General features: G+C 41.6%; 3 protein-coding genes across 6 annotated transcripts in view; all 3 read right to left on the reverse strand.

Annotated features, from left to right (window-relative positions):
• LOC135538811 (targeting protein for Xklp2-A-like) overlaps nucleotides 1-3,242 on the reverse strand; it is an 8,521-nt gene extending 5,279 nt beyond the window's left edge. Inside the window, exons 1-8 of one of the 2 annotated variants that reach the window (XM_064964736.1) lie at nucleotides 2,886-3,241; nucleotides 2,370-2,510; nucleotides 1,960-2,100; nucleotides 1,701-1,854; nucleotides 1,305-1,391; nucleotides 705-815; nucleotides 290-399; nucleotides 64-209 (exon numbers count right to left, since the gene is read on the reverse strand). In XM_064964736.1, coding sequence (XP_064820808.1) covers nucleotides 64-209; nucleotides 290-399; nucleotides 705-815; nucleotides 1,305-1,391; nucleotides 1,701-1,854; nucleotides 1,960-2,100; nucleotides 2,370-2,484 — 864 coding nt within the window. In that variant the 5' untranslated portion in view covers nucleotides 2,485-2,510; nucleotides 2,886-3,241. Of the gene's footprint in view, nucleotides 1-63; nucleotides 210-289; nucleotides 400-704; nucleotides 816-1,304; nucleotides 1,392-1,700; nucleotides 1,855-1,959; nucleotides 2,101-2,369; nucleotides 2,511-2,885 lie in introns of both variants that reach the window. The other variant, XM_064964737.1, reaches the window with a different exon arrangement.
• Nucleotides 3,243-3,712: 470 nt separating this feature from the next.
• trappc6b (trafficking protein particle complex subunit 6B) lies at nucleotides 3,713-7,683 on the reverse strand. Of its 2 annotated transcripts, none has more exons than XM_064964718.1 (6): nucleotides 7,217-7,683; nucleotides 7,060-7,127; nucleotides 4,752-4,869; nucleotides 4,542-4,607; nucleotides 4,349-4,442; nucleotides 3,713-4,023 (listed from the first exon to the last, which is right to left on the reverse strand). In XM_064964718.1, exons 1-6 carry the CDS (start codon nucleotides 7,295-7,297, stop codon nucleotides 3,992-3,994), a joined length of 459 nt encoding a protein of 152 aa, XP_064820790.1. In that variant the 5' UTR covers nucleotides 7,298-7,683; the 3' UTR covers nucleotides 3,713-3,991. The 2 variants fall into 2 exon arrangements, with proteins under 2 accessions (XP_064820790.1, XP_064820789.1); XM_064964717.1 differs by having other exon boundaries at nucleotides 4,542-4,625; nucleotides 7,217-7,676.
• An 8,485-nt stretch (nucleotides 7,684-16,168) lies between these two features.
• On the reverse strand, nucleotides 16,169-35,066 carry LOC135538804 (solute carrier family 2, facilitated glucose transporter member 1-like). 2 transcript variants are annotated; one of them, XM_064964719.1, is made up of 10 exons: nucleotides 35,051-35,066; nucleotides 31,366-31,469; nucleotides 19,977-20,137; nucleotides 19,549-19,789; nucleotides 19,065-19,227; nucleotides 18,566-18,753; nucleotides 18,310-18,414; nucleotides 16,869-16,970; nucleotides 16,550-16,753; nucleotides 16,169-16,372 (listed from the first exon to the last, which is right to left on the reverse strand). In XM_064964719.1, the coding sequence occupies exons 1-10, from the start codon at nucleotides 35,061-35,063 to the stop codon at nucleotides 16,169-16,171; spliced, it is 1,485 nt and encodes a 494-aa protein (XP_064820791.1). In that variant the 5' UTR covers nucleotides 35,064-35,066. The 2 variants fall into 2 exon arrangements, with proteins under 2 accessions (XP_064820791.1, XP_064820792.1); XM_064964720.1 differs by lacking the exon at nucleotides 35,051-35,066 and adding an exon at nucleotides 34,260-34,268 and having other exon boundaries at nucleotides 31,366-31,446.
• Between the last annotated feature and the right edge of the window lie 37,023 nt (nucleotides 35,067-72,089).

The raw sequence follows: 72,089 nt of genomic DNA on the forward strand, positions 1-72,089 counted from the left end.
TGCACCCATCCCTTAAACTGCCATAGCAGCTGATGTGGCCCCCCAAAAAAGCTAGTTACTTACAGGGGAGGATGGGTGCTTGCGGAGCTGAGCGGTGAAGTCCATCTCCTTGTGCGGTGGCAAGGTGCCGACCTTGACACGCCCGTCTGTACTGAAGTTGAACTCTTTGGGTACGGTGGTGGCCAGAGCCAGCTTCTTAGGGGGCTGACCTGAATGACGACATGATTGACAAGATGAAATCCTGCTTAATGCAGACAGATTACTCCTTCCTAAAATTTAAGCTACTCACTGCCTGCCATTGCAGCCCTGTAACTGGCCTCGTTCCTCTTCCGCTGGTCAGCCACTTCCTTCTGTAGAGTCTTGATGCGCTCCATCTCCTGCTGCTCAGAGCTCTTATGCCTGGGGTTGACATACAAACTTTATAACACAATCTAGGGATATTAACCTTCAAATGCAGTGTTCCACAATCTTGGTCCTAGAGAACCACTGGGTTTTGCAAGCTTTTGTCCTAGCCGTGTCAATACTTGATTAGTTGAATAAGGAGAGTTATTGCTAGGGTTATAATGCTGAGTGATGGGAAATGTAACCAGTCAAATTCCTTAACATATCCATGGATTAAAGGACTGACAGTCTTGTCAGCACCAACATCAGGTCATGCATGCCTCCTTTAATTAAAATCCACGAGTGATAGCAGTATGACATACTGTGTGGTGGTGGGGGCTGCTGCAACGTGCCGGGCCTGCGTCGCTGCTCTGGGGTTGAGTCGCACGGTGGTGCGGACACTAAGACTGCGACTGGGGGGCAGAGATGAGCTCCTGGCAAATGAACAGACCAGGACAGTCTGGTTACTTTTGTCCACAAGACAATTGGTCAAGGTTCATAATTAAAGATGGAATCTGCAGTAGGGGGAAACAGCACCACTGCCCAGGCATTATTGTTTTGTTGACAAAGCAGAGGTGGAGAGCACTGCATGTGAAAAAGGAATACATTCACTAACACCCAATATTAATTTCATACTTCAAACCCAATAGTCAACAGTTTGGACCATGCTAAACAAGCCCTCTCAAAATACATTTCCACCAAGGTTGGGAGGGGGAAGACCAGATGCTCCAGCTGTTTAACGGCGATGCGTTGACGAAATGTTGTTGGGTTTGTGTGTGTTTTGTGGTACAGCAGTTGGGTTTGAGCTGTAAACAGTAAGATGAATTTCTGTCTCTGCCACGACCACATCCAGGGCTAGATTTAATAATTCCAGGCACACTGTGGCAGAGGGGAGGATAGTGAAAATGTATAAGTTCCCTGACCTTCTCTGCTTCTTGACAGGTGGTGGCACTTGAGGGGCGGTGTGCCGTCCTTCCTCATTGCAGGCTGCCTCTTTGCGCTTTGACACCCTTCAGTGGAGAAACAAGGGTTATATTACCACTTAAAAGCATATATTTGCTTGGTCTAATACTGGTCTGCAGCTAAACAGGTTGATGCTGTTATAAAAGAAACATAATGTTAAAGTTATAACCTTTTGCCATCTTTCCTTTCCACTTGAAATGGACGAATAAAATAAATATTCCAAACACCCATGAATGCAGCAGGATGGCTGCAATTGGGTTTTTCAAAAATAACCACATTCCTTAGTAACTCAATTTGACCAATGTAGAGCCTCAAACGAGATGTCAGCCGAGCTGAGTGTTCTAGAAGCAACATACCTGCGCGGTTGGGCAGGGGGTCCCTTCCTTTTTGGCAGGGCAGCTACCGGACCTGGCTTATTTCCCCAGGAGGTGACAATGTTGGGGAGGGTAGCTGAGGACATTCTCGGGGAATCTGCTGTGGTGGGTCCTGAGGAAGTGCTTGGGGCTTCTACTGTGGAAACAAGAATATATATCACATTACACACAGGTCAGTCCAACTTGTGAATGTAAGCGTGAAAACACCCTGGATAATCATAAAACTGTCTAAAGTACCAACCTGAGTTAGAGTTGTCCTTCACCCTGGGAGATACAATCACCTTGGGCAAGTGCGTTTTAGGGGTCATACCAAATTGCATATTGTTTCTGTTTGGGGTGGCAAGGTGGCCAAACATTCCACCATCCTGGCCAGCACATTGGTCTGCAGAAAGTCACACGATTCAAGAATAAAGTGTAAATTCAACAACTTTTCAAGTTACAATAGGTGATAAAGCATTTAACACCAAGACCACCCATGTCAGCGTGCTCGAATATTTAAAAATACATGCATTAATCTTGGGAAGATCTATCCTTACACAGCCCATGGGAATTGTATAACCGTTGCCTTACTAACAACCCCATAACTTAAGATCCTAACTTTCCTCCAAAATACTTTATAATATTGTGCACAAGCTTGCGAACATATCTTACCAAACCAAATGTCTGCGTTGTCCTCCGTATCCAATGCTTTGAAATCAATTACATGTGACGGTGCATCAAATTCGTAGTGACTTGCCGATTCACTCTGCGCCATCTCACCATCCATTTCAACAGCTGTCTGTAGCTGCTCTCCTAACAAGCAGATGTTGATGCATGACATGAGGCCAATTGTTAAGATGGGAGTTAGTTTTGAAAACATAGCAGTGGCTAACTTCGCTAAATTAGCGAGAAAAACGTTACGCTTTTCCCCCATGATCACATTTAACTTCTTTTTTTTAGCGACAAGATAGATAAACAGTTAAACAGTTAAACGTTAACATAACAATCACAAGAGAGACATATAAAAACAAAATACCAGAAATGGTATCGTTAGTGTATTGAAGCTAGCTACAGTAGCTAACGTCGGGGTACTAGCTAGATACTGTACTGTGGTTCCAAATTATCTGAGATATGAGATTTAAAAAAATAGTTAACATGTTCATAAAAACACACTACATTGTAACATACCTTTTAAACGCGTATCTTAGAAACACAATCAAGCCGTAGTGGCAATCCCTTGAGCCGTCAGTTAGCTTCAGTGCTGAAATAACAAAATAAGGTTTGGCGTTACCGTTTAAATTTCCTCCCCATTTGAACCAGCCAATCAGCAGCCTCTTCCAGAGCAATTGGTTTTCCATTGGCTCAACGTGCCTGGATTACGGCATACTCAAATTATATTTCCTGCCACGTGAGGACTTTCTGTAACAATCCTGAATGCCCACATTCTTACATTTTCATTTAACTACATTTTACTAATTTAGCAGACACTCTTACCCAGAGTCAACGAATGTATCTAGATAAGAAACCCACATAAGTAATTAAAATTTAAAATTCCCCCAAAAAACAGCTATCAGCAAAAACCTACAACAGTGCACGAGTTCGTTTTGGATGGCCCGGGTTTTAAGCGGGGTTTACACATTTTAAATCATTCCACTGGACCTCAAAATAAAACTCCACCCAACTGGGACAACGGACAATACAAAACTAACACTTCCATTATCAAGGGGGGGGGGGGGGGGGGGGGTGTTCAACAACAACAGATGAAAGGGGACATATTTGACCATGTTCTTTGAAGAGCATCATTTTCGTCATGAATTTATCAACAGTGTAACAAATTCAACTCGATGGGCAATCAACTGCAAATAATAAATGTGCATTTGCACAGCAGCATCATGCTCTGTAGGCCTAATCTTTATCAATTGTTAAATAAAGTAAAACATTTTGCATGTTAGGCCTACTTATTTAGGCCTACTACTGCTATGGTCTAACTTCAACAAATGATATGGATACAAAGGTTGAAATAGACTTAGGTCTTTAATCAACACTCAGTGCAAATAATATTTTTCAGATGTAAAGAAAAAACATGATTCATGTGCATGTTACAATAATGCATTCATTAATCGTAATCAACAATAATAACTAACAATAGTACAAATACATTTGATAAAAACAATGATATGTAGGCACAACACTGATGTCTGCATGCAGGACATTTCAAGCTTTTGTTCAATAAAGAAAGTCAATACAACTGGGATGGGTGGCGTTGGAGTGAATACGCCTTCCTTCGGAGGGTGCTACATTTTCTGGATCATGACCTGAAATTTACCTGTGAAGAAATAAACAATATGTCAAAAGGATAAAAGTACTGTATATCCCAAGATCATTTTGCTCTTCCCATACCAAAATCACACACAACATACTGTACAGTCTGGGCTGGCTGATGTTTTTGGTTGGTTGTATTAGACTGTGTTGAGTAATGGTTGGGGCATGGTTATGTTGAGAATCATTATAGCTCTGGATACCTGTAATAAGTCTAACTTTCATTAAACTGTTTACAACCCTGGATATCTTGTTTATGGAAGAATGTGTGGTTATATGTTTAATAGGTTTCTCAATTCACAAGCTCTACCAAAGAGAAAAGTCTTCCTTACAGGCAGGCATAACGGACACCTCTGCTGTGACAATACTCTTCACTCCCAGGTTGGAAAGCCCTCCTCTAACCAGGCCACATGTGAACGCCAAATACTGCAATGACAGGGGCAGGGAGAACCATTCATGTGGTGAAAGTTGTCCAGGTATAAATAGTGCTTGACAAGTGAGTTTTCCCCAATTATGCTTCCTCACCTTTGGGGCATGCTCCAAATACTGTTTACCGGCAGAGAGCTGAGTGAGTAACCGGAACTTGTTATCCTGCAGGACATAAATACCCTGAAAAATAATCCACAGAAATCAACACTACATGAAAAATTAAAATATATTCAGTGAAAATATTTGACCGCATAACATTTCCATGAGAGGTGGTGATTGAAGTGCAATTGGGAAATTGAATCTTACTTGGTGGTTTGTTCTTAGGTTGTCAATTTGCTTTTTGAAGACACAGGTCCAGAAGTCTTTGCATATGAATTTCATGACATCAAGCTCATCTTTAAACCGTGCTGTGTCTTTGGTGAACCTAAAGAAAAAGAGTATGTTCACCATGATATTGTTCCCAGGGCCGACTCCAGACAGAAACAGGTACTTAGGGCCCCAGGCCGCTAGGGGGCACCCAACCCAGCTATCTAAACTTGAAGTAATCATAATCGAATACCAACCGGTCATGCAGGGCACGTGCCCAGGGGTCCTGACCTCCAGGGGGCCCCTATTGATTTTGTTAGTTACGCTCACTCAGATATCATTAACATGGCATGAGTCATGGCAAAATGTGTTAAATTGCAGGAAATTAGCCTTAAAACTGAAATGTCTCTCCGGCCAATGGCAAAATGTGTAGAACTGCTTAAAACTTGACTCAAACCTGCAACTTCCCAATTTTATTTATTTTTACTCAGTCAACTGTTGAGAGTTAAAATACACAAGGTGCAAGTTCAAAATGTGACTGTGCATCAGACATTTTTCTCTTGTTATGTCATTCACTAGCTAGGTTTCCATCCAATTGGATACAGATTTTCATGCAAATATTCTAAAATCTGCATAAAAACAATAAGTGCATTTTCCCACCAGAGATGTGTTCCCATCGAATTGACTTGTTACAGATAAAAGGCTATGCAGTTAAATTCCCATGTACAGAATAAAAATTGAAGTTCAATTGTTTTCCATCACATTTTTAACTTTACTGGTGGTTTTCTCACAAAAAAAGTGTGTGTTTTATAGCGTGTGCCCACTTTGGTACTGGCACATGCTCTCTAGCCAACAGCGTGCAGGTAGCGGAATGGGCCAAAATACCAGCAACAGTGTGTGAAAACCTTGTGAAAACTTACAGAAAACGTTTGACCTCTGTCATTGCCAACAAAGGGTATATAACAAAGTATTGAGATAAACTTTTGTTATTGACCAAATACTTATTCTCCACCATAATTTGCAAATAAATTCATTAAAAATCCACAATGTGATTTTCTGGATTTTTTTCTCTCATTTTGTCTGTCATAGTTAAGTGTACCTATGAAGAAAATTACAGGCCTCTCTCATCTTTTTAAGTGGGAGAACTTGCACAATTGGTGGCTGACTAAATACTTTTTTGCCCCACTGTATAGCCTACATGATGAGATTATTATAGACAAAAGGGCAAAATTATTTTCAGTTTTCAAATGGCAGCCAAGCATCGATTATCATGTAACCAGAAAAATACCCTCAATATTTATTGGAAAGCAGCATTAAGCTCATCACCTTGCACTTCCACCACCCATAACTTATTTAATCTCTAGCCTAATAAACTGCATGAAGAGACATAGTGGGAGGACCACACAACATGTCATCACGTGACTCCAAGTTTACTTTGATATGATCGTTATTATATTAATATTTACACATACAAGTGTTTCCATTAAATTTTACAGACAAAAAAAGATCCCTCATTCTACATATTTTGTCATAAGGTGCAGACCGCATATTTTTATTTTGTTGACATTTGGAAAGTTTACTGAAAACTTTTCTGTTTCCATAAGGCCTGTCATGACATTTTTTATTCGACAATTACTCTAGCCAGCTATCTAAACTTGTAACAATCATGACCAAATAACAACCGGTCACACAGGGTATGTGCCCAGGAGCCCTGACCTTCAGGGGATCCCCACTGATTTTTGTTAATCACTCTCACTCAGATATCATTAACATGGTATAAGTCATGGAAACACGTGTAGTAGTGCAGGAAATTTGCTTAAACTGAATAACTATGCATCCACCCCATGGCTAAATGGGTAGAATTGCAGGAAATTGGCTGTAAAACTGCAAAGGTTTTTCTCTGCCCTATGGTAAAATGAGTAGAATTGTATGAAATGTGTTATACAATTGCTAACATTTCTCTGCACCTTATGGCAAAATATGTAGAATTGCAAGAAATTCACCTTAAAATGTAAATGTATTTCCGCTATCGGGGGTGGCAATCACACTTTTTTTTTTTTCGTGAGGTGGGGAGGGGACCCCAATCAAATCTAACTTGGGGCCCAAAAAGGGTAGAGCCGGCCCTGATTGTTCCATTACCATCAGGTTGGAAAATCAGGTTGGAAAATATCACCCTTGGAAATAATTTGTGTTTGGTGATGTCAGTGATTATTATAATAATTGGAGGTGGTCACAGTGGTAAACAACAACATTAATTATCATATTAGTATCAATAAATAAACAAAACAAACATAGTGCTTCAACAAACCTTTCTATTAGTCCCTGACCCACCCGGAATCCCATATTTTCCAGTTTGGTAATACATCTCCCATTTTCCTAAAGGATTTGAGGATAAAACAACATAATTAGTTATTATGCACACACATTCCATATGTTCCAACACCATTAAAAAAATATGGCCTCACCATTTCCCCATGTTCAGATGATTTGTATATATACTGTATCACCTCATTGTGTAAAAACTGAAAAAGGGCTTCGTCTGCCATCCTTGGTTATTCCCAAACCTATCAAACACCTCTGGCTAGTAAGGATGCCGCCACCCTAAATGCTATCAGTATTCATATATAGGTATTTATATATATAACGTTATATATTCGTCTTTGAATTTAGTGATGTGTGTTTCTACAGTTACTTAATAATGTAGAGCAAAGAACACAACCTAATCGAAATTTCTATGAACCCTCGAGTATTTAAGCCAACATATATTTCTAACTAGCCGTCAAAAATGACTATGATTAAATATCTCAACTTGAGTCGTGTGACGCAAAGATTTAACGATGAGACATGAAAATAAACATCTGACAGAGGTCCTTCTTTCACACTAGCAAACAGTCGGCCAAAAGAATGCCTGAATAGGAAGCGAAAAAGACAAATAAAAAAGAATGAAAATATGATTATTACATTCCTTATTATTTAACAGTTCATACGGTTAAAAAAAATGCCAGTGGATGTATGTGTTAATTAGCTAATTAGACACAAGAAACATTGTGGCAATGTGGGCAACAACGTTACAAAGGCATATATGGACTACTTCCATAGAGATAGATAGAGGGCTCATCTTTGTATCTGTGCCATTGAGGCGTCTGTGATAGCATCAAATCAAATCAAATTGTATTGGTCACATGTGCCGAATACAACAGGTGTAGACTTTACCACGAAATGCTTACTTACGAGCCCATTCCCAACAATGCAGAGTTAAAAAGTAAGAACAATAGATGCTACAGTATGTACAAATGTGACTAGACAATCAGGATAGATAATAAACAGAATAGCAGCAGCAGCATATGTAACAAGTATGAAAGTCTGTCTATGTGTTAGTGTGTGTGTGTAGTCAATATGTATGTGTTTTGTGTGTGTGAGCGTATGTAGTGTGTGTGTGTGTGTGTGCTTCACATGGAATGTTTTTCTTGTGAAGCACTTGTAGGCTGCTTTTCCTTCACTCTGCAGTCCAACCCATCCCAACCCATCTCAATTGGGTTGAGCTCATGTGATTGTGGAGGTCAAGTCATCTGATTAAGCACTCCATCACTCTCCTTCTTGGTCAAATAGCCCTTACACAGCCTGGAGGTGTGTTTGGTCATTGTCCTGTTGAAAACGAAATGATAGTCCCACTAAGCGCAAACCAGATGGGAATTCTAAATAAATTGAATTCTAAATAAATCACTGACAGTATCAGCAGCAAAGCTCCTCCTCCATGCTTCACAGTGGAAACCACACATGCGGAGATCATCCATTCACCTACTCTGCATCTCACAAAGACACAGCGGTTGGAACCAAAAATCTCAAATTTGGACTCATCAGACCAAAGGACATATTTCCAAAGGTCTAATGTCCATTGCTCATGTTTCTTTGCCCAAGCAAGTCTCTTCTTATTATTGGTGTCCTTTAGTAGTGTTTTCTTTGCAGCAATTCGACAATGAAGGCCTGATTCACGCAGTCTCCCCTGAACAGTTGATGTTAAGATGTGTTTGTTACTTGAATTCTGTGAAGCATTTATTTGGGCTGCAGGGTAGCCTAGTGGTTAGAGTGTTGGACTAGTAACTGAAAGGTTGCAAGTTCAAATCCCCAAGCTGAGGTGCAAATCTGTCATTCTGCCCCTGAACAGGCAGTTAACCCACTGTTCCTAGGCTGTCATTGAAAATAAGAATTTGTTCTTAACTGACTTGCCTAGTAAAATAAAAAATAATAAAAAATCAGACGTGCAGTTAACTCTCCTTGAAGAAACACAATTGACTGGCTCAAACGCATTAAGAAGAAAATAAATTCACTTTTAACAAGGCACACTTGTTAATTGAAAGGCATTCCAGGTGACTATCTAATTAAATAATATATATATAATGATTTAACGTTTATTTAACTAGGCAAGCCAGTTAAGGACAAATTCTTATTTACAATGACGGCTGATACTGGCCAAACCAGACCCGATGCTGGGACAATTGTGCACCGTCCTATGGGAGTCCCAATCACGGCTGGTTGTGATACAGCCTGGAATCAAACCAGAATGTCTGTAGTGATGCCTCAAGCACGCTGAGATGCAGGGCCTTTTTAGATCGCTGCGCCACTCGGGAGCCCAAGTGGTGCATGTTGACAGAATGCCAAGAGTGTTCAAAGCTGTCATCAAAGGGTGGCTACTTTGAAGAATCTCAAATATAAATATATTTTGATTAGTTTAAGACTTGTTACTACATGATTCCATATGTGTAATTTCATAGTTTTGATGTCTTCACTATTATTCTACAATGTAGAAATTTGGTAAAAATAAAGAAAAACCCTCTAATGAGTAGGTGTGTTCAAACTTTTGACTGGTACTGTATGTCCTTGAACCGATTACTTTCAAATCACACACAGACGATAAATTATAAGGATAATTTAGTTGCTAGCCTACAGTACCTTGGTCGGGCCTCCATCTTGAGATACTCCATGAGAGGGGGATGTACTGAGCCAGCCTGCAAAGTCACTTTCAAGAGTAGCTCAAACTGTTCATGCAATGTTTCCAAAAACTCCTCCATGTAGCAAGATGGCACTTCCTGATTATCAAATGCGCCACTGAGCATTCTCATAGGAAACAATGGGGTGACGTCATCGATGGCTTCCTCCATATTTTTTACAGTCTATGGGTGGAAGCCCTCAATGGCGCTGCCCATGCTAATACAGCCTTTTGGCCACGAGAAGCCTCTATCATTCTCTATAGCTATGTCCAAATAGTTTTAACATGGTTCTCTGCATACTAGGTTTGGTTTGCTCCTAGTCGAAGTTGGGCTAGGTGAAGTGAATGTCTGTACCTCACATGCTCTTGACCTTTGATTGAAAATAGTACTGTTTGTCCCTCTTTAGACGCTGTAGACAGTATACTTCCTCAAAATAGTCTAAATTAATCTAAGATAACTCCTGTGGTGTTTCGGAGCAGCCACTGGAATAAGTTAAATTGCCTTGGGGGGTACGAACGAAAGTCGTATTCCTGGTCATAATGCTGGGGAGTTACTGCCGCTCTAACATCCAAAAGTTCTTTATGTATGTAATAACGCCAAACATTTTATGAGCTAATAAACCAAAATGCTGCAAAGTTGCTTAGGAGCTAGAAACAGGGTTGCCATATCTGTTGGCGCCAAACACACAAATATTTTTCCCAGTGTGATGTCCTTAGTGCTCCGGAGCAGGTTTTCATCAAGAATCTCTCTGAACTTTGCTCTGTTCATCTTTCCCTCGAACCTGACTAGTCTCCCAGTCCCTTCCGCTTAAAAACATCCCCACAGCATGATGCTGCCACCTCCATGCTTCACCGTAGGGATGGTATTGGCCAGGTGATGAGCGGTGCTTGGTTTCCTCCAGACGTGACGCTTGGCATTCAGGCCAAAGAGTTCAATCTTGGTTTCATCAAAGAATCAGGGAATCTTGTTTTTCATGGTCTGAGAGTCCATTAGGTGCCTTTTGGCAAACTCCAAGCGGGCCGTCATGTGCCTTTTACTGAGGAGTGGCTTCTGTCTGATTGGTGGAGTACTGCAGAGATGGTGGTCTTCCATCTCCACAAAGGAACTCTGGAGCTCTGTCAGAGTGACCATCGGGTTCTTGGTCACCTCCCTGACCAAGACTGTTCTCCCCTGATTGCTCAGTTTGGCTGGGTGGACAGCTCTAGGAATATTCTTGGTGGCGCCAAACATCTTCGATTTAAGAATGATGGAGGCCACATGTTCTTGGGGACCTTCAATGCTGCAGCCATTTTTTGGTACCCTTCCCCAGATCTGTGCCTTGACACAATCCTGCCTCAGGGCTCTACGGACTATTCCTATGACCTTGTGTCTTGTTTGTTGCTCTGGCTGGTGTGTGCCTTTCCAAATCATTGAATTTTCCACAGCTGGACTCTAATCAAGTTGTAGAAACATCTCAAAGAGGATCAATGGAAACAAGATGCACATGAGCTCAATTTCGAGTCTCATAGCAAAGGGTCTGAATACTTAAGCAAATAAGTTATTTCTGTTTTTTTTTCATAAATTTGCAAACATTTCTAAAAACCTGTTTTCACTTTGTCATTATGGGGTATTGTGTGTAGATTGATTAGGAAAATGTAGCTCTTCCAAAAGTTCTGTGTGATCCACCACTCCATATTGACCTTTTTTTCCTGTCCTCCATTTTACCCCAACCTCGTGGCCACAGTAGCAAACGAAGAAACACTTAATTGAAGAATCTCTACTGTTGACCAATCACCGACGAAGGGGCGTAGACTTCGGCTTGCCTCAGGAAAAATGTTTGTGTGCCCATACAGCAAATAAAACCCTTTCAAAAGACCCAATAAACAACCTCACAAAATGTTGTCATAATATATGAACAAACTGTTTCGGATGGGAAGCATGTGGACACCAGAATTTATTTGAATTTTACAGGATGAAATCTCTTGATATGCACCATGTCGTTTTCAAGTGTCCAAATAAAAAAAATGAAGCAAACAAACAATACTTAGTAACAAGAATAATATGTCAACTTCTGTCTAATAATAATAACAATGTAATTATAGGCGCAGGCATAGTCTAGTGTGCCAGTCTTTTTAGCAGAGACTGTTAACCCCTAAATAGAGACGGGCACCCAGACTAGCGCAGGCAAGGCGAAGCAGAGAAGTTGAGAAGGAAGCAAACGGCATTAGGTATAATAGAGCTATCTGACGGCAAAAGGGCTATAATGCAAGGTGTAGTAAAGATACACTACATGACCAAATGTATGTGGACAAATACTTGTCGAACACCTCATTTCAAAATCATGGGCATTAATATGGAATTGGTCCCCCCCTTTCCTGCTATAACAGTCTCCACTCTTCTGGGAAGGCTTTCCACTAGATGCTGGAGCATTGCTGCAGTAACTTGCTTCCATTCAGCCACAAAAGCATTCAGCCACAAAAACATTTGGCGTTCCAATTCATCCCAAAGGTGTTCGATGGGGTTGAGGTCAGGGTTCTGTGCAGGCAAGTCAAGTTCTTCCACACCAATCTCAACAAACCATTTCTGTATGGACCTTTTGCACGGGGGAATTGTCATGCTGCTCCAGAGTCCAATGGCGGTGAGCTTTACACCACTCCAGCCATCGCTTGGTATTGCACATGGTGATCTTAGGCTTGTGTGCAGCTGTTTGGCCATGGAAACCCATTTCATGAAGCTCCAGACGAAAAGTTATTGTGCTGACATTGCTTCCAGAGGCAGTTTGGAACTCTGTAGTGAGTCGAGGACAATTTTTACGCATTATGTGCTTCAGCGCTTGGAGGTTCCGTGCTGTGAGCTTGTGTGGCCTACCACTTCGCGGCTGAGCCATTGTTGCTCCTAGATGAGCCATTGTTGCTCCTAGCTGCCCTGCTAGAGGGCAGCTCTAGCAGGGCAGAAATTCTGACTGACTTGTTGGAAAGGTGGCATCCTATGACGATGCCACGCTAAATGTCACTGAGCTCTTCATTTAGGGCATACTCCTGCAAATATTTGTCTATGGATATTTCATGGCTGTGTGCTCGATTTTATACACCTGTCAGCAACGGGTGTGGCTGAATTAGCCGAATCCACTCATTTGAAGGGCTGTCCACATACTTTTGTATATATGTCAAAATTATACTACAAAATGATCATTTCATAAGTAACTATATTCAAATAATTTGGGTAACTTTCAACTCTCTGTTTGAATATGTTGAACAAAGAACAGAAAAGACACACCCATGAAAGTGGTTCTCTGCGTGCAGCTTGTTTTTATTGAGCAAAATATCCAGCTACCATACAATACCTCATAAAAAAAGGGGAAGAGCTGTCAGTAGAGCAGTCGTGGCACTTTGTTTTAACATAAAAGATAAAGAAAACACAAAAGATCTCCTTCTGCTGCCTACTTCCCCATCACCCTAGGCACTACACACAGATTAGCATTTTATTTTTGGTAGGCTACACAATAGAATTGTACAGCTCACTAATAAATAATTTGTTCTGTAAAATGATACAGAACTCTGGAACTGACAAGTTAGAGCTTACATGGTATTTTACTCTTATTCTGGTTATACAACTACAATGATCTATTTTGTATATTATTTACAGCATGTGTCCAATGCTAAAGAAAAAGTCACTATGCATAAAGCAGTGACTTGTGGTGTGTACAAACGCACACACGCACGCACTCACACACGCACACACACACACACACACACACACACACACACACACACACACACACACACACACACACACACACACACACACACACACACACACACACACACACACACACACACACACACACACACCATTACATTACATGTTATTGTTCAAACAAGACAAGGATAAAAATCAGTAAATTCCAAAATGTCTTGCCTTAACTGAATGACAGACTATAAATCCCCTTCTGTAGAGTCGCCCTCTAAAATCCATAGGTTCAAGTGGAGTTGTATGCGAAATTTGCTAATATAAAAGTATATATTCAAATTTGCTGACATCATAGTCCTACACTCTTCGAAAAAAAGGATTCCGAAAGGATTCTTCGGCTTTCCCCATAAGATAAATGTTTTTGGTTCCAGGTAGAACCCTTTTGGGAGTACAGAACCCTCTGTGGAAATGGTTTTACAAGGAACCAAAAAGGGTTATACCTGGAACCAAAAATATTTATCTTCAAAGGCTTCTCCTATGGGGACAGCTGAAGAACACTTTTAGGTTCTAGATAGTGACTTTTTTTTCTAAGAGTGTACTTAGTAACTGTGAAGCTTAGTCTTCAGTGTATATGACAGATAATACTGTAGTAACAAGACGCTTTAATACCCAATAATTCATTTGAAAAGGATACCCTGTGAACACCCCCTTGTATAATATATCAGAGCCGGCAAGCCAACTTCAACACCATCATCTGGCATCAACTGCGTCACCATCATCAAATAATCACCTCATTTTAGGAGCCTGAGAACGCTGATCTGTTGAGGGAGTCCTGCTCTATGGCTATGACAATGTCTCCTATCCTTTGATTTGTTATGTGTTAGCTATATGTGTAAGCCAACTATGCCTGTTATGTCATGTGTTATATGTGTAAGCCAAGTATGCCTAGTATGTTTATGTTTGTACATTTTTGAACCATTTATTTAAGAGTACTATAATGGAAATAGATCGTAAAACATGTCTTGTGTCATGCTTGATGATTTTAAATGCATTATCCACATTTGTGTATACAATATACATTTGTATATTGTTTTACATGGTCAAATAAAATCTATCTACCTATCTATGTACAGTTGAAGTCAGAAGTTTACATAGACCTTAGCCAAATACTTTTAAACTCATTTTTTTCACAATTCTTGACATCTAATCCTAGTAAGAATTCCCTGTTTTAGGTCAGTTAGGATCACCACTTTATTTTAAGAATTTGAAATGTCAGAATAGTAGATAGTTGAGTAGAGAGAATGATATTTTTTCAGCTTTTATTTCTTTCATCACATTCCCAATGGGTCAGAAGTTTACATACACTCAATTAGTATTAGGTAGCATTGCCTTTAAATGGTTTAACTTGGGTGAAACGTTTCAAGTAGCCTTCCAGAAGCTTCCCACAATAAGTTGGGTGAATTTTGGCCCATCCTTCCTGACAGAGCTGGTGTAACTGAGCCAGGTATATAGGCCTCCCTGCTCGCACACACTTTTTCAGTTCTGCTCACAAATTTTCAATAGGATTGAGATCAGGGCTTTGTGATGACCACTCCAATACCTTGACTTTGTTGTCCTTAAGTCATTTTGCCACAACTTTGGATATATGCTTGTGGTCATTGTCTATTTGGAAGACCCATTTGCGACCAAGCTTTAACTTCCTGACTGATGCATTTAGATGTTGCTTCAATATTTCCACATAATTTTCCACTCTCATGATGCCATCTATTTTGTGAAGTGCACCCGTCCCCCTGCAGCAAAGCACCCCCACAACATGATGCTGCCACCCCCATGCTTCACAGTTGGGATGGTGTTAATCGGCTTGCAAGCCTCCCCCTTTTTCCACCAAACATAACAATGGTCATTACAGCCAAACAGTTCTATTTTTGTTTCATCAGACCAGAGGACATTTCTCCAAAAAGTATGATCTGTGTCCCTATCTGCAGTTGCGAATCGTAGTCTGGCTTTTTTTATGTCGGTTTTGGAGCAGTGGCTTCTTCCTTGCTGAGCGGCCTTTCAGGTTATGTCGATATAGGACTCGTTTTACTGTGAATATAGATACTTTTATACCTGTGTCCTCCAGCATCTTCACAAGGTCCCTTGCTGTTGTTCTGGGATTGATTTGCACTTTTCACAGCAAAATACGTTCATCTCTAGGAGACAAAACGCGTCTCCTTCCTGAGCTGTATGACGGCTGCGTACTATTGTTTGTACAGATGAATGTGGTACTTTCAGGCGTTTGGAAATTGCTCCCAAGGATGAACCAGACTTTTTTCCTGAGGTCTTGGCTGATTTCTTTAGATTTTCCCATGATGTCAGACAAAGAAGCACTGAATTTGAAGGTAGGCCTTGAAATACATCCACAGGTACAGCTCCAATTGACTCAAATAATGTCAATTAGCCTATCAGAAGCTTCTAAAGCGATGACATAATTTTCTGGAATTTTCCAAGCTGTTTAAAGGCACAGTCAACTTAGTAAACTTCTGACCCACTGGAATTGTGATACAGTGAATTATAAGTGAAATAATCTGTCTGTAAACAATTGTTGGAAAAATGACTTGTGTCATGCACAAAGTAGATGTCCTAACCAACTTGCCAAAACTATAGTTAACAAGAAATTTGTGGAGTGGTTGAAAAACTAGTTTTAATGACTCCAACCTAAGTGTATGTAAACCTCCGACTTCAACTGTATGTATGTATGTATCGGTGTTGTCGGAGGGCTTAGAGCTGGGAGTCGGCTCCCCCCAGGCTGTTCATCTCGTCAGGCGCATACTTCTCCCCTGCCTCTCCGGCATCATGGCGGAAGCCAGCGGCGATCTCGTCAAACGATCGTCCCTTGGTTTCGGGCACCATGAAATAGGTGAAGACGAAGAAGCCCAGCAACAGCACGGTGAAGATGATGAAGACGTAGGGGCCACACAGTTGCTACAGAGAATATAGAAAAGTTACATTATTTTCACAATTTCCAAATTGAAAGTAGAAGTCATAAGTGCTATTATAGAACTATATATTATATATATAATATATACTATCAATGTATATTAATTCATATAATATGAAAATGAGCCATTAATGCAATAGTAATGGTTTCTGTCTCCTTACCTCAACGTATTGGAAGGTCATGCCCACTATAAAGTTAGCTGACCAGTTGGAGAATCCAGCCACGGCAAAGGCAGAGGGCCGAGGACCTTGGCTGAAGAGCTCAGCCACAATGAACCATGGGATGGGGCCTGGGCCAATCTCAAAGAAGGCCACGAAGCTGAAGATGGCCACGATGCTAACGTACGACATCCATGGCAGCTGGTCCTGAGGCAAGACACATCAGTAGACGAGTCAGGTTGAAGTAGCCGTGTACATAAAATATAATATAAGCATATCCATTATGTTTTTTTATGTTCCTTTAGAGCACCATTATACATACCAGCAGTGCCATGGCAACTGTCATCAGGACTGCTGAGAAGGCCATCCCCAGTAACCCAGTGAGGTGAAGGGATCTTCGCCCAGCACGCTCCACAATGAATAGCTATATAAAGAGAGCGAGGAAGAGGAGAAGAAAGGTGGTGTTATTGGGGGTTGGGGAGTGGCTACATTTCAAAGACACATTAGTCTGTTTAATTTTCCACCCATACTAGAAAAAACAAACATTTAAAATATATTTTTTATACATTTTTGGGGATAATGTATTTAAAATTGATATATAAACGTATGTAAAATGTATATCACAATATACACTGAGTGAACAAAACATTAAGAACACCTTCCTAAGATTGAATCCAGTTGCACCCCATTTTTCCCTCAGAACAGCCTCAATTCGTCAGGCCATGGACTCTACAAGGTGTCAAAAGGATTCCACAGGTATACTGGCCCATGTTGACTCCAATGCTTCCCACAGTTGTGTAAAGTTGGCTGGATGTCCTTTGGGTGGTGGACCATTCTTGCAACACACAGGAAACTGTTGAGCATGAAAAATCTGGCAGCATCGCCTGGCACCTACTACCATACCCCATTCAAAAGCCCTTAAATCTTTTGTCTCGTCCATTCACCCTCTGAATGGCACACATACACAATCCATGTCTCAATTGTCTCAAGGCTGTTTCCTACCCTTCATCTCCACTGATTGAAGTAGATTTAACAAGTGACATCAATAAGGGACCATAGCTTTCACCTGGATTCCACAACTCAATATTAGGAAGGTGTCCTTAATGTTTTGTACACTCATGCATTGGAAAATGTATTTAATGTATTCTAAAATACATTCTGAAATACATTAAATAATGTTTCCACATGTATTTAGTGATATATTTAGTAAATACATTTAAAAATGTATTTGGAAATGTCTTTTCAATTATATTATGACACGTTCTCCCATGGATGGCCCAACGAGCTCAAACCAAGGCCATGCCTCCAAGAAGCCATGCCTCCAGATCATCTAATAGGCTGTACTTGAGACATATCAAAAGCATACCGAAAGCACTAAAATGCATTTAAATTTCAAATCATGTAATGATTTTTTCATTATTTAATGAAGCTGAAGAGAGGCACTTACTTTTACATTTTTATTTAACCTCTTGAGACAGGAAACATGTTTTTTATGAAGTTGAACATGCACTCTTTATGACAATGTTAAAATTATATCAATGCAAACATTTTGTGTAAAAAGAGTAATTAAAGAATCCTCTGAAGGGCCAAACTATGTCATATGCTGAATTAGGAACTGCTTTGGCCTCCCTGTAGACTAGATATCTTAGCTATGCATTTCTGGAATTGTCAGCCATTACATGCATTTGAACAAAGATGGAAATGTATGTACATGTACATTTTGTGAAATTAAATATAATTAAATGTATTTTCTTCTGACTTACAGACACAACAGTGAAGGCTGTATTGACTACTCCAGCTCCAATGGTAGCATAGACTGGCTGAGAAACCCCCGCCTTCTCAAAGATCCTGGTGGAGTAGTAGAAAACCTGCACAAAATTGTCATTATTTAATGGATCATGTAGTTTGAAGTGTGTATTTGTGTGTGTGCACATGTGTGTGCATGAGTTAGCATGTATGTGCATGCATGCATGTGTATTCACAAGTCAGTGTGTGTCTCCCAGAGTGTCCTACACTCACAGCGTTGATGCCAGACAGCTGCTGGGAGAGCTGGAGCATGATGGCGATGAAGATGGGCTGGCGGTAGAGTGGTGAGCGGAATAGCTCCAGGATGGTCACTTTCTTCTCCCTCATCATCTGCCTGGCCTCCTCCTTCATCTCCTGCATGTCGGCGCCCACCTCCTCAGTGCCTCGCAGCTTCTCCAGCACTGCATGCAAATCCACACCACACTCAGGACTCCATTCAGCTGGTACCAAGATGCATGACTGGTGGCCGACCCTCCTCCTGGAGAGCTACTGGATGTGCAGGTGTTTGTTCCAGCCCTACTTTAACACCCCAGATTCTACTAATAAGCGGCTTGTCAGGACCTTGATTAGTTGAATGGTGTGTTAGAGCAGGGCTGGAACAAAAGCCTACACACCCAGGAGCTCTCCTGCTCTCCATGGGAATATGTCCTCAGCCAGGAGGGTTCCATGTTTGAGGGAGTGAAGGTGTAGCAGTAGATGGTCAGAGGCTTACCTTCCCTGGCCTTGAGCTCCTCGTTGCAGTTGATGAGGAGGAAGCGAGGGCTCTCGGGGCAGAAGGGCAGCAGGATACACTGCAACACGGCCGGGATGAAAGTGAGGCCCAGTAGGAAGGGCCACATAGTGGAGTTCCCCATGATCGACTCCATCCCAAACACCTGTAAGTAACAATATGTTCGTACACTGTAACACTGTTAATGAAAGTTAAACTACCATGGAAATGCACTGTGGTGAAGTTACTTGGGTACGGTATGTTGGTGGAAAGAATACATTTGTCCAGATGATTGTGCTGTATCACTAGCGTTGAAAAAGATAACAAAAAGATCACACCTGAGGGCAGCAAATATTTCTTGAACATTTGTCTTCTCGTCATTGCTATATTTGTCCAGTTGTCCTGTGCCACATTTGGATTGTCATCTCTAGTAATCGCTGATATTGGATCAGGTGAAACTGAAAGTCACCCAACGGACAGTGCCTACCTGTGCCATGAGGATTCCAATGACGATTCCCAGCTGGTGCAGAGTGCCCAGCGCCCCACGGAGCGAAGTGGGCGCGATCTCCCCCACGTACATGGGCACGAAGCCAGTGGACAGGCCGGAGTAAAGTCCCACGATGAAACGGCCAATGATCAGCATCTCCCACGACACCGCCAGCTTGGAGAAGCCCATGAATCCGGCGGCGATGAACGCTAGCACATTGGCGATGAGCATCGAGTTCCTCCTGCAAATCATTCACAGAGAGGTCAATTGAAAAATATGGCTGGCTTCTTCACTTCCTAAAGGCACTAAAATGCTATACTGCTGTTAATGTGCATAGGACAGCACAAAATAACAAAATGACCCATGATTACCACACCCTTTTAACGTAAAGACCAGTCTAAAATATAACACTAACAGAGCAGATTTACCTGCCCAGGCGGTTGACAAAGAGGCCCACGGAGAAGGAGCCGAAGATGCCCCCGACAGAGAAGATGGCCACGGAGATAGACCACAGGGTGGTCAGGGATGTGGCAGGGATGGGCTCAGAGTACCTGTTATTCCACGTGTCATTCAAAAAGCCTTCAATGATCTAAGGTACAATACAACATATCACAACATGAAGAACATACATTAACTATATTCATCATTGAAGGTTGCTGGAGACATTAAAGCTGCAATCAGCAGCAAACAATAACATAGCATCCTCCCCGGTAAAAAGCTGAGTGATGGGCCTCCCAAGTGGGTTTGACCCATGAGGCGTCACACAATTGGCGCAGCGTCATCCGGGTTAGGGTAGGGCTTGGTCGGCCGGATGTCCTTGTCCCATTGCACTCTAGCAACTCCTTGTGGTGAGCTGGGCACCTGCAAGCTGAATGCGGTTGCCAGTTGTACGGTGTTTCTTGCGACACATTGGTGCGGCTGATTTCAGGGTTAAGCGAGCAGTGTGTCAAGAAGCAGTGTGGCTTGGCAGGGTCCTGTTTCGGAGGATGCGTGGCTCTCGACATTTGCCTCTCCCGGGAGTTGCATCGATGGGACAAGACTGTAACTATCAATTGGATATCCCGAAAAAGGGGTAAAACTCAAATAAAACATTTTAAAAGCTGAGGGATGGGGTTGGAGAAATGTAATCACCCACAAATTCATAGACAGAGTTATGGATGGAAGGACTGACCATCCAGGATATCAAAATTGTAGTTTCAACCATGTAGCTAATGTTTGTTTACATTTACTTAGTTAAAAAACATTGGCATAAAACAAGCTTATATTTTGGGTTCTGATGGGGTACGACAGTTGAATTAAGCTCATGAGGCATTTATAAATGATATTCTTCAAGAATCAATGGGTACATATCGTTAATTTATAAGTAAAAAAATGTCTGTACAAACTGCAGATTGCCCCTTTAAATAATATCATTATCATACATACATACACTCACAATTCAATTCATAGTGAATTACCAACCATAGAGTGAAATTATAGATATTGTAATCTCGGAACTAGAACTAAAATCTTTCCTAATTGCGTCAGATGCTCAATTAAGTTCTGCGCGGAGACATGATAGAAAAAAAATATTTACTAGGATGTGGAGCGGAAGCCAGGGCGGTATCTAAAACAAATGGGTTAAATGTCCCCTCCCCTTCCGAAATTGAAAGATGCGAACACCTGCAAAATCATGATTTATCCAAATGATCAGTGACGAAACATCTGTGCACCTGAACAAAGTTCCTAGTCATCTCCGACGCTACGATACCAGGGATGCGGTCCAAACACTTAAAAGACACACCCTTGTCTTATGTCCTTGGGGGAATGGCCATCTTGGAGGGTAGTCCAAATGATTAGCCAAGCAAGAGACGTTTGCAACATTTTTAGTCGGCTTTGCGAGTGTACAATTATGTTCACTCCAGGGCCTGAAACTCCCCATAATTCAATTCGCGACTGCAGCCCAGGGCTGGGTGCTTTATATGCGCTACAGTCAATTATGATTGCATGTCTTCTTATATTATTAATATACGCCTACTGTATGATAGCTAGCAAATGAATTTGCTTGTTCGCCTGCCTCGCTGGAACTTCTGAAGAAGGAACATTTTTACTTCTACAATTTCCAAAAGATAACCAAACAAAAACATATTTACTTTTTACGAGACGTGTTTGTGCCGTCATGTGCATTAGTAGAACCATTTCTAACTTATTTGCATTAATTTTAGTTTCATTCAAAGCACATATTTTGCCTATTGGCGCAAGCTGTTGAGTTCTCAAGAAATCACGTATTCCTTTTTCTGTTACAGTAATGTTATAAACTCAGCAAAAAGAGAAACATCCTCTCACTGTCAACTGCGTTTATTTTCAGCAAACTTAACATGTGTAAATATTTGTATGAACATAACAAAATTCAACAACTGAGACATAAACTGAACAACTTCCACAGACAGGTGACTAACAGAAATGGAATAATGTGTCCCTGAACAAAGAGGGGGCCAAAACCAAAAGAAACAGTCAGTATCTGGTGTGGTCACCAGCTGCATTAAGTACTGCAGTGCATCTCCTTCTCATGGACTGCACCAGATTTGCCGGTTCTTGCTGTGAGATGTTACCCCACTCTTCCACCAAGGCACCTGCAAGATCCCGGACATTTCTGGGGGGAATGGCCCTTGCCTTCACCCTCCGATCCAACAGGTCCTAGACGTGCTCAATAGGATTGAGATCTGGGCTCTTCGCTGACCATGGCAGAACACTGACAATCACGCACAGAACGAGCAGTATGCCTGGTGGCATTGTTATGCTGGAGGGTCATGTCAGGATGAGCCTGCAGGAAGGGTACCACATGAGGGAGAAGGATGTCTTCCCTGTAATGAACAGCGTTGAGATGGCCTGCAATGACAACAAGCTCAGTTTGATGATGCTGTGACACACCGCCCCAGACCATGACGGACCCTCCACCTCCAAATTGATCCCGCTCCAGAGTACAGGCCTCAGTGTAACGATCATTCCTTCGATGATAAACGCGAATCCAACCATCACCACTGGAGAGACAAAACTGCGACTCATCAGTGAAGAGCACTTTTTGCCAGTCCTGCTGGTCCAGCGACATGGGTTTGTGCCCATAGGCGACGCTGTTGCCGGTGATGTCTAGTGAGGACCTGCCTTACAACAGGCCTACAAGCCCTCAGTCTAGCCTCTCAGCCTATTGCGGACAGTCTGAGTACAGATGGCGGGATTGTGTGTTCCTGGTGTAATTCAAGTAGTTGTTGTTTCCATCCTGTACCTGTCCCCCAGGTGTGATGTCCGGATGTACCGATCCTGTGCAGGTGTTGTTACACGTGATCTGCCACTGCAAGGATGATCAGCTGTCCGTCCTGTCTCCCTGTGGCGCTGTGTTAGGTGTCTCACAGTACGGACATTGCAATTTATTGCCCTGGCCACATCTGCAGTCCTCATGCCTCCTTGCAGCATGCCTAAGGCACGTTCACGCAGATGAGCAGGGACCCTGGGCATCTTTCTTTTGGTGTTTTTCAGAATTAGTAGTAAGGCCTCTTTAGTGTCCTACATTTTCATAACTGTGATCTTAATTTCTTACCGTCTGTAAGCTGTTAGTGTCTTAACGACTGTTCCACAGGTGCATGTTCATTGATTGTTTATGGTTCATTGAACAAGCATTTTAAACCCTTTACAATGAATATCTGTGAAGTTATTTGGATTTTTAAGAATTATCTTTGAAAGACAGGGTCCTGAAAAAGGGACGTTTATTTTTTTGCTGAGTTTATTATGTTGTTATATTCTATTTTGTTATGAAGAATACGATCATTGTGATCTTGCGGAAATGGATTCAGCTTTAATCTAACGTTATTTAATGAGCAACATTCGCCAGAGTAGCCTGTTCTCTACAAGTAGAGCAGAGACTGTGTGTAAAGTAGAGAATCCGCACATGCGCAGACCTTTCAGGACCTTTAGTGTCGGGAAGAGGGGTCCATAAAAGTCGGATCCGCAGCCACTCAGTATTCGAAAGAACAGGTAAATAAAAACATTCTTACAGAAGCCAGTTTTTGACCAGCAGAGGGGGGCAGAGATACACGATGCAAGATTGTTCATTACAGGACTTCATGTTGACAAACACAACTCAGAGTGTCATTGATACAGGTGTAAGTAAGGCAGAGTTTATTGCCCAAAGAATATGCCCTGGGTCTCTGACTATGGAAAGCATATTTTTCCCTATGGCATCACCATTTGCCCCCTACAGTGTTTTTTTTGGATGTGAGCACATCATTGTTTGTTTTTTTACCTGACTTTGACTGGTGATACAAATTTTCTAGTGTACTAGTGTACTTTGAAGGAGGTGTGAGGTAAATTTGCCATAAAGAATACGTGAAGAAGAGAATAGTCAGAGTGAATGATCTCTTTGTTATTATTAGTTGCACAACTCCTGTAGCCACCTTAATCCTGCAAACGTGACAATGATCCTCATTACCTCTGCCACGTGTAATGGACACACCGGAAGTGGAATGACTGCAATGGTAAACCTTTCCCAAAATTCCCAGTTGGTGACTTCCTGGAATAAGATTGAAATACGGGAATCCTCCAACAGGGATCTCAGGAAAACCTGGTAAATTTGGGAAAGGTAATGGAATTTTGAAACTGTAATTCACTACAATAGATGGTGACTTCCCACCGCAGACCGTGGAGGTGACTACAAGCCCTAACAAATTATCAAAGATACTGGATCCACTAGCAGCTACTTTACTGTCCTGCACACCTTTAGACTGATGTAATCTTAATCTACAAAGCTATTTATAGTGCTCATGTGCTCAGGTATCCCGTAGAGGCTCCAGGATTGGCCTTAAACCTCCCAAATCACACATACACACACGCACGCACACACACATACACACAAATACAAGTACACACACACAGTAATACACATTTTTATTTACAGAGCAGGCTTCAGTAATACCTCAAGTAACTTTCTCAAGAAACTGCTGGAGTAAAGTACATACAGTACCAGAGTATCTCCAGTATATCGGCCAGACTGTCAATTACAGATGTCAGATGTTAATTTGACCACTCTTTCGTAGCAAAATTTGTTCCTGCCAGCTGGGAATTCGAAGAAGCCTTGTGATTTAGATACGTTCATTGAAAACCTGCAGTTCTTTTTCTCTCCATGTAGGGGCAGTCGAGTCATTCGGACCAGTGCCAGCTATCAAAATCATCCTTCTTCTCTTGCCACCTCAAACAGTAAAGCACCAGACAGACTATTAATACATTTCCTACTGCTACTGTAGGTCTATAGGTCCTATTACTGCAACATTAAAATGTGCAAAAATGTGTCAGAAATGCATCCATACACATCAACAACTGTTGTTTCATAAAGCTTAATAACTCAAGATAAATATTGGTCTCCACTACGACATACAAGTGTAATGTGTATCCGAAATGCAGCTGCATAGTAGGCTACACCTAAACTATAGCCTACTGAAGCCTATCAAAACTAATTGCACACATAGGCCTATAATAAAAGATGTAAAGACAAGATGACATTGAGAATCGTGAGGTAGCCTACGGAATGGAGCACAATGGCGCATGAAAGAAAGTGACTCAGATTTTAAAAACAAAAAAAACGCAGCCCATTATTTTTTTGATTTAGTGTATATATTATAGAAAAATATATCAATTGCCACAGTAGATTTGCCATGGTAAACGAGGAAATACTTTATTTCAATTGTACAGAATGCTTGTCAAATAGATTTTTTTTAAAGGACTAAGTTCAGACTTTTGAGTTATTGTGCCAGAAGAGAGTTGGCTGGAATCAAACCCAAATCAAATAGCGATGCGCTATGGCTTACATGTATGTGTGTGCTGAAGGCAGCGGCCTTAAGACTTTGATTCCAAGCAGCACTAAGGTAACACTGTCAAAAACCTTTAGGTAGCGGTAATGTGGTGACCAATAATCGTTGCAATTGAGATTAGATGTGTGGGTGAATTTAGCGAGTACTGATGGTTAAGTTGGCGACAATCTAGTGCCATAGATGGTGGCAATAGGCCCCTTGTTATGTGATTATATTCCAATACATTCTGCAGGCTAGCCTATCCATTGTCACAAAATGAAAGGTGTGAAAAACGATAATAGGCTAAGATAATGGCTCTCGAGGGGTTGGCCGACGTTGGCCGACAGCTCCTAACCAACTGTGCTATTCTGTTTGTTTTTTCCAGTGGTGGAAAAGGTCATTAATTGTCATACTTGAGTAAAAGTAAAGGATACCTTAATAGAAAATGACTCAAGTAAAAGTGAAAGTCACCCAGTCAAATTATACTTGAGTAAAAGTCTAAAAGTAAATATACTTAAATATACTTAAGTATCAAAAGTAAAAGTACAAATAATTTAAAAAAAAATCCTTATATTAAGCAAACCAGACTGCACAATGTTCTTGTTTTTTTAATTTACAGTGGCACACTCCAACACTCAGACATAATTTACAAATAAAACATTTGTGTTTCGTGAGTCCACCAGATCAGAGGCAGTAGGGATGACCAGGGATGTTCTCTTGATAAGTGTGTGAATTTAACCATTTTCTGTCCGGCTAAGCATTCAAAATGTAACGAGTACTTTTGGGTGTCAGGGAAAATGAATGGAGTAAAAAGAACTTAAAGAAGTAAAGAAGAAGTAAAGTAAAAGTTGCCAAAAATATAAATACTAAAGTACAGATACCAAAAAAACTACTGAAGTAGTACATTCAAGTATTTTTACTTAAGTATTTTACACCACTGTTTTTGTCCGCATGGTTTGTGACTAATTTTGTACATAATGTTGCTGCTACAGGCTCTTGTGACCGAAAGGAGTTTCTGGACATCAGAACAGCGATTACTCACCCTGAAATGGACAAAGATTTATTTTTTATGAGTCTGATGTGAAGGATATACTGTATTGTCATGAGATGGCCCAAATCCTTCACGTGAAGAAAAGACTGAGAAAAAGGGTGAGGAGGGTGTGCCTTGTAAGTGTGCCTTGTAAGAATTCGCTGACAAGTAGGTAAACCACCACCACCCTCCGTATTATTGGCCAATCTGAAATCATTGGAAAATAAACTGGACCATCTACGATTAGGACTATCCTACCAAAGGGACATTAAAATCTGTAACATTTTATGTTTCACCAAGACTTGGCTAAACAACGACACAGATAATATAGAGCTGGCTAGCTTCTCCGTGCATCGGCAGGACAGAGCAGCTACGTCTGGTAAGACGAGGGGTGGGTGTGTGTGTCTATTTGACAATAACTGCTGGTGCGCGATGTCTAATATTAAAGAAGTCTCGAGGTATTGCTCACCTGAGGTAGAATACCTCATGATAAGTTGTAGACCACACTATTTACCAAGAGAGTTCTCATCTATATTATTCGTAATAGTCTATTTACCACCACCAACCGATGATGCCACTAAGACCGCATTTAACGAGCTGTATAAGGCCATAAACAAACAAGAAAATGCTCATCCAGGAGCGCCGCTCCTAGTGGCCAGGGTCTTTAATGCAGGCAAACTTAAATCCGTTTTACCTCATTTCTACCAGCATGTCACATGTGTAACCAGAGGAAAACAAACTCTAGACCACCTTTACTCCACACACAGAGATGCATACAAAGCTCTTCCTCCCCCTCCATTTGGAAAATCTGACCATAATTCTATCCTTCTGATTCCTGCTTACAAGCAATGACTAAAGCAGGAAGTACCAGTGACTCGCTTAATATGGAAGTGGTCAGATGACACGGATGCTACGCAACAGGACTGTTTGCTAGCACAGACTGGAATATGTTCCGAGATTCATCCAGTGGCATTGAGGAGTATACCACCTCAGTCACCGGCTTCATCAATAAGTGCATCGACAGCGTGGTCCACACAGTGACCATACGTACATATCCCAAACAGAAGCCATGGATTACAGGCAACATCCGCACCGAGCTAAAGTCTAGAGCTGCCGCTTTCAAGCCACTAATCCGGACGCTTGCAAGAAATCCTGCTATGCCCTCAGACGAACCATCAAACAGACAAAGTGTCAATACAGGACTAAGATTGAATCCTACTACACTGGCTCTGACGCTCGTCGGACCACAAAGGGAAACCCAGTCTTGAGCTGCCCAGTGACAAGAGCCTACCACAGGAGCTAAATGTTTTATGCTCGCTTCAGGGCAAGCAACACTGAAGCATGCATGAGAGCACCAGCTGTTCTGGATTACTGTGTGATCACGCTCTCCATAGCCGATGCAAGCAAGACCTTTAAAACAGATCAACATTCACAAAGCTGCAAAGCTGCATGCACTTACAACACGTGCGGACCAACTGGCAAGTGTCTTCACTGACATTTTCAACCTCTCCCTGACCCGAGTCTGTAATACCTACATGTTTCAAACAGACCACCATAGTCCCTGTGCCCAAGAAAGTGAAGGTAACCTGCCTAAATGATTACCGACCAGTTGCACTCACGTCGGGAGTCATGAAGTGCTTTGAATGGCTGGTCATGGCTCACATCAACACCATCATGCCAGAAACCCTAGACCCACTCCAATTCGCATACCGCCCCAACAGATACACAGATGACGTAATCTCAATCGCACTCCACACGGCCCTTTCCCATCTGGACAAAAGGAACACCTATGTGAGAATGTCGTTCATTGACTACAGCTCAGCGTTCAACACCATAGTACCCACCAAGCTCATCACTAAGCTAAGGAACCTGGGACTAAACACCTCCCTCTGCAACTGGATCCTGGACTTCCTGACAGGCAGCCCCCAGGTGTTAAGGGTATGCAAAACACATCTGCCACGCTGATCCTCAACATTGGGAACCCTCAGCGGTGCGTACTTAGTCCCCTCCTGTACTCCCTGTTCATCCAAGACTGCGTGGCCAAGCACGACTCCAACACCATCATTAAGTTTGCTGATGACACAACAGTGACAGTGATCACTGACAATGATGAGACAGCCTATAGGGAGGAGGTCAGAGACCTGGCAGTGTGGTGCCAGCACAACAACCTCTCCCTCAATGTGAGCAAGACAAATGAGCTGGTTGTGGACTATAGGAAAAGGAGGGCTGAACAGGCCCCCATTAACATCGACAGGGCTGAAGTGGAGCGGGTCGAGAGTTTCAAGTTCCTTGGTGTCCACAGCATCAACAAACTATTATGGTCCAAACAACACCTTTTCCCCCTCAGGAGACTGAAAAGATTTGGCATGGGTCCCCAGCACCATCAAGAGCATCCTGACCGGTTGCATCACTGCAATTGTATTGTATTTGTTTGTGTTTCCCTGGCTGAGTTGGTGAGCCGATTTGGTCATCAGTTGATTGACAGATGTAGGCCTACTGTAGAACAGTAAACTTTCCTCCAGTGTGGATGCTTACCCACATTTTATAGTTAGGCTTTGTATAATTTGTCAATATAGTTATGGTCTTTGGTGTGGATGCCTTTACAGCAGGTGAGATTTCCATTGCTAAGCTATTATGTGCCGACTACAGTAGCATAGGCTTACGATACTTTCAGTTTAAAGTCGGCATTTGAAGTCATCCTTGTTGTGGACTGATAGCCTGTATTGTGGGCTTTAATATCTCATTTTGTAAAGCTGTCAAGATTTTTATGGATTTCAGCCTATCCAAAGACAATTCTGTTGAGCTGAGACACTTTTCTTTGACGTGTAAATTATCAGACAGTTAATTTTACTTCTTGAAATAAATGCAGTTACCTTGTGGGCCTAAAATAGGCTGTAGGCTATCTAAAGCCTTACAAAAAAAGATTGTAACTGCTGTGATATTTTGCACCCTGACTGCAATATTTTGGTGGAACTCCACTCATTAAGTGCGTGAATCAAACTAGCATGCATTCAAGGTTTAAAAGTCCTCTGAAGTTCTTATTTCCCACCTCAAAATCTCCAGCCTGAATCTCTTCACATCGGTTTATTTTCTGTTTCTTTGTTTGTTTTCTTTTTCAACGGTGGAATCAGTTAGCATAGCATATATTGTTGCTTGCTTGCTCTGTGCATGTTTTATGAATCAATTTAGCCTACCTTGTACAATTTATATTCATGTTTTAGGTTGGACGTGCGCTTACCAATCTAATTGTTATTTGTCCAATTATTTATTATTCCTTAAATATATATTTTAAGGACTGGGTCAGTGCCACTCCTTTGCTATTTTTTTGTTGCTTTTATTGAAGAGATAGAACAATGTTGGAAACATGGGGAAGGGTGAGTCAAAGGGCAGTGGACTGGAGTCGAACCCTGCAGGCTCTGGCACATGTATGACTGGATCAGCGTTTGTAACCGCTGGGCCACATAGGCACTAAGGCCACCAATTAGTTATTCTGCCCATTGCTTGTCTTGAACATACAGTATAATAAAACCATTTTTTAAAAGGATTTTCCCTACCGAAAAATACATTTACTTCCTAGAAATATGTGGATTTATTATAATCCGAATAAGAATACACACGAGACGCGATGTAGCCTGTATGTAGCCTACATTGGCTACTTGAACTGGAGCTGCAGTCTAAGGGATCCAAAAGGGTTATTCAGCTGTCCCCATAGGAGAACCCCTTTGGCTTCCAGGTAGAACTATTTTTTTGGTTCCAGGTAGAACTCTTACAGGGTTCATGTAGAACCATTCTTGGAAATGGTTTTACATGGAACCCAAAAGGGTTCTACCTGGAACCAAAAAAAGGTTATTCAAAGGGTTCTCCTATAGGGACAGCCAAAGAACCGTTTTAGGTTATTTTTTCTAAGAGAGTAGGTACGGTATTGCATTGTATACAATCACAGCTTCCCCCTGGTGACGATTCTAAATATTTATTCAGACATTGAAATCCTCCTCCTACAGGATTATTTCCCCCCTGCTACAAAACAGGTCAAACTAAAAATCCAACATCCGACACCAGTAGAAGGATTGCGTCTCCTCTTATCTCACCAGGGAGTTTCACCACATCAGTCAAAGATCCTACATGTTTTTTATGTATCACGGTTGATTGACCTGGTGGGGCTCTTGATGGAGAGATGAGATGCAAACCTTGACAAACAAATCAAATCTGAGTTTATTTGACATATGCACAGGATACAATAATAGTAACAATAACACCTTAACCAAGTCAAAAAGAGCACAAATACAAATACAAAGAAAGGTAATAAAGTAAGAAAGATATACTGAAAAATACAGAAATGTTCTATGTCGATAATGCAAGAATATACTGTGAAGGTTATTTACATGTAATAAAGTGATAAGTGACTTGGCTGAGCAGCGAGAAATATAGTAAAAGCAGATATGTAGCAAAAGAGTCTGGGACTGAATCGTAGGGTCATAGGCACAACATAAACAATCCGGAAACATCAAATCATCGACCCTGATCATCTTAAAGCCAATACTGCATGTAACATGGGCCATTAACTAACAGGTAACAAATGTTAAGAGGCACTTTATACATAGTCACGTTTGCCATCTAACTCATATCACAGACAGAGGTACGTATTGTTGCTAGACTATTAATGGCTTGGAAAATGGACTTTGGACATGGGCGTACGGCACCTTTGGGTAGGACATCTATGAGCGCCATGCATCTCTTAAGAACATCTTAACCTGCAGAGCTAGTAAGGGGTGTCAAGAATGACTAGGAAGAATACTGTCTTTACATTCACTGGGTTTGGACAGGCTTTAAGGGGCATAAACATAGAAACTAACAGAGTATGTGTCCAAAATTGCACCTTATTCCCTATACGGGGCCTCTATGGCACTGGGCAAAAGTAGTGCACTATTTAGGGATTAGGGTGACATTTGAAACTGTCCCTTTCTCACTCACCTTTTGGGGAGCGTTGATGACGCCTGTGTTGTAGCCAAACTGCAGCGAGCCAATCACAGCTGTTCCCACTGCCATCATCAGCTGGAACGTCACCCCCTGTGGGCACAAAAATCAAATTTAAATTAAAGTCTCTTCAGTTTTACAAAGAAATGCTCAAAGTGCTCAATCACCTGCGTTATTGCATTATCCTACGAGCATTTTTTTATTTTATTTTAATATATATATCTGTGAGGGAAGGTATATTCAGACTAATCTGATTTTATATGAGAAGTCTTGGACTTGGATAAAAGACAGGTAAATTGGGACTAAGACTTAATAAATGTGCATGAGATATTGAGAACTCACTTGGACTCTTCAGTGTTACTGACACTGGTGGTCCATTCAGTATAATCCCCTTAAGGAATGAGGAACATCAGAACCTGGGCCCGGTGTTACTGACACTGGTGGTCCATTCAGTAAAATCTCCTTAAGGAATGAGGAACATCAGAACCTGGGCCCGGTGTTACTGACACTGGTGGTCCATTCAGTAAAATCTCCTTAAGGAATGAGGAACATCAGAACCTGGGCCCGGTGTTACTGACACTGGTGGTCCATTCAGTAAAATCTCCTTAAGGAATGAGGAACATCAGAACCTGGGCCCGGTGTTACTGACACTGGTGGTCCATTCAGTAAAATCTCCTTAAGGAATGAGGAACCATTCAGTAAAATCTCCTTAAGGAATGAGGAACATCAGAACCTGGGCCCGGTGTTACTGACACTGGTGGTCCATTCAGTATAATCCCCTTAAGGAATGAGGAACATCAGAACCTGGGCATGGCTCCACGAGAGGGCAAAAATGAGGCTTAGTCCCCTCAGTTGAAACTTGTGCCACCTCAGTTTTCATTTTATGTCCCAACCTGTCACTCAAAAAGTTGAGTGACAGGTTGGCACAAAATCTGTATCTGTATCTATGTGTGCGTGGGTTTGTGTGTAGGGGTGCTATGGAAAGCCACTGGAGGAAAACTCATGCTCATTTGTGGTAGACTATGTGAATAATGTGATACTCCTCCACCTGTCATTTTTTATTTAGATTTATAAAGACAGGGTCAAGTTACAGTTGAAGCTGCTTCACTGAACTCTGCCTCACACCCCACCACTATAGAGTTTAGTTAGCTTCTTAGCTAGCTGCAAAAGGCGTTAGTGTTATTAGCCTATTTAGCTCTAACCAGCTAATCTGCCACTGCCAAGATGGATATCAGAAATTAAACCATCGAGGCCGCCGCCAAGCCCAGCAGCGATGATGCTGCCGAGCTCCTGCTAGCTACGGGTGAAGAGCCCCCCTTCCCCCCTTTCACAAGTGCTGCCAGGGTAATGGCTCCAAAGCCCCCTCCACCTCCGTCTGTTCCTGACGATCTTGGTACAGAGGAGCCAGCCCAGGTGCAGTCGCAGTCCATGGTGCAGTCCATGGTGCAGTCCATGGTGCAGTCCATGGTGCTGATAAAGCACAACAGAGTTTTTGCACCAACCTTTCACTTCTTGGACAAAAGCACTCAATGGCTTTTATGTTCATTGTGGTATAGCGTGATATAGGCAGAATTTAATATAATTCCAATGCAAGAACTCAAATTACGCCCCTGGGTATATCTACATATCTTTATGTTTCATCATAGAAATAGACAGCCTAGTTTGTTTACTGTTAATGTAACTAGCCGAAATATAGATTGTCCCTTGCCATTATCGATCTGATATTTTGTTTATAAGCCTTTAGTAGGCCTTTGTTATGTTCGCATTCATTTGTCCGCATTGACCTGTCAGTATTCTAAGCCATGTCTCTGTTTTGAAATGTATTATTGTTGTATTATTATTGTTTAAAAAAATCAAAAATAAGTTGCAGCCACACTGACATCCATAAAAGTTACCCTCTTTACTCACATCGACAGGAATCTCTCAGTCATTTCACCTTCTAGAATCTGCATCTTCTATCTGTTAAGTCAAAAGAGAGATGCACTGAGAGTAGCTTTATTCCTACTCCTTCAAATCGTCTTAGTGAAATTCCTTTTAGACCTTATACAGCATGTACTACATCATAAATCACTTATTTTAAAATTGGGTATCAACAACAACATATGTCCTGCTCAAGCAATAACACACTCTCCATCTTAGCTGTCCAGGCTTGAGCTTTTTGCGTCAGTGGCCTTTTAATAGTTTAGTAATCTGGCTCCTATCTTGTGAATGACAGTGCTCCTGTGTGGAGGTTATATCCAGGGAAGCGGGGTCGGCCAGCAGTGCAGCTTTGTAGGGATCAGCTGCTGCTGTGGCATGCTCATGCCTCCTTCTACACCGTTGTCATGGACACCTATCGGATGCCCTTTAGCTTCTCGCCCGCCCTGCGAGGGAAGACTGTCCCCTATGAAGGACAGGCTGGGTGTAAAAATGGCCAGCTCATCCCCTATTCAAGACCCCAACTCTCTTTTTAGTTTTCTTATTGCAATCATCATTATTTATTAGCCAATTGGCAACCTTTATTCCCGGGACTTAGCGTAGGACCCCACCATGCAGGGTCATCAGTCAGTCACTAGTTTTCCATCCTGATAAAAAATGTAACCAAGGCACATTTTTCATGGTTGTGAAAAACGCTCTGAACCCTCTCTCTGGTCCTGGGATACAGAGGCACAAACTTTAGAGATAAACTTTCGGGCCCAGGAGAGGCTACCATCATGGACAATCCTGCCTCTGGACTCTGTGTTTAGTGCATCTTTGACCACGTAAGTGTACTTGCAAACAGTTAGGGTTCAGTGTATGTTAATTTCATCTGTATTCTTGTAATAGGACTACTACTTTGTAACCAACTGCTTATACATTATTTATTTCATGCTAGTTTGCTGTTTCTACATGCCTGAGTACTAACCAACTGCATACCCTGTTAATCTGTCCCCATTGCCATTGTTCTGGGTACAGTACCCAGGCCATTAGGAGTTGTGTGACCGAAGAAGGCTACTACCTAGCCCTTCTTGTTACACAACCAGTATGGCCGACTACTGACGTCATCATGTCCGATCACCTCCTGCTGTAGTCCTAACCACAACCAACATGGCCGCCGTTCACGTGTTAGCATCCCAGCTCCATATCCTGCTAACTACTAGCTGCTAATCTGCAAACTAGCCTAGTGTGCTAGCCCACTGCCAACATATAGCGATTGCATTAGGTATTGTATATACAGTTGAAGTCGGAAGTTCACATACACCTTAGCCAAATACACTTAAACTCAGTTTTTCACAATTCCTGACATTTAATCAGAGTAAATATTCACTGTCTTCGGTCAGTTAGGATCACCACTTTATTTCAAGAATGTGAAATGTCAGAATAATAGTAGAGAGAATGATTTTTCAGCTTTTATTTCTTTCATCACATTCCCAGTGGGTCAGAAGTTTACAAACACTCAATTAGTATTTGGTAGCATTGCCTTTAAATTGTTTAACTTGGGTCAAACGTTTCAGGTAGCCTTCCACAAGCTTCCCACGATAAGTTGGGTAAATTTTGGCCCATTCCTCCTGACAGAGCTGGTGCAACTGAGTCAGGTTTGTAGGCCTCCTTGCTCGCACACACTTTTTTCAGTTCTAACACACACATTTTCTATAGGATTGAGGTCAGGGCTTTGTGATGGCCACTCCAATACCTTGTTGTCCAAATGTGGAAGTATGCTTGGGGTCATTGTCCATTTGGAAGACCCATTTGCGACCAAGTTTTAACTTCCTGACTGATGTCTTGAGATGTTGCTTCAATATTTCCACATAATTTGCCTTCCTCATAACGGCATCTATTTTGTGAAGTGCACCAGTCCCTCCTGCAGCAAAGCACCCCCACAACATGATGCTGCCACCCCGTGCTTCACGGTTGGGATGATGTTCTTCGGCTTGCAAGCCTCCCCCTTTTTCCTCCAAATATAACGATGGTCATTATGGCCAAAAAGTTATATTTTTGTTTCATCAGACCAGAGGACATTTCTCCAAGAAGTATGATTTTTGTCCCCATGTGCAGTTGCAAACCATAGTCTGGCTTTTTTATGGTGGTTTTGGAGCAGTGGCTTCTTCCTTGCTGAGCGGCCTTTAAGATTATGTCAATATAGGACTCGTTTTACTGTGGCTATGGAAACTTTTATACCTGTTTCCTCCAGCATATTCACAAGGTCCTTTGCTGTTGTTCTGGGATTGATTTGCACTTTTCTCACCAAAGTACGTTAATCTCTAGGAGACAGAACACATCTCCTTCCTGAGCGGTATGACAGCTGCTTGGTTGATTTCTTTTGATTTTCCCATGATGTCAAGCAAAGAGGCACTGAGTTTGAAGGCAGGTCAATTAGCCCATCAGAAGCTTCTAAAGCTATGACATCCTTTTCTGGAATTTTCAAAGCTGTTTAAAGGCGCAGTCAATTTAGTGTATGTACACTTCTGACCCACTGGAATTGTGATACACTGAATTATAAGTGAAATAATCTGTCTGTAAACAATTGTCGGAAGAATTATTTGTGTCATGCACAAAGTAGATGTCCTAACCGACTTGCCAAAACTATAGTTTGTTAACAAGAAATGTGTGTGGTTGAAAAACGAGTTTTAAAGACTCCAACATAAGTGTATGTAAACTCTAACATTATATTGTGTGCTACATTAGCTCATTGCTACTAGCATCCATGTATGTTATAGTGTGCCATTGTCTACTGCTAGCCTACTAAACTATCCAATACTTGAACCACTGTATAACAGAGGTGGGACCAAGTCACTATTATTCGAGTCACAATGTCAGAGTCTCAGGTTTGAATCTGAAGTAGAACGGGTTAAGACTCGAGTCAAGTCCAAGTCATGCATTCTAAGAGCAAGTCAAGTCGAGACAAGTAACATGCAATGCCTATTCAACTACGAATCTTGGTCTATTTGAGTATACACGGACAATAGCCCAAAAGTTAAATAAAGGTTAAATACAAAAAAAATCAGAAATAGCCTCTGTCTGAGGCTTAACATGTCCTATCTGAAGGACACACGTAGAGGGCAAGACTGTACAGCCTCCCCTTGAGAAACCAAATCGAATCTATCTAACAGGAGCTCAAATAGGTGGGCCTACATAATACAAGCACTTGGCCCCCATGACCATTCAATTACACAATTGGCAATTACAACCAATAAACTGGTTCTATAATGTAAAAGGCCATTTCCACATCCATTGGTACATTCATCTTAGTCGGACTTAATGATTATTAATGATATTTCAACACCATGCATAGATGGAACAATAATTTTCTGTTATTCAACCTTCTGACTCCAATGCTGGGAGCGCAGGCCACGTAGCCTATTTCTATGCGCACTGGGGTACGCACGCTCCTCTTACGCAAAACAAAAATGACAGACATAGAACACAGACGCACAGAACTCCGACATAACCCGGAAAATATTAACAAAGGAAACCATACATTGAATTAAATAAACAGAACTTCTACCTCATGAGTCTTGCGAACGTCCATGTGCACTATAAACATCGCGCCCACGCAGAGCACTGCAAGAATGGTTGGCTAAATGGAAATGTATCGTAGGACCTATCAAACATGAAACAGAAAAGTCTACGTAGGCCTATCAATCATGGAACAGAAATGTATATATGTGTTGCAATAAACGGTACGGGGATGGAATGATGAAACGCTAGAAATGATTGTAGTATTAGATGGAATATAGATTAACCACATACGGCCTATGCATTTAACAGCAAACATTTCAACAATATAAAAAGCACTCCTCCACTGGCGGGAGTTTGGAGAGTGCAAGTGAAGAGCCGAGACTATGGTGCGTCTTCGCCACAGTAATAATTCATTTTACAACAAATTAAAAATACAAGCTTCATAAGTAAATTATAAATTTCAAGCAATTGCTACATACTAAAAGACCAGTAGGCCTATGCTAATAATTGTAATTAATATTCTTGATCACCAAACCATTTTGGAGCTGCATATTTATTAATTAATTAATTTAATGCTATTTGTGCCCTGTTACTGCTTACACTGTAGTAGCTTTGTAGCCTATCACTGTATAGCCATTATCATATACGCTATATCGCTATTAATGCTCTATATGTTACATCATTGCCATTCCCTTTGTATATCCTTACATCTCTATTACTCTGATGTAATATATATTCCTTGTTTCTTCTGTTCTACAGAAACCACAACACTATCACTACCGCTAGTTTCCTCCTCTTCTCGTTTGCTGTGTGTGTGTGCCTGTCTGTTTGAATAAAGTGTGAGTCTCTTGCTGGTCTTTATCAGTCCTCTTACCAGGACTTTGGGACAGTTGCCCCTATACTCGAAACTGGCACTTCTATTGCAGTCCACCACCAGTTGGTTGCGCTCTTTTTCAATGGTCCTTTGAACAGGATCCAGTAACTGCTACAGCCCAAGGATGCCAGTCACCAGAGAAGATCCTCCACAAGTTGTGGTCCGTCCCCGCCATCAAACTCACCCCCCACATAATCTAATCGACTATGAGGTAAGCTTCGAGTCAAGTCACACACAACACACAAAAACACACCACTCCAATGAGGGAGAGCAAGCAAAGGCCGCTGTGGGAGGAAATAGTGACAACCAAAGAGGACACACTGCAGTCACAAATGCAAGATACAGCAGCTCATTGAAGAACTCAGGCTCAGAGAGTTCACCAACGCAGACCAGCCATCATCATCGTCATCACCTACTCAGTTAAACCCTCGCCGTCGTGAGCCATCGCACCACAGAGAAAGGTTGCCTTCTCATTTCAGGACTCGTAGCCATACAGAGCCACCTAGAGGGCCAACCTCATCTGATCACCAACGTCGGCCTTCACCTGACACTCATCGTCAGCCTACACATAACCCACGGTCAGTCTACACCAGATTGCCATCATCAGCCCTCACCTGACTGCCGTCAGCTGACACCTGACTCCCATCAACCCTCAACTGATCGCCGCCATCAGCCTACACCTGACCGCCTCTGTCAGCCTAGACCTGACCACCGCCGTGAGCCTACACCTGACTGCCACTGTCAGCCTAGACCTGACCACCGCCGTGAGCCTACACCTGACTGCCACTGTCAGCCTAGACCTGACCACCGCCGTGAGCCTACACCTGACCGCCTCTGTCAGCCTAGACCTGACCACCGCCGTGAGCCTACACCTGACCGCCTCTGTCGGCCTACGTCTGACCACCGCCGTCAGCCTACGCCTGACTGCCACTGTCAGCCTACGCCTGACCGTCGGCTTCAGCCCTCATCCTGCAGTCGCCGCCGTGATTACTCACCTGATCGTCGCCAAGGTTGGAAGAGACTTCGCACATTTCAGACTCCTACAGCAACAGCAGGTACCCATACAACAACATTATGGAGTCCCTCACAGAACTGTAAGGCCAGCCCCACCAGCTTGCCCTACAACGCATCGCAGGGTTATTGGACGGCCCCAACATCAACTTGGTTGACCTGTTGGATAAGCTAGGGAGCTCACACTCTTAGCTAAGTTGACTCACGACTTAAGAGCCAGCTTCAAGAGACATGTGGACCCCATTAAGACACCCATTCTAACCCTCCGGCTTGAGTACGAGCTGAGAGTGCACGAAGATGGCATGCAGTTCATCACACGCCGAGATCAGCATGTAGACAAGTCCTTCCCCAAGACCACAACCATCCTCCACGGAGGTGAGCAGAGGAAAGGCAAAGCCAAAACCTCTTTACAGAACCAGTCATCAGAGGAAAGGTCACGGTAGAAGCCAAATGAGTACTGGCCGTTCTGCAACACCATACAGCACTACATGAATCAGTACACCAACTTCCAGCTCCTTTTCAAATACAGAAAGAATCCGGAATCAAGATAAATCAGATATGTTGGAAGTGTGGACTCGAACACCAAGCAGCGCAGTGTACTCTCAAAGCTAATTGCAAGAAGTACAATAAGAAGCATATTGAGATTCTCCACAAGGTCACCACTAGCACAACCGCTATCAAGAATGCTACAAAGACCACGAGCACAAAGGTGCCAGCAGAGAGCACTTGCCTTGTGAGTTGCTCCCCTACTCAAGAAACCAACACTCGACTCATCTGACGTCAAAAACTATAGACCTGGGAACTTCCGGTAGCCTTTTGGCAGAAATGCACGTGTAGTTCTGAGTACCGTCTCAAAAGTCCAAAATCCGCCATAAGTTCCATACTGTGAAGGAAGCAGAGGCATGACTTGCAGCTGAGGACAACTACCAGAGAAGGAGCCCAGTCATAGCCCCCCATTCCTCCAGATTCTCTCCATTGCAGACGGAAGAAACAAACAACTACAGCCCCCATCCTTCCTTGAATAACCCATCGCATGAAGGCCCATCTAACTAGTAAGATGGACACAACTAATGCTAAGCTAACTAGCTAACGTCACCCATGTTATATTTTTATTCAGCGACATAATGTAGTTAATTTGGTATGAGGGGCATGGTGGATTTGTTAACTTGGCGGTTAGCATCTAGTTAAATGATTAATAGGCAGCTGGCTGGCACGTGGCTCGCTAGTTGAGTTGGCTGGCTGGTTAGGTTAGCTGGCTGGATAAGTATTTGGGTCAGGCTGAAAACGTTAACTGGCTATAATATTTAGCCATCAGTAAAGCAGTCCTGGGGTAGGGAAAACATTATGGGGATTAACATACAGAGAGCTCATCTTGGTATGAACGTTTTCTGTGAAAAGTAACGTTGCCACCTATTCATGTCATGTTGGATAAAAACAAGAGGCTGACATAATGGGACTGTACATGGGACGTGTGTCGCTGTTTGGGAGCCTTCTGATGTTAGCGAACCTGAGTTCCTAACAGCCAAAGAGAGCGGTTGAAGCTATAGACTTCCTCTTTTGCGGGTGGTTACTGTTTTTGTTGTTATTATTGTTAAAACCCAGCTGTCAGAGTTGGTTCACAAATATGTATAATGGTGCATAAATATTTTTTTCCTGTTTATATCGAAGTAGGTGTTTTTTATTTAATTTCTTGTATATTTTGTCATACACTTATCCATACATTCTATATGACAAAGGTTTTAAATGAAACGTGAGCTCATCGTAATGTTGTTAAATTCCCATGGTTTGAATTCCGCTATCAAGCATACCAAATGATTAGAATACATAAGACGCAAAAAGGTTGATGTCACACTAATACAAGAAACCCACCTAAAACATAAGATGTCTATAGATTCCAAAACAGATACGATAAATGTGTTGTTCACTTCTCAGCCACAAACAAAAGAAAGGTGTTTTAATACTATTTGATAGAAAACTACGTGTTCAGGTTGATGGTTCTGATAATGATGATGCAGGACTTTTTGGATTTGTAACTACGGTTATAAATCACACTAAGATGTGTTTCGCCTAATAGAAAAGACTATTAGGTCCTTCAGAATACCAACTTGTTGTGGGAGGAGATTTTAATCAAGTATGTAATTCTCAGTTAGATAGGTCTCATGATTCCTCGCACTCTCAAACTGATCATTTCTGACCATGGAGCTGTCCTGTATAGTATCTTGCTTGATAGCTACAAACACAAAGGCGCCTGAAGATTGCGCTTTACCACGACATTGCTGCAGAATAAGGCTTTTTTTGACACAACTTTCAGAAAAGTTGAAATGATTGTTATGGTTTAATACAGATACAGCCCCCCCCCCAGTCACTTTGGGAGGTGACAAAATGTTTTTTGAGGGGAAACTGTGCCTTGTTTGCCTCACATCTTGATTCAACTCACAGAAAAAAAGTAGTATACCTGGAAAAACAGATCGCTCTAGTTGAAAATGAGCAGAAACAAAAAGGTACAGAGCAAAAGGGGAAGATTTTAACAGCATTAAAACATAAGTATAACACTTTACTACAAACTAAAGCAGAATTTATAATGCATCGCACAAGAGTAACACTATTCTGAAGGGGAGAAAGCTAGTAGACTTTTGGCGGCAAGGCTTAAGCAAAATGAGGCCTTTTCTTGTATCGATACAATTCAAACACCATCTGGTAAGATATCACATGACCCGGCCAAAATTAATGATACGTTCAGGCAGGAAATCACATTGTAGGATTTTTTATTTATTTGCAAATTATGGTGGTAAATAAGTATTTGGTCACCTACAAACAAGCAAGAATTCTTATTCTCACAGACCTGTAACTTCTTCTTTAAGAGGCTCCTCTGTCCTCCACTCATTACCTGTATTAATGGCACCTGTTTGAACTTGTTATCAGTATAAAAGACACCTGTCCACAACCTCAAACAGTCACACTCCAAACTCCACTATGGCCAAGACCAAAGAGCTGTCAAAGGACACCAGAAACAAAATTGTAAACCTGCACCAGGCTGGGAAGACTGAATCTGCAATAGGTAAGCAGCTTGGTTTGAAGAAATCAACTGTGGGAGCAATTATTAGGAAATGGAAGACATATAAGACCACTGATAATCTCCCTCGATCTGGGGCTCCACACAAGATCTCACCCCGTGGGGTCAAAATGATCACAGAACCACACGGGGGGACCTAGCGAATGACCTGCAGAGAGCTGGGACCAAAGTAACAAAGCCTACCATCAGTAACACACTACGCCGCCAGGGACTCAAATCCTGCAGTGCCAGACGTGTCCCCCTGCTTAAGCCAGTACATGTCCAGGCCCATCTGAAGTTTGCTAGAGAGCATTTGAATGATCCAGAAGAAGATTGGGAGAATGTCATATGGTCAGATGAAACCAAAATAGAACTTTTTGGTAAAAACTCAACTTGTCGTGTTTGGAGGACAAAGAATGCTGAGTTGCATCCAAAGAACACCATACCTACTTTGAAGCATGGGGTGGAAACATCATGCTTTGGGGCTGTTTTAATGCAAAGGGACCAGGACGACTGATCCGTGTAAAGAAAAGAATGAATGGGGCCATGTATCGTGAGATTTTGAGTGAAAACCTCCTTCCATCAGCAAGGGCATTGAAGATGAAACGTGGCTGGGTCTTTCAGCATGACAATGATCCCAAACACACCGCCCGGGCAACGAAGGAGTGGCTTCGTAAGAAGCATTTCAAGGTCCTGGAGTGGCCTGGCCAGTCTCCAGATCTCAACCCCATAGAACATCTTTGGAGGGAGTTGAAAGTCCGTGTTGCCAAGCAACAGCCCCAAAACATCACTGCTCTAGAGGAGATCTGCATGGAGGAATGGGCCAAAATACCAGCAACAGTGTGTGAAAACCTTGTGAAGACTTACAGAAAACGTTTGACCTCTGTCATTGCCAACAAAGAGTATATGACAAAGTATTGAGATAAACTTTTGTTATTGACCAAATACTTATTTTCCACCATCATTTGCAAATAAATTCATAAAAAATCCTACAATGTGATTTTCTGGATTTTCTTTTCTCATTTTGTCTGTCATCGTTGAAGTGTACCTATGATGAAAATTACAGGCCTCTCTCATCTTTTTAAGTGGGAGAACTTGCACAATTGGTGGCTGACTAAATACTTTTTTGCCCCACTGTACATATGCAACCCCATTTAGACGTTTTAAGATGAAGCTGATTCCTAGTCCAATATGTGATAGATTCCGTATGAATGCTGTTGGAACACTATTGCGCATGTTTTGGGATTGTCCTGTGGTGTCCCAGTTCTGGTCACATGTTTCAGATTTCATTACAAAAATGATAGGTTTCCCTGTGAACAAAGATTCACCTTTATTTTTGTTGAATGATGACTCCATTTGTATTGCAACTGGCTCAGAAAAGAATCATTTATGCAGGGTTAACAGCAGCAAAAAAGGATATCCTTAGTGCTTGGATTTCCCCTACAACCCTCTCACCTCAAACATGGTTATTATATTTTCAAGATATTGTTCGTATAGAGCGATCAGTGGCAGTGATAAACAAAGCTTGGGCAAATGCAGTTAATGCATGTAATGTATTATGCACAACTCTATCAGAAATCAACAACTCTTGAGCAAGCAACAGAACTACAAATGGGACGACGACATTTCTTTATCTGAGAATAATATAGAATATTTTGTATTGTAAACTCTACTTCCTTTCTGTAAATGTCATTGTGCATGTCAATTGACTCCTGACAGTATGTAAATAGTTATATTGTATGTTAGTGTCGTTAGGTCGGGTTGTATTTGTAACGTGATCCTGCCTTGTGCGTTGTATGTTGTTAAATAATAAAAAATTATGATCACAAAAAAATATTTAAAAATAACTATAGACCTGTATCCCTTCTTTCTTTCCAAAACACATGCTGTCTGTGATCAACTTTCTCGTTATCTCTCTCAGAATGATCTTCTTGACCCTAAAATCATTGAGCTGGAAATACGGCTTCCTCTGGAAGGACACCCTGTGGTGGTTGCTACTGGCCAAAAATCCAGCACCTACATTTTTATTCTTATCTATTATTAGTCCTTCAAATTTCATAACCAAGCCTTATTTTTCACCGGGGAATCTGAAGGGGAGATGAAAGTGTGTGTGGGGGTGAGGTGAGTTTGTATTGAATAGTTTGATGGCTTTGATAACACTTTGAAGATGCTGCTACTAAATGTATTTTCCTTTTGTACCCGTTAGATTTTCAGGAAAAAGTAATGCAAGGGAGACAATAGTGTGGAGATAAAGAGCACTGAAAAGCTTCATCAGAAAGTTAACCCATGAGCAAGGCCATTACCCAAATGTAAACAACGTTAAATGAGAGAGCGAAAGCCAGCGTTTCGGTCACACACACACACACACACAACAACAATATAGACCAAGGCAACCTCTGTTTAAAACACACAATTCAGAGACCATGAATGTGTGCCTCCTGGTAGCCTCCTTCACAGCACATACTGTAATTTTAAGGATACTGAAAAGTGCCTCAATGTGTGTTAGAATAATAATGTTATTGCCATATGGGGGGCAGGGTTCCACAAGTAATTAATTCATCTGATGTTTATACCATATAATGCATACAACTAACTAGGATGATAATTTCTCAGAGTGAGCAATAAAAAAAATAAAACATGGTTTTAAATGTTGTCAGGCGGGGGAGACATGTACTTGTGTACATCTACATGAACCATTGACATAGGATGTCAACACAAACACCGACACACACAGATAAAGCGATCATGTTTTGACACTTGGTCTCACTCAAATAAAGTACTGTATGTTTCACAAAATAAACAATCCATCACAGACATTTTCTGCTCCAGGTATCAGAACCCAGTCTAGACTGATATGCAAGTTTGAGGCTTTGTTCCCTCGGACAAATTGAACCATCCTATTCTACCCAGCCATACTCAACAACACTAGATATTGCCAAAGTTTAACATCGCAAACATCCTTTGTGTCAGGTAGTTTCAGGGCAGTATTCCATATAGACCTACTGTGCAAAACAAGTTGCAACAAAGCATCTGATATTTCATGACCTATTATTAATATGGCCATTTAAATTCAGCTGAACTGTCAAACTCATGTAGGCAAAACCAACAGCACAGGTTACCAAGACTATCCGTTGGCCACCAGCATACCTTGGCTAATAGCATACCTTGGCTAATTTAACTAGATTTAAGATCTAACTTTATCATTACCTTGCCTCCACCTTCCATATTTGATCAGTGAAGTAGATCGATGGTTGAAAGCAGGTCTGTCGGGACAACTCTTCAGAGGCAACTAAAATCCACAGGGCTTACTTACTACACCGTCGTAAGCCTTTTTCAATATTGATATCAAAGTTTTTAAAAAACATTTAAAATACACAATTCCTTAATACAGTTTCATTATGCCGTCTTTCCTTATTTCTTGTATGTTGCGTTTGTAGACCGTTATAGACTCCCATGACTTGCTGCTAATGGACATAAGCCGGTTAATATAATTCAAGTAGCTTGCATTGTGATTGGCTGTCGCCAGCTTCCAAGCGAGCGCTTCGGACGTGAGGGATCAATGTCTGTTCATGAAGTGTGGGAGAGATCCTGTTTGTAACATATGGCTCTGATTGGTTGTGAATAGCACGGCAGATGACGTAGCCCATAACAAACTACAGTACTACAGGAAAGTTTTATGTGATGGAGAGAGACATTTTCCACTTCAGTCCATATTTGTGTTACTTTGAAAAAGTTATCAAAGTATCTAAGGCAAGATAACTTGTTAATAGATTAGCATTTCAATAATCAATTAAAGACTATAGCTTATCACTGAAACATTTTTTATTGTTAGGCTATTTTAATGGTATAGTATTCACTATGTGCAGACGCGCTATTAAATGATAAACACAAAGACAAGATGATAAAATATAGGCTCTCTCTGAAAGGGACAGAGTGGCATGTGCTCAGGTGGAAGTGCATAGTAGTGTTGATGTAGGAAGATGGCCAAGGTTGAGTTCCATGTGGATTAGATTAATTAAAAGTTCAAGCTCTGAGGTTATTTATAAATGACACCATATTGTGGGGTGAGTGATCTTCATAGTAATCCTTCATTTTGTGATAAAAGCACCAAATTTGGTACAGATATCAAAACTCAAAAGATGTAGATAACGGTCCAACGCAGGTATGGCCCTGTGGCAGACACCTTCCACAATGGCCACTGGCGCTCTTATTTGTATTAATAATATAAATTCAATATTCTACATACTCCTACAGCAATTGTTTAGTTATTTTCTAAATGTCAGATTGTTTTGATACGATGCCATTACGGTCAGACTGGACCCTGGAGAACCCTGTTTACATGGGAAAGCAGTAGGGGTGGCACAGATTTTTGCAGCATGTGTTAGGTGAAGTGCATCTATTTTTAAACAACTATGTTTTTCTATGCATCGGCAGGAAAGAATGTCAGCGTTGAGTAAGCTCAATGGAGGAGGTGTGTTAACAGCTGGTGCCCAATCTTTAATATTAAGGAACTCTTGAAGTTCTGGGTACGCGCAATGCTGTCGAGGAAACGGCAAGTAAAAATGTGATTCACATAAAAAAAATATAAATATATATATATATATATTTAAATCTTCACATTTTCAAACAGCACAATTAGATTTTACAACAGGCTATACATTTGGGTGAGTTCTCTCACCTGAGTAGCCTTGTTTCACTGTCAAAAATAAAATTAAACCATCTGGTGTTCAGCGAAATAACACCACAATGTAAAAACAGGTAGCCTAGTCAAATAATTAACGTTTTGGACACTACAGTGACAATGGTTAACTTGGTTAAAGAAAGGCCCCTGAACTCTGGTGTATTTTCTGCATTATGCAGGCTATCAAGGGGCAAAGTATTTACACGTTGTTTTAAATTGAGAGACGAGCTTAAAGTTTCTTCACTAATCATTTTCACTTGTCTGACCGCTTGCATGATGACAAGTTTCTCACATGACTGGCCTATCTGGGTGATGTTTTGTCCTGCCTGAGTGATCTGAATCGAGGATTATAGGGACTCTATGCAACTATATTCAATGTGCAGGACAAAATAGAGGCTATGATTAAGAAGTTGGAGCTCTTTTCTGTCTGCGTTAACAAGGACAACACAGGTTTTCCCATCATTGTATGATTTGTGTGCAAATGAACTCAAGCTTACGGTACAATGTAAAAATGTTATATAGCAAAGCACTTGAGTGAGTTGGGTGCGCAATTACGCAGGTACTTTCCTGAAACGGACGACACAAACAACTGGACTTGTTATCCATTTCATGCCCTGCCTCCAGTCCACTTACCGATATCTGAACAAGAGAGCCTCATCGAAATTGCAAAAAGCGGTTCTGTGAAAATTTAATTTAATTCTTAGGGCTAGGCCCATTTTTTCTCAATTTCAACCTGAATGACGTGCCCAAAGTAAACGACCTGTTGCTCAGGCCCTGAAGCCAGAATATGCATAGAATTGGTACCATTGGAAAGAAAACACTTTGAAGTTTATTGAAATGTTAAAATAATATAGGAGAATATAACACAATAGATATGGTAGGAGAAAATCCAAAGAAAAACCAACCAGACATTTTTTTTGAGAGAGACCATCCTCTTAGAAAGGCAAGTAAAAGGATATATTGAAAATTAGCTCCCTGGATTCAATTCCTATGGCTTACACAGGGTGTCATCAGTCTATGTTCAAGGTTTCAGGCTTGTAACTTCAAAAACAAATAAGAAATATCAGTTTTAGTACAGGGACACAGTCGTGTTTGGGCGCGCCATGAAGACTGTACGCACCTGCTAAAATCGGTTTCCTATTGAACATACTTCTTTCTGTAAGAAATATTATAGTTTGATTACATTATAGGGTATCTGAGGAGTAAATAGAAACTTATTTTGACTTGTTGAAACAAAGTTTAGGGGTAGATCTTTCAGATTCCTTTCTCTGCATGTTGAATGAGTGGATTACTCAAATCGATGGTGCCACCTAAACAGACTTTTTGGGATATAAAGAAGTATTTTATCTAACAAACGACACTACATGTTATAGCTGGGACCCTTTGGATGACAAATCAGAGAAGATTTTCAAAAAGTACGTGAATATTTAATCGTTATTTATGAATGTAGGAAATCTGTGCCAGTGGAAAAATATTTTGATGTGGGGCGCTGTCCTCAAACCATCGCATGGCATGTTTTCGTTGTAATAGCTACTGTAAATCGGACAGTGCAGTTATATTAACAGGAATTTAAGCTTTAAGCCAATATAAGACACTTATATGTACCTAAATGTTTAATATCCATCATTTTTATGATTATTTATTTGAATTGCACTACCTCCAATTTCACCGGAAGTTGTCCCGCTAGCAGGACGCCTATCCCTCAGATGCCACTGCCAGATTTCTGGATAGGGCTGCACTCAGAGTTTCTTGCCTTGGCAAATTGCGCTGTTAAAACACTGACGCCCTTTGCAACCACTTACCTATGTGGGTGTGGATTCTCTGCCCTCACAAGCATGAAAACTAAATACAGGCACAGACTGTGTGTGGAAAATTATTTAAGACTGAGACTCTCTCCAATACAAGCCAACATTGTAGAGTTATGTGCATCCTTTCAAGCATACCCTTCTCACTAACCTGTGGTGAGTTGTTCACAATTTTTGATGAATAAATAAGGTTTTATATGTAAGATGGCTAAAGAAAGAGCAAAATTATTGATTATTATTATATTATTATTTGTGCCCTGGTCCTATAAGAGCTCTTTGTCACTTCCCACGAGCCGGGTTGTGACAAAAACTCACACTCATTCTTATGTTTAATAAATGTATCGCATAGTGTGTGTGTGGCAGGTTTACAATGATGGCAAAAAACAACATTTGAGAGTGCGCTGACCCTAGTGCAAGAGGGGGTATGCAGCTGAAGGTTGAATGTTTGAAGGGGTACAGGACTATAAAAGTTTGGGAATCACTGCTTTAGACCATAGTATTCACCAAGAGCGTTTTCATGTATATTTTTCGTAGTTGTCTATTTACCACCACAAACCGATGCTGTCACAAAAACTGCACTCAACTGGCTGTAAACAAACAATAAAATACTGATCCAGAGGCGGCCCTCCTAGTGGCTGTAGGTTGGTTTTGCTAGCGCAGACTGGAATATGTTCTGGGATTCATCTGATGACATTGAGGAGTTAACCACATCAATCAGCGGCTTCATTGAAAAAACATGTCACATGCTTCTGTATGCAGATGCCACTGTTATGATTGCTATTGACCAGGCTATGTTGGAGCTGCAAAGTCCTTATTAATTTAAAATCAGTACTTAATTCGGAAAAACTAAATGTATGCTGCTTTCTAATTCTCCTAGAAATATTTCAGATGGCTTACAGTACACATTTACACATTAGATGGTTCTTTTATTGATCAGGTTTGCACCTATAAATATCTGGGCTTTTGGATTGACAATCATTTTACGTTTAAAAAACATATGGATGAGCTTGTTAAGAAGTATAGAACTAGATCATGATTCTCTAAACCGCAGTGAGCAGATTGTACAGTCAACTTTCCTGCCAGTTCTTGACCATGGTGACACCATTTATCAGAATGCAACAGCCACTATTCTTAAACGTTTGGATGTCGTCGACCATAGCGCCCTTGACGCTAGGTCAGCTGATCTTCATCAAAGTCCCGTAGATCATTTCATTACTCCCTTTTTGTTTACAAAGCTTTACTACACAAGCTTCCTTATCCACCTTGCTTCACTGTTAAAATAAAAAAAATATGAGACACCAAACCCTTTCACAAGGATGGTTAAATCTCAAGGTTTCACTGGTATGTACCGACCGAGGTATATCCGCCTTCAGTTTTGGTGCCCCCTATTTTTTGAAAAACATACAAAATTCCCTACATGTTGACTCTCTGGAGCCTCTAGGGCAGTTTAGGACATACAGTGCCTTGCGAAAGTATTCGGCCCCCTTGAACTTTGCGACCTTTTGCCAAATTTCAGGCATCAAACATAAAGATATAAAACTGTATTTTTTTGTGAAGAATCAACAACAAGTGGGACACAATCATGAAGTGGAACGACATTTATTGGATATTTCAAACTTTTTTAACAAATCAAAAACTGAAAAATTGGGCGTGCAAAATTATTCAGCCCCCTTAAGTTAATACTTTGTAGCGCGACCTTTTGCTGCAATTACAGCTGTAAGTCGCTTGGGATATGTCTCTATCAGTTTTGCACATCGAGAGACTGAACATTTTTCTCATTCCTCCTTGCAAAACAGCTCGAGCTCAGTGAGGTTGGATGGAGAGCATTTGTGAACAGCAGTTTTCAGTTCTTTCCACAGATTCTCGATTGGATTCAGGTCTGGACTTTGACTTGGCCATTCTAACACCTGGATATGTTTATTTTTGAACCATTACATTATAGATTTTGCTTTATGTTTTGGATCATTGTCTTGTTGGAAGACAAATGTACGTCCCAGTTTCAGGTCTTTTGCAGACTCCATCAGGTTTTCTTCCAGAATGGTCCTGTATTTGGCTCTATCCATCTTCCCATCAATTCTAACCATCTTCCCTGTCCCTGCTGAAGAAAAGCAGGCCCAAACCATGATGCTGCCACCACCATGTTTGACAGTGGGGATGGTGTGTTCAGAGTGATGAGCTGTGTTGCTTTTACGCCAAACATAACGTTTTGCATTGTTGCCAAAAAGTTCAATTTTGGTTTCATCTGACCAGAGCACCTTCTTCCACATGTTTGGTGTGTCTCCCAGGTGGCTTGTGGCAAACTTTAAACGACACTTTTTATGGATATCTTTAAGAAATGGCTTTCTTCTTGCCACTCTTCCATAAAGGCCAGATTTGTGCAATATACGACTGATTGTTGTCCTATGGACAGAGTCTCCCACCTCAGCTGTAGATCTCTGCAGTTCATCCAGAGTGATCATGGGCCTCTTGGCTGCATCTCTGATCAGTCTTCTCCTTGTATGAGCTGAAAGTTTAGAGGGACGGCCAGGTCTTGGTAGATTTGCAGTGATCTGATACTCCTTCCATTTCAATATTATCGCTTGCACAGTACTCCTTGGGATGTTTAAAGCTTGGGAAATCTTTTTGTATCCAAATCCGGCTTTAAACTTCTTCACAACAGTATCTCGGACCTGCCTGGTGTGTTCCTTGTTCTTCATGATGCTCTCTGCGCTTTTAACGGACCTCTGAGACTATCACAGTGCAGGTGCATTTATACGGAGACTTGATTACACACAGGTGGATTGTATTTATCATCATTAGTCATTTAGGTCAACATTGGATCATTCAGAGATCCTCACTGAACTTCTGGAGAGAGTTTGCTGCACTGAAAGTAAAGGGGCTGAATAATTTTGCACGCCCAATTATTCAGTTTTTGATTTGTTAAAAAAGTTTGAAATATCCAATAAATGTCGTTCCACTTTATGATTATGTCCCACTTGTTGTTGATTCTTCACAAAAAAATACAGTTTTATGTCTTTATGTTTGAAGCCTGAAATGTGGCAAAAGGTCGCAAAGTTCAAGGGGGCCGAATACTTTCGCAAGGCACTGTACATGTTCAGTTAATTTAATGAGAATTGTGACTGTTTGGATTTAATGTAAATAATTGTATTTGTGGTGTTTGAAGCTATAGTGTTGATTCTGTAATTTGTAGTTTATTTTATTTGTATAGAGTTTTTTTTAATTTGTTGTATTGCTGTCCGCAGTGCACAATTGTAAATGAGACCCTGGTCTTAATGGGTTCCCCTAAATAAATACAAGTTCAATAAAAATTAATAAGTGCATCGACGACTTCATTCTCACAGTGACCGTACGTACATATCCCAAACAGAAGCCATGGATGACAGGCAACATCCGCATCGAGCTAAAGGCTAGAGCTGCCTTTTTCAAGGGGCGAGACACTAATCCGGACACTTATAAGAAATCTCGCTATGCCCTCTGACAAACCATCAAACAAGCAAAGCGTTAATACAGGACTATCAAATCTTACTACACTGGTTCTGACACTCGTCGGATGTGTCAGGGAATGCAAACTATCACCAGTTATGAAGGGTAACTCAGCTGTGAGCTGCCCAGTGATGCAAGCCTACCAGACGAGCTAAATGCTTTTGATGTTCGCTTTGAGTCAAGTAATAATGAACCATGCATGAGAGTACTAGCTCTTCCGGATGACTGTGTGATCACACTCTCCGTAGCCAATGTGAGTAAGACCTTTAAACAGGTTAACATTCAGAATGCCGCAGGGCCAGATGGATTACCATGATGCGTACTCAGAGCATGCACTGACCAGCTGGCAAGTGTCTTCACTGACATTTCCAACCTCTCCCTGACCCAGTGTCAAGTTCTGACCTTAGTTCTTTTGTTATGTCTTTGTTTTAGTATGGTCAGGGCGTGAGTTGGGTGGGTTGTCTATGTTCCCTTTTCTATGTTGTGTTTTGCGTTTGGCCTGGTATGGTTCTCAATCAGATGCAGGTGTCGTTAGTTGTCTCTGATTGAGAATCATACTTAGGTAGCCTTTTCCAACTTGTGTTTCGTGGGTGATTATTTTCTGTTATGTGTATATCACCTTTCAGAACTGTTTCGTTTCGTTTCTCCTTTGTTATTTTGTTTAGTGTTCTCGGTTAATAAATATATGATGAACACTTAAGACGCTGCGCTTTGGTCCTCACCTCATTCCAACGACGATCGTGACACCCCGTCTGTAATAGCTACAGTTGGTCGGAAGTTTACATACACTTAGGTTGGAGTCATTAAAACTAGTTTTCAGCCACTCCACAAATTTCTTGTTAACAAACTATAGTTTTGGCAAGTCGGTTAGGACATCTACTTTGTGCATGGCACAAGTAATTTTTTCAAACAATTGTTTACAGACAGATTATTTCACTTAAAATTCACTGTATCACAATTCCAGTGGGTCAGAAGTCTACATACACTAAGTTGACTGTGCCTTTAAACAGCTTGGAAAATTCCAGAAAATGATGTCATGGCTTTAGAAGCTTCTGATAGTCTAATTGACATCATCTGCGTCAATTGGAGGTGTATCTGTGGATGTATTTCATGTATTCCTACCTTCAAACTCAGTGTGCCTTTGCTTGACATCATGGGAAAATCAAAAGAAATAAGCCAAGACCTCAGAAACAATTGTAGACACCCACAAGTCTGGTTCATCCTTGGGAGCAATTTCCAAATACCTGAAGATACCATGTTCATCTGTACAAACAATAGTACACAAGTATAAACACCATGGGACCACACAGCCGTCATACCGCTCAGTGAAGCACGGGGGTGGCAGCATCGTGTTGTGGGGGTGCTTTGCTGCAGGAGCACTTCACAAAGTAGATGGCGTCATGAGGAGGGAAAATTATGTGGATATGTTGAAGCAACATCTCAAGACATCAATCAGCAAGTTAAAGCTTGGTCGCAAATGGACAATGACCCCGAGCATACTTCCAAAGTTGTGGCAAAATGGTGTAAGGACAACAAAGTCAAGGTATTGGAATGGTCATCACAAAGCCCTGACCTCAATTCTATAGAACATTTGTGGGCAGAACTGAAAAAGCTTGTGCAAGCAAGGAGGCCTACAAACCTGACTCAGTTACACCAGCTCTGTCAGGAGGAATGGGCCAAAATTCACCCAACTTATTGTGGGAAGCTTGTGGAAGGCTACCCAAAACGTTTGACCCAAGTTAAAAAATGTAAAGGCAATGCTACCAAATACTAATTGAGTGTTTGTAAACTTCTGACCCACTGGGAATGTGATGAAAGAAATAAAAGCTGAAATAAATCATTCTCTCTACTATTATTCTGACATTTCACATTCTTGAAATAAAGTGGTGATCCTAGCTGACTTAAAACAGCAATTTTTTACTCGGATTAAATGTCAGGAATTGTGAAAAACTGAGTTTAAATGTATTTGGCCAAGGTGTACATAGACTTCCGTCTTCAACTGTATATGTTTCAGACAGACCACCGTAGCCCCTGTTCCCAAGAATGCCAAGGTAAACTGTTTAAATGACTATCGCCCCGTAGCACTCACATCTGTAGCCATGAAATACTTTGAAAGGCTGGTCATGGCTCACATCAACATCATCATCCCAGACACAAATTCTCAAATTCTCCAATTTTCATACCGCGCCAACAGATCCACAGGTGATGCTATCTCTATTGCACTCCACACTGCTCTTTCCCACCTGGACGAGAGGAACACCTACAGTACCAGTCAAAAGTTTGGACACACCTACCCATTCCAGGGTTTTTATTTATTTTTACTTTTTTCTGCATTGTAGAATAATAGTGAAGACATCAAACTGTGACATAACACATGTGAAATCATGTCGTAACCAAAAAAGTGTTAAACAAATCAAAATATATTTTATATTTGGGATTCTTCAAAGTAGCCACCCTTGTAGAAAATAGTAAAAAATTAAGAAAAACACTTGAATGAGTAGGTGTGTTCAAACTTTTGACTGGTACTGTAAGTGAAAATGCTGTTTATTGACTACAGCTCAGCGTTCAATACCATAGTGCTCATCAATAAGCTAAGGACCCTGGGACTGAACATCTGGATCCTGGACGGGCCACCCCCATGTGGTGAGCGTAGGTAACAACACATCCGCCACGCTGACCCTCAGGGGTGCGTGCTTAGTCGCGAAGAGTGCATGACAACACATCTTCCCCCTCAGGAGGCTGAAAATATTTGACATGGGCCCTCAGATCCTCAAAACGCTATACAGATGCACCATTAAGGGCATCTTTACTGGCTGCATTACTGTTTCGTATGGCAGCTACTTGGCATCCAGCCGCAAGATGTTACAGAGGGTAGTACGTACAGCCCAGTACATCACTGTGGCCAAGCTCCCTGCCATCCAGGACCTCTTTACCAGGCGGTGTCAAAAAGGGTGAAAGTCTCCAGCCACCCAAGTCATAGTCTGTTCTCTCTGTTATCGCACAGCATGCGATTCCAATGCACCTGGAACCAACTGGACCCTGAACAGCTTCTACCCCCAAGCCATAAGACTACTAAATAGTTAGTTCAATAGTTAACCAAATAGCTACCCGGAAAATCTGCATTGACCCTTTTTGCAATAACTTTTCAGGCTCATCACATACGCTACTGGTTCTACTGTTTACTATCTGTCACTTCATTCCTAGTTATATGCACATATCTACCTCAATTACTTCCTACCGCTGCACATCGACTCAGTACTGGTACCCTGTGTACACAGCCCAGTTATCGATAGTCATTATGTATTTATTATTACTTTTATTATTACATGTTTTACTTTTCTATTATTTCTCTATTTTCTTTCTCTTTTCATTGTTGGGAAGGACCTGTAAATAAGCATTCCCTGTTATTCTACACCTGTGGTTTACGAAGCATATGACAAGTAAAGTTGGATTTGGATCAGAACATCCTCCGCCTTGTTTTGGGCCAGCATTATAAAGGTTGAAATAAATAAACATAACCCGGAAAGAGAAGTTTGGCATGAACCGTGGTGCAGGAGTAAACAGCACACGACTGACAGAAAATAATCCTTAGCCAATGACTTGACCAAGTTCTTGTCAGTCCTGAGTTGTTAACTACGGCATCGTGGTAATCCCAAGCTGCTCTTTTTTTAAATTCAACCTTTGCTTTGTAAGATGGGTGCCACAGCCTCCAGGTGCCAGATCTGTGATGGCTTGATATATAAATATTTTCAGGACACATAAATCTGCAAAAGTTGGTGCTTTTATCACAAAATCAATAATCATTATGGGAACGTCAGTTTAGCTGCCCCACTAATACAATATTTGCATTGGAAATAGATTTAGAATTGAACCTGTTGAAAATCAGGAGGAGCAATTGGACGTCAAATGTACAATAAATGTTTCATATGGACTCACATGCTGGCTGAGTAGACTATGGCATCATGCTACTGTTAGTGGCCTCACTGGCCTGGTAATGACAAGGAAGACGTTATGTCCACTTTTAAAACATTTAGTCATGTGAATGCCTGAAAATTTAGGACAATGGCCATTGCTTATAGTAGAAGAATAGAGGCCAGTTCCATAAATGGTTATGAGAGACACGTAGTAATACTCAGCTGGAGGGAAGCTTTGCAAGTGGAGGGAAGGGATGCTTAGCAGATCTAGTTTACAGCTCCAAACCACCTACAGGACAAAAATGCCAATATGTTTGGTCTAATAACAAATAGGTCTGAAGTGCAATACTTTTCCATGTTGTGTGAAATGCTAAGGGTAAATGTGTTGCTGATATCATTGGATGCATTTCAGCCAACCTTTGTTCATTATAGGGAGCTGTCCGGTAATAGGAATGCGTAAATTAACAAAAAACCTTTCATGAGATGCAAGAAAAGACCACGTGCAAAGACTTCTGCTCTAAATTGGGATTTAATCAACACTCTTTGAAAGTGAACATAAACAATAACGTTAAAAGAAAGAATGGGTGGAGTTTTGGTGGGGTCAGTATTGTTAAATATATAAAAAGAGAATACTTGAATACAAGCCTTTGTGAACACCTTGTGACAAAGGCCATGCAACCTGATAAATGATAAATGATAAAACAATCCTACATAGAGGATAAGCTAAGCAATGTCTAGATGAGTCCTTTTGTCCTGTAAACAAATTCACCCAAAGAACGTTTGATTATATTATGACAAGTATTGAGTCATTTAATGTCAGGTCATGTCAGTCACTACAGGCCGAAATGCTAGAAAGGAAACAGGATAGTGGAAAGCACATTGGGTATTTGCAATCCAATACTTGCATGGTGTCATCTACCACTGAAAGGACTTCCACCTCACAGAGGCTTCAATTATTTGGTGAGTCCATATGTTTCTACTAAGTTGTGTGCTAGCCAAACAACCTGCAAACAGCAGAATAAGACAGGCCAGCCAACTGATGTTTACAAGAAAGAACCAGGTCTGCACCATCTTAGTTATGACATTATTTATGTGTTACAGGATTATTCGATCATTTGTTCTGTCTCTCTGTATGTCTGTCCCTCTCACCTGTCATGGAAGTGTTGCATTGTTTCTCTCATGCGAGTACAGGTGAGTGAGTGCTTATCTGGACAGTTCCTAGCACTTACTGTAATCCCCTTGAGTTGAGTTTCTATTTTAAGGAAGCGCTTCTCAATGGTTTGATAATAGAACTTCTGACACCTGGATGATGCTGTGGCTGAATGTAACATTCAGGTCTCAGGACCAGATTTACTAAGCGTTTGCACACAAAGTTACAACCTATACATTTCAGAACAGAATCATTTCTAAAGCTAAACATACTATTGGTTACATTTCAACTCAATCCTAACCTAAAATAACCCTTGTTTCCTTTTATTCCCTCTGAAATACAACAACTGCAAACTTTTCACCATGGAAATATTTTTGGTCTTTTTGGTCTTACTTCTTGCCTGTAAGACCAAATGGAAGTTTGAGATGCACACCTTTGTCTTGCAGGTGTATTGCTGATGAGAGCTGAGGGCTGAGGGCTGTGGCTGAAGGCTGGGTGTGAACTGGCCGATGGCCACCTTGACTTCCCTTGAGAGAGGATGAGCTCAGGTAAAAACATGACACCTAATCCAGGTGGTCACGTGACCTCCCCCAGTGCTGCTGTCTCATGGGAATACACCCTGTCTCCAGGGTGACTCACCCTCACATGACGGGAACCTGATCCCCTCAACACCTGCTTGCTCTGACTGAGGCCGTACCTGTTCTTGCTGCCTAATCCAGAATCCTGCCTCCATCCTGCCTCCAACCTCCAATTCCAGCCAAACCCAGGAGACAGACATCCAAACTGGCCAATCCAGAGAACAGAGGAAAGACACACGGTATAAGTGCTTTGAGAGACACTATGCACAATGAATAAATCATGAAAGTAGACAAATACATGCAAGGCCATCAGTAGAACAGCCACGAATGTGGTATATGTGGCATGACATAGAACAAATATTGAGGTAGACTATTACAAGGATATTTCTCCTCAAAACAACTAGTTCACTCTGTTAAGCCAGTGCCAAAGCAAACGTGTTGTAGTAGAAATGTAGACGTTTTACTGTGTAGCCTAGCAGGCCGTCATTCCGCCCCAACCTCCTCTCTCTGTCATGTACCTGTTGTACTGTATGGTTGAATGGGGTCTGCCAGTTTACTCAGTTCCAACAGAAGGATCAAGGCCTGATCCGGTGGTGGGCGGGGGCAAAAGAGTATGACCAGTGTACCCAAAGCAAGTACGCCCACATTCACTTCCTCACCGCTCTTGTCCCAGTCATCAAGGGCCATTTTGCAATTGAGATTGACACTGTCCAATGGCTCATGGCACAGCATGAAAGCAGAGTGTCAAATTGAAACCATCACCACAACAAAGGTGGTGATATCACATCAGTGCACAGCGCATGCAGTTTCATGCCACTGTTCTGTTGCGAAATATTTATTCCCTTTTGCCTCTTTTTTTCTGTCACTAGGGGAAATAGGAGAACAGGCTCCCAAAAAATTTGATGTGTCATTCAGTTCAATGATGTGTCATTCAGTTCAATGATGAGTCATAGCCAGGGGTGAAAGTAAGGCGGTACGGTCCGGTATGGCATCCAGGCAAAATAAATCCTGGGTGTATGCCATTCTGGTAAAATGTGAGCCTCTCACAATAATTCAAACAAAATGCCCAGAAAACTATAGGCAATTACAACCTTATTTAACAGTACTGCATGTCCGCTGTATGGAAATGAGCGATCTGACTTGAAAATAGGCACATAGGCCTACTCTCCAAATCGTGTTGTGGCCAACCGGAGTTGTGGCCAACCGGAGTGCTTTTTGAAGTGATTGTTTGACAATCAGATGAAAACATGACTGGTTGTATTTATGCCACATTAAAATGTAACAGATGATAAAAGTTATATGACAAACCTTTATTAGGCCTACTATGCCCACGGAGATCACTAAATTAATAGGGATTCTATATGCAATTCAATGGTTAGACCCATAACATTTTTAGTAGTAGGCCTCGTACCAGTAAGAAATGTAATCTACTTTCACCCCTTGTCATAGCTAGAGTCCCTGGGTCAAGATGATAAATGTGCTGACTAATCGAATGAATGGGTGAATTAACTTAATGAGCATGGGAATTTAAATGAAGGACACGAGTAACTGGAATTCCAAATGTGACAGAGACAGTAAAATAACATGTTCTAGCTTTGAGGTATCTCTCGACAGTTGTTGACCATTTTCTGGGAACCAAAATCCCATCCAGGAGAGTTAAAGTTCTGAACAAGGCTTATAAATGTTCTTCAAATGATTCCTGCAGTAGATGAAAAGATCCCCAAAAGTTAGTCCAAGTCCCTAAAAAACAACAACAGGATGTTGCTCAAAGGAGGATGTGAAAAGAAAGGTGGAGAGTTTACAATATCAGCCATTGCTTTCAGAGATCCACTCTCACTTTTGGCCATGGGAAGATGTTTCCATATCTCTTAGAAGTCAGTGTGTTTGAGAAATGTAGGTGAAAGTATATGTTTAAAAAAGCATTGTCTTTACACAGAAAGTTATACTTTCTTCCAATGTGAGAAAACCGTGCTCTGTAGCCTACACCGTTTGGCCTGTTTGTGTTTGAACGCATGCCCTTCGGTTTATGCAATGCTCCAGCAACCTTCCATAGATTTACACAGCTGCTTGGGAAACCAGGTTGCAGCGACCTCTTGGCAGTACTGTATGCTGCTGCCATCTTGTGGAGAATAACACCCATAACTTTGAGTACAGAAAAGCAGGACCTAATACTGACCCAACACAACACCATAGAATAAAACATCAACTTAATTGTCCTTGTAGGGAAATTGTCTTGCACATACATAAAAGAGCACTGTCAATTTAATATACACAAAATATAAATGTGTAAACATTCAGCTGTTCAAACACTGTTGGAAAATGACAGCAACCCACTATGGTGAAATGACAGCAATTAAATGAGGCTGTATGTCAGCGACGTGCATAAATAATTGAACATTCACTCTCCTTATTTATTCTGTTCAGTATAATTTCAGATGATCAGACACTTCAAAACATGTTGTGCTTAAATAAGCGACATACAGAGAAAGTAGTCAATTATTTTATACAACAATAATTAGGTTTGGCTGTATCAGGTTAGGATAAGGGCCTTAATGTATTTAGAGCAACATCAAGAACAACATGGCCAGTGAGTGGTACACAGCATGTAGTGGTGTATAATTCCAGAGTTGACTGTAGGTCACTGTTCACACAGAGACTCTCCCTTCTTCTTCTTCTTCTTCTTTTTCTGTTGTTTTTTCTAGATTATCAAGCAAAAAGCCTCCAACCAGTCAATCAGCATCTCCCCATTACTGTGACGCCACGTCAAATATTTCCATCTACTGCTCCAAGCGTTATCACACGATGCGAGATCAACACAAGGCCATAGTTAACACACTACGTGTTCAATGTTCCTTAATATTAAGAGTTGGTGAAATGGAATTGCAGAAGAAACGTCTAAATGGTCGAATAAACATGGGAGAAGCTTGTTGTTGTTGAATCAAACAGCTGGCCATCACGGTCTAGCCGGTGTTAGTGAGGGAAAGTGTCTGGCAGAGAGATTCACAGTCAAAGTGTGTCTCTATATACTAGTGTCATGAATACATTTAATTTCAAAGCTTTTTTTCAAAACATCAGAGGCTACACAAGAGGCTACACAAACATGGATGATATTCTGTATTTAGCAGATTCGGTTAAGGACAATATAACCCCCAGTCAAGTACATCTCAGTGGTACTGATGGACTGTACTTGCGATTAGATTACATATCGCTCAGCATTGTCCCAGGCTATCAGCTATGTCTTTTATGCAGTAGTAGGATATAAAGTTTGTGTAGAGATGGAGAATATAATCCTCTGTACAGCCAGGTCAAAGACAGGTCAGAACTAGCCTGCTATAATTGGACCACGCAGTATGCACATGCTTAATTTCAGTCATCAACTCCATGTACGTGCAGTACCATACTGTAATCAGATTACACCACAATCACGCCATCTACCGCACTATGGCGGATGATATCAACCGAGACAGCTGTGTCTATGTAGCCATGTATATTTTGCCCCATCTTCTTCGTATTGCTAAAAAAAACTCAAAATGACATACACATAGTGAACACATTTACACAATACAATATCACTCCTCCAAGATATGTCTGAACAATGTAAAACTACCCCATCAGTCAAAGTCTAGCTCATCAACATGATGTAATATCATTCCATATAAGAATACTCAAAAATAAAAAACACTTTCTACCAGAAAGCTATGATATGAAAAAGCTGTAAGAGGTTAAATGAAGCCCCGGGCCTGGCCCTTACCTGTTCTTGGCTTGGACCCCTTACCAGACTGGTGGCCTCTGTGGGGCCAGGGATAGGGGTCTTGACCCCCTCGGTGGTGGACATGGTCTTCTGGTCCTATGGTCTTGGTTGTGGAGGGAAGCTGAGGGCGGAAGCTGAGGAGCTGTGGTGGTGGTACAGCAGCAGGGAGAAATAGAGTCAGAGGCGGCTATCTAATCCTGGCTGGATCCCACAGTGTGTGTGTGTGTGTGTTTATGTGTGTGTGTGTGTGTGTGTGTGTGTGTCAGAGCTCCCATTCATCCCAATCGGCCTCTGTCGTCACCTACAAACAGCCCATTGGACATTACTGTTCGAACCGAACATGCACTAAACAAATTACATGGAATGTACCAGCTTTTTTAGGAGCATAATAAACAGTTAAAGGCCGTTTGTTAATAGCCGTCTCACTTCTCTTTAAAGTGTGCTATTGTTTTGTTATTAGTCATTATATATTGGTTCCACAAAATATTTTTGTGTGAAAAGTCAGGCGGCTCGTATCATTGTGCACAACTGCTTCAATCTGATCATAGTAATTATTCACTTTACGGTTCCTTTTTCCTTCCACATGTGATGAGCTGATAGAAAAACTATCCTGCCATCAAATAAAAGGTAGAATACAGCAGCCTCACTTCCCTCAGTTCCCCAGCCATTTCCTGCCCTAGCCGTTTCCTGACCTGCCTAAATACCCTATTGCTGTCTGCACCTGTGTGTCTAGCACAATTACGTGTACAATCACTTAGTAGCCTTCGATGTCCCCCGATTAAATTACATTTCGGAACCTTTTATTACCCAAGACCGAGAACAAATCATTCATATTTTAGTTGTTTCAAAATGAGCACTCGGGTGATTAGCACTCTGTTTTCAATCATAGATGACTTTCCATTGCACCATAAATGGACCATAAACTCAAGGCCGTCAAGCTTCAGAAGTTCTATATAGTCCCCTGTAATGACTCTCTCTCTCTCTCTCTCTCTCGCGCGCTTTCTCTCTCGCTTTCTCTCTCTCTCTCTCTCTCTCTCTCTCTCTCTCTCTCTCTCTCTCTCTCTCTCTCACACACACGCACAAGACACACACACACATTGTAATGCACTTGCATGTTACTCTATCAATGCACAGCTTTGGCAGACACACTCACACACCCTAACCAAACTCCAATTTTGTGGGAGATGCAGTAACATCACAAGTAAGGGTTAAATCTCTCTGTGCTACCATGGAGACAATGACAGGCATTCTGTACTACAGCCGTGTCATCGCCATTCTACAAGACAACAAGGGAGGAGGGCCAGGGGGAAGGGGGAAGGCCACAGGCTAATAGATGCTAACCATTGGCTAATTTGAATCACATGACTGCTTTTGGAATTCTAATTCATGCAGGATTTTTTCCCACCTCCAGCTCCTCCTCTACCCTTGGTCTATTCTGAGGCTGGCAGAGCTAGACCCAGATATGGTGTAGTATAACAGGAAAGAAACAAGAAACCTATACAGCATGGAGGGAGGCCTGTGTTGAAGGTATGGAAGCGTGGCTTTGTGTCTTTTTGAAAGTCATTTTTCATGCCTTGCTGATGCTGTAACTATAACTCTGGCTCTGTTGTGTGCTTGTTGTTGGAGTATGTGTGCATGATTTACTGTTTGCATATGTGTATGTGTGCATGTGTGTGAATTGGTACATGTGGATTCTCTGCAAGTGTTGCTGGTGTAAATGTGCGTGCTTGTGTGTGTGTATGTGTGTGTGTGTGTGTGTGTGCATCCATGTGTTTGTGTGCCTCTCAACTAACATGCCGTCTGCAGTCTCTTCAGCACATTATTCAGACACTTAAGTCTGACCTGGACAGTATTGGAACAGTTCTGTAAAGATCTTACCATTTTATTTACATTTGTCAAGTGTATCAGGGACTGACTTGATTCAAATCATGGCATTCTTGTCGAATGGGGCTCTCTATCCATGGATCCAAAGGAGACAGACTGTCTAGTTGGCTGAGGATCAAAACATACCATTTCTGTTAGGACTGTCTTATGACAGCTTAAAACATCTCCTTTTACTATCATGTCGAACTCACATGCCACTCTCCCAACACATGCACACGGAGTAATGTAAAAAAAAAGGCATGCTTTCGGGAACCATTTGATGTTTGCATTGAAAGATCAGTGAGTGAAGGCCTGTAGACGTTGAGTACAGACAGACTGCATTTACCCAGATTGAAATTGTAGACCTATAACCTGTATGAACACTGATCATAAAAGATCTGTGGGAGAGTTTCTGACAGCCGAGGCAGCAGAACTCAGTGTAACTCAGTGTGTCGTTAGGAAGTGAGTGTCGACAGGTTGGAGTGCCTCGGCTCTGATGAGGTATGGCCCTGTCCCCTCTCCCCCTTTGGGCAAGGCAGCTGGTCTGGAGGGTCTGGAGGGTCTGGAGGTCTGGGAGCAGATGAAAGTGACTCCTTCTCACATCCAGGTGTTATTCCTTCTGGTCCCCCTGGTCCTGCTGGTCCCTATGCTTGCGCGCTCTCTCTCTCACTCCCTTTCTCTCTCTGTCATTCCCTCTCTCTCTCTCTCCCTCCCTCCCTTTCTTTTACTCTCTCACCTCCTTTCTCTCTCACCCCCTTTCTCTCTCTTTCTCTCTCTCTCTCTCTCTCAATTCAATTCAAAGGGCTTTATTAGCATGGGAAACATATGTTCACATTGCCAAAGCAAGTGAAATAAATAATAAACAAAAGTGAAATAAACAATAAAAAATGAACAGGTAACATTACACTCACAAAAGTTCCAAAGGAATAGAGACATTTCAAATGTCATATTATGGCTATATACAGTGTTGTAACGATGTAGACAAGGGAAAATAAATAAACGTAAATATGGGTTGTATTTATAATGGTGTTTGGTCTTCACTGGTTGCCGTTTTCTTGTGGCAACAGGTCACACATCTTGGTGCTGTGATTGCACACTGTGGTATTTCATCCAATCAATATGGGAGTTTATCAAAATTGCATTAGTTTTCGAATTCTTTGTGGGTCTGTGTTATCTGAGGGAAATAATATGGTCATACATTTGGCAGGAGGTTAGGATGTGCAGCTCGTTTTGGGCAGTGTGCACATAGCCTGTCTTCTCTTGAGAGCCAGGTCTGCCTACGGCGACCTTTCTCAATATCAGGGCTATGGTCACTGAGTCTGTACATAGTCAAAGCTATCCTTAATTTTGGGTCAGTCACAGTGGTCAGGTATTCTGCCACGGTGTACTGACTGTTTAGGGCCAAATAACACTCTTTTTTTGTTAATTATTTTCAACGTGTCAAGTAATTCTATGTTTGTTTTCTCATGATTTGGTTGGGTCTAATTGTGTTGCTGTCCTGGGGCTCTGTGGGGTCTGTTTGTGTTTTATCTCTACATCTCCCCTTACAACAACAAAAAATACACATGATTTTCAGACACGTGTGAAGTTTCACATGTTAATTTTGAGCTTCAGAGGCAAATCGGCAGTGGGATGCAGGGTGCTATGTTGCCGGAATGAATGCCAAAACTTGCAACTGTAAAACAAGGCAGCAAAGGCCAGGGTAATATAACCAAAGATTGCAGATTGCAGGACAGAGGGAGGCGTTCTATTTCATTTAAATTGTTATCTTACAATATTTTGTTGTGCTACCAATACTTTAGGCTTTATGTTTTGCTTTCAATATCATATCTTTTGTTTGCAATAGTAATCATTTTTTTCTCAACTTTTTTCTCTGGTTTTGCTTGATATTAAAAGCACAAAAGTATCTCACTCACTCGAGGATTGCACCATATAATAACACTATGACTCAATTAAAGGTGTTTTAAAGCAGCAATCCATTAACAAAGTATAGTAAAAAAAAGTATAGTAAAAGCTGAGGGATGAGGCTGGAGAAATGCAACCTTTCTCAAATCCATAGACTATACTATGGATGCAAGGACTGACCATCTATGATATCCAAATGATAGTTTTAACCATGTTTTTAGGCTGTACAGTGGTTATTTGCGTTTACTTTGCTTATAAAAATTGGAGTAAAACAAGCGTATATTTTGGGTTCTGATGGGGTAGGACAGCTGAACTTAGCTCATTTAGGTATGTATACATTATATTCTTTAAGAATCAATGGGTACATATCATTCATTTATACGTCCAAAAATGGATGTAGCAAGTAAGGATTGGCCCTTTAACAGGCAGTGACCTTCATACAGCACAACGATGTTTCCATTTGAATGTGATCTATTAACCTGGCCCCAAAAATGTATTCTGTCCACTATTCCGAGAATGTCCCGTATTTCGGTTTTTTAGATGTGGTCACCCTAATTCCACCAGTGGAATGTTATCACCATCGTTTCATATGTGAGGAGAATAACATTATTTCAACCCTACATGTGAATTTGCTTTAACTTTAAAATACCATAACTGAATGTGAGATTTTCACATGTGGAGTTTTCTGCAAATTTGATTTTCACTTTCACATTTAAAAGTGCAAGTTCACATGTGAAAACAATCACATGTAAAAATCTACTTTGCAGTTTCATATGTGAAAAACGTTCATGTGAAAATCTCATGTGAAACTGCATATTCGATTTTCAAATTTCATATGTGAAACTGCAATTCACATGTGAGGTGAAAACATGTTATTCTCACATGTGAAAAGGTGGTGTTAACATGTGAATTCAACATATATACTTGTGAAAATGTGTTTTTTTTGTTATGTCAAATTTAAGCTCAACATGTGAGAACAGCTAATTCACTTATGAAACTGCAAATTTGGCGTGCTTTTTTGTAAGGGTCATTATCAGAGGAGGCTGGTGGGAAGAGCTATAAGATGACAGACTCATTGTGATGGCTGAAATGGAATAAATGGAACGGTATCAAACACATCAAACATATGGAACCAAAATGAGCCCATCTCCTATACAGTGGGGCAAAAAGGTATTTAGTCAGCCACCAATTGTGCAATTTCTCCAACTTAAAAATATGAGAGGCCTGTAATTTTCATCATAGGTACACTTCAACTATGACAGACAAAATCAGAAAAAGAAATCCAGAAAATCTCATTGTAGGATTTTGAATGAATTTATTTGCAAATTATGGTGGAAAATAAGTATTTGGTCAATAACAAAAGTTTATCTCAATACATTGTTACATAGCCTTTGTTGGCAATGACAGAGGTCAAACGTTTTCTGTAAGTCTTCACAAGGTTTTCACACAATGTTGCTGGTATTTTGTCCCATTCCTCCATGCAGATCTCCTCTAGAGCAGTGATGTTTTGGGGCTGTTGCTGGGCAACACGGACTTTCAACTCCCTCCAAAGATTTTCTATGGGGTTGAGATCTGGAGACTGGCTCGGCCACTCCAGGACCTTGAAATGCTTCTTACGAAGCCACTCCTTCGTTGCCCGGGCGGTGTGTTTGGGATCATTGTCATGCTGAAAGACCCAGCCACGTTTCATCTTCAATGTCCTTACTGGTGGAAGGAGGTTTTCACTCAAAATCTCACGATACATGGCCCCATTCATTCTTTCCTTTACACCGATCAGTCGTCCTGGTCCCTTTGCAGAAAAACAGCCCCAAAGCATGATGTTTCCACCCCGATGCTTCACAGTAGGTATGGTGTTCTTTGGATGCAACTCAGCATTCTTTGTCCTCCAAACACGACGAGTTGAGTTTTTACCAAAAAGTTCTATTTTGGTTTCATCTGACCATATGACATTCCCCCAATCTTCTTCTGGATCATACAAATGCTCTCCAGCAAACTTCAGACGGGCCTGGACATGTACTGGCTTAAGCAGGGGGACACGTCTGGCACTGCAGGATTTGAGTCCCTGGCGGCGTAGTGTGTTGCTGATGGTAGGCTTTGTTACTTTAGTCCCAGCTCTCTGCAGGTCATTCACTAGGTCCCCCCGTGTGGTTCTGGGAGTTTTGTTCTTGTGATCATTTTGACCCCACGGGGTGAGATCTTGCGTGGAGCCCCAGATCGAGGGAGATTATCAGTGGTCTTGTATGTCTTCCATTTCCTAATAATTGCTCCCACAGTTGATTTCTTCAAACCAAGCTGCTTACCTATTGCAGATTCAGTCTTCCCAGCCTGGTGCAGGTCTACAATTTTGTTTCTGGTGTCCTTTGACAGCTCTTTGGTCTTGGCCATAGTGGAGTTTGGAGTGTGACTGTTTGAGGTTGTGGACAGGTGTCTTTTATACTGATAACAAGTTCAAACAGGTGCCATTAATACAGGTAACGAGTGGAGGACAGAGGAGCCTCTTACAGAAGAAGTTACAGGTCTGTGAGAGCCAGAAATCTTGCTTGTTTGTAGGTGACCAAATACTTATTTTCCACCATAATTTGCAAATAAATTCATTAAAAATCCTACAATGAGATTTTCTGGATTATTTTTCTCATTTTGTCTGTCATAGTTGAAGTGTACCTATTATGCAAATTACAGGCCTCTCTCATCTTTTTAAGTGGGAGAACTTGCACAATTGGTGGCTGACTAAATACTTTTTTGCCCCACTGTAACTCCTCTCACCAGCTTCCTCAGGTCTCTATGTTTTCTTTCTTTCTTCCTCCCTCTTTCACTCCCTCCATGTGTTCCCAGTAACTTGGGAGCAGGCACACGCACATCTGATTGAAGTTAGTCTCTCATCTGTCCTGCATCACTTTGGACTGTAGGCACTCAGAAACACACACACAGAAACACACACACCTGCATGAGGCATGGTGCACATAAACTGCGTTTATTTTCAGCATATTTACAAGTGTAAATATTTGTATGAACATAACAAGATTCAACAACTGAGACATAAGCTGAACAAGTTCCACAGACATGTGACCAACAGAAATGTAATAATGTGTCCCTGAACAAAGAGGGGTGGGGGGGGTCAAAATCAAAAGTAACAGTCAGTATCTGGTGTGGCCACCAGCTTCATTAAGTACTGCAGTGCATCTCCTGCACTGCACCAGATTAGCCAGTTCTTGCTGTGAGATGTTACCCCACTCTTCCACCAAGTACCCAGACATTTTTGGGGGAATAGCACGAGCCCTCACCCTCCGATCCAACAGGTCCCAGACGTGCTCAATGGGGTTGAGATCCGGGCTCTTCACTGGCCATGGAAGAACACTGACATTCCTGCCTTGCAGGAAATCACACACAGAACGAGTATTGCTGGTTGCATTTTCATGCTGGAGGGTCATGTCAGGATGAGCCAACAGGAAGGTTACCACATGAGGGAGGAGGATGTCTTCCCTGTAACGCACAGCATTGAGATTGCCTGCAATGACAACAAGCTCAGTCGGATGATGCTGTGACACACCGCCCCAGACCATGACGGACCCTGCACCTCCAAATCGATCCCGCTCCAGAGTACAGGCCTCGGTGTAACGAGCCTTCCTTCAATAATAAACGCAAATTCACCCCTGGTGAGACAAAACCTCGACTCGTCAATGAAGAGCACTTTTTGCCAGTCCTGTCTGGTCCAGCAACGGTGGGTTTGTGCCCATAGGTGAGTGACGTTGTTGCCGGTGATGTCTGGTGAGGACCTGCCTTACAACAGGCCTACAAGCCCTCAGCCCAACCTCTCTCAACCTATTGCGGACAGTCTGAGCATTGATGGAGGGATTGTGCGTTCCTTGTGTAACTCAGGCAGTTGTTGTTGCCATCCTGTACCTGTCCCGCAGGTGTGATGTTCGGATGTACGGGTCCTGTGCAGGTGTTGTTACACATGGTCTGCCACTGCGAGGACGAACAGCTGTCCGTCCTGTCTCCCTGTAGCGCTGTGGCCACATCTGTAGTCCTCATGCTTCCTTGCAGCATGCCCAAGGCACATTCACGCAGATGAACAGGGACCCTGGGCATCTTTCTTTTGGTGTTTTTCAGAGCCAGTAGAAAGGCTGCTTTAGCGTCCTAAGTTTTCATAACTGTGACCTTAATTGCCTACCGTCTGTAAGCCGTTAGTGTCTTAACGACCGTTCCACAGGTGCATGTTCATTAATTGTTTCTGGTTCATTGAACAGCATGGGAAACAGTGTTTAAACCCTTTACAATGAAGATCTGTGAAATTGTTTGGATTTTTACGAATTATCTTTGAAAGGCAGGGTCCTGAAAAAGGAACGTTTCTTTTTTTGCTGAGTTTATGTTATAGCATGTGCCAGGTCCATTATCGATTTAAGGCGTGATCATAGCAAATGAGCAGAAATGTGGATTTGAGTGCATCCATCTGAATTCCTCTCCTTTTCCCCTCAACAGCGCACACACACCACCTCTTCCTTACCTTGAGTAGCACCATATTTATATGCAAATTAGCCTAGGAAAATCGATGCCATCAATTTTATTTTACACGTTTAAATTTTGCTCTTGTACATTTGCTACATCCAGGTGCAGTAGTTCCAACTTTTTTCCTTCATTTCTTTTGCTTTCTGATCACAACAGTTGAATAACGTTGTCTGAATGTATCCTTTATATTAGTACATGTGTGGTGACTGAATGGAGTTATGACCCTCAGAAAGGGGAGGGAGGAGCACTTCAGATGAGAATGCCTATCACCATCACCCACGGTCTTCCTCCTTCACATTAGCCACAGCACGAGGTGCTGCATTCGCATCCTCAACACCATCTCTAAGCCGCTCTCTCTCTCTCTGCATTGCTCTACAATCAATGAAACCATGACAACACAGGCTGTATATCACTCTGCCTTGTCTCACACAAAAGGCCCTCCTCTGGCAGACAAAGCAGGCAGGTTTATTGGGGGGGTCTTAAGGAAATAAGGGCCAATAATCTCCCCCTGCCTGCCTGCCCAGTGGCCCTGACCACTAAGAGAGAGGTTTTTCCCCTCACACGACACACCCACTGATAGAATTCAGAATCTCTTAAGAAGGACTACCCTAAAAAAGGGTTGTAAGAGTTACCCCCCCCCCCAAACATACATATACCAGCAGTAGTGGTCAGTTCAGATTGAAGTCACAGGTATGGCCATTATAAATTGGAAATACTCTGGTTCCCCCTAAAAATGAGTTGTCCCCCGCCCACCATTTTGGAGGTTGAAATGTAAATCAATTTCTTCTGATGTCATAATGTTCATAATTTTCACCACTTGCAGTATATAAATGAGAGAAATGCTGGTGTCGGTAGTGGGCCAAGCTTGGGATATACATGGACTGACTGCAGAGTACAGCGTAGTTTGGGTATTTCCACTGTAGCCAGACAAAAGGCAGCCACTGTATGGTATAAGCTACCGTGGGGAGGGCACATCATAAAATCAGTTAAAGCTCTTGCTGGGTGCAGTGAGGTAAGAGTTAGCTTCGTCCTCCCCCTCAGCCCACACCAAGCCCTCCCCCTCAGCCCACACCACACACCACACCACATGGGCATTATGATTCATTGTTACCTTTTTAACAATATACGTATTAGAGTTCATCAAGATGTACTTTACTTTATTACACGTGGGGTACCACAGGGATCCATTCTTGGCCCATCAAGTGAGGGCCAGCACCCTAGAATTGTGTTTGTGTGTGTTAAGAAATTTGAAATGTAGGGTGTATGAATTACTTTTGCCTGTGCTGTGTGTCTGTTATTTGTGGGAGGAGCAGACCACACCTTTTGACACTCTACCATGCTGAGATAGAGACAGGAGCTGAGGTGTCAGCCAGTGGTGGAAATGTACCTAATTGTCATGCTTGAGTAAAATGAAGATACCTTAATAGGAAATGACTCAAATAAAAGTGAAAGTTACCCAGTAAAATACTTGTTGAGTTTTAAATGTACTAAATATACTAAGTATCAAAAGTAAATAAAACTGCTAAAATATACTTAATTATCAAAAGAAAAAGTATAAATAATTTCAAATTCCTTATATTAACAAAACCAGATGGCACCATTTATTTTTATTTATTTTATTTACAGAAAGCCATGGGCACACTCCAACACTCAAACATAATTTACAAAGGAAGACTGTGTGTTTAGTGAGTCCGCCAGATCAGAGGCAGTAGGGATGACCAGGGATGTTTTCTTGATAATTGTGTGAATTGGACCATTTTCCTGTCCTGCTAAGCATTCAAAATGTAAAGAGTACTTTTGGATGCCAGGGGAAATGTATACAGTAAAAAGTAACTTATTTTCTTAAGGAATGTAGTGAAGTAAATGTTGTCAAAAATATAAATAATCAAGTAAAGTACAGATACCCTCCCAAAAAAACGATTTAAGTAGTACTTTAATGTATAGTATTTTTACCTAAGTTATTTACACCACTGGCGTCAGCAATGGCACCCTTCACCTGCTCACTCTATTCTCTCTCTCTTTCTGGTGTGAGGGGAAACAGAAAGCCATGTTGCATTGTCATTGGTAGACCTCTGCATTAATGGAGGGTCCATTAGACATACTGTACGTTTATTTCACTAATTCATGTCCGTGGATTCAATGGGTGGACCAGTGTGTTTGTAGGTGCCGTACGTTATGCACAAAATTGGATGGAATAGGGCTGCTTTTTCTGAGCATGTGTGTGTGTGTGTGTGTGTGTGTGCGTGTGTGTGTGCGTGCGTGCGTGTGTGCGTGTGCGTGCGTGTGTGTGTGTGTGTGTGTGTGTGTGTGTGTGTGTGTGTGCATGTGTGTGTGTGACACACCATGGCAGGTGGATGTCTTTGTCACACCCCCGTTTGTCAGCCGTATGGTGTAGAAACTGCAGTTGGTGTAGAGATGTTGGTGTAGCTGTTCTCTCAGAAGTTCAGAATTGACCTGGAACTTTATGAGGCTTACTCCCTAACTCCCCTCACCCTCTAGCTTCAATTAACCCTCTGCCAGCCCCCTCCCTGCCAAACTCCCCCCTGGAAGCTCCAGTGAGAGAGGAGGAGGAGGGTGGTGTTCTTTGAAGTGTGTTTCCATAATGGGAGCACCAGGAGTCCCAGGGTTAAGTCCCAGTAGGCCGAAGCACCACCACAACGTGTTATATTTTACAGTGAGGGCTGCAGTGAGGGTATGCCCCAAAATACATTTTTCATATAGGCAGATGAT

Source organism: Oncorhynchus masou, unplaced genomic scaffold, assembly GCF_036934945.1.
Source record: "Oncorhynchus masou masou isolate Uvic2021 unplaced genomic scaffold, UVic_Omas_1.1 unplaced_scaffold_97___fragment_2___debris, whole genome shotgun sequence".
In the NCBI taxonomy this organism is placed as follows: domain Eukaryota; kingdom Metazoa; phylum Chordata; class Actinopteri; order Salmoniformes; family Salmonidae; genus Oncorhynchus; species Oncorhynchus masou.

Coding starts and splice junctions, on each gene's coding strand:
- trappc6b (XM_064964717.1), bottom strand. CDS start 7,297: ATGGCAGACGAAGCCCTTTTTCAGTTTTTACACAATGAGGTGATACAG. Junction 4,443..4,541: donor ATTTGGAGCATGCCCCAAAG/GTGAGGAAGCAT, acceptor CTGTCATTGCAG/TATTTGGCGTTCACATGTGG. Junction 4,024..4,348: donor GGTGTCCGTTATGCCTGCCT/GTAAGGAAGACT, acceptor ATTTCTTCACAG/GTAAATTTCAGGTCATGATC.
- LOC135538804 (XM_064964719.1), bottom strand. Junction 19,790..19,976: donor TTTGTCAACCGCCTGGGCAG/GTAAATCTGCTC, acceptor AATGATTTGCAG/GAGGAACTCGATGCTCATCG. Junction 16,754..16,868: donor CAGTTGCCATGGCACTGCTG/GTATGTATAATG, acceptor GTCTTGCCTCAG/GACCAGCTGCCATGGATGTC.